Source organism: Carcharodon carcharias, chromosome 7 (genome assembly GCF_017639515.1).
Source record: "Carcharodon carcharias isolate sCarCar2 chromosome 7, sCarCar2.pri, whole genome shotgun sequence".
Lineage (NCBI taxonomy): Eukaryota > Metazoa > Chordata > Chondrichthyes > Lamniformes > Lamnidae > Carcharodon > Carcharodon carcharias.
The window spans coordinates 66,593,879-66,665,967 of record NC_054473.1 but is presented as its reverse complement, the minus strand read 5'-3'; positions in this window follow the sequence as shown (position 1 = coordinate 66,665,967).

Here is a 72,089-nt window from a genome sequence, read left to right as displayed (position 1 = left end):
CTGCCTTTGACCATCTTGTTTCAACCTATGAGCCTGTGATCTTTTTATCACCATCTGGAAACAATCCAGAATGCTCTCTCTGCAACACTTGTTGAAAACACTTCTGGCTGCTCAACTACCACATGTGATCCAGCTATATCATTACCCAAAATAAATTGAATACCTACAGTGGGCAATTTTTCCACTACTTCAACAATCACCTCAACTGTTTTCCACTTACTCTTTAAATTTACCTTCCACAATGGAATAGGTTTAGCATCTCCATGAACCCCACTTATTTTCACCTGTCCCTTCAATGCTCCTGCCAAACAACAAATGTCATATCCCTCAACATTAAGTATTGACAAGCCCTGTTATGTCTCAAAATTTTAACATCTTCACCTCTCCCACCCTGTACACATGGACAAACATTCCCTTCACACACACAATCTTTAAACATTTCTGCAACCTGCTCCTCCGAATTCTCTTGGGTAAATTGTGAACACACTCCCACTTCTGTGCCTATTACTGATCCTTCGTGTTTTAACTGCACACAAACCACTGGTTTTTCCTGTGCCTGAACCTCGAAACCCACAGTAATTTTGCTTCCAGAACTTTCTGTACCTCAATAATTCCAACAGATTTTCCCTGCAATTTCCAATAAATTGACTTCATGTGTCCAACTTTATTACAATGAGAACACCTCAATTTTCGAATGTCACCTCTACCCTCAGCACCTTCCATTTTATTTTGAGAAAAAAACTTGCTGGGAATTTCTATCTACTCCTTCTCTTCCCTAACTACCTACCTTACTTTCACCTTCCCACTTTCTATCCTTCTCTGATTTAAAAGGGTGATGAAAAAGGTTTAGCTCTGTGTACTTACTCATAAGGAAGAACTTTTAGCTCGACGGGTGAACGCGCGCCTGGCCCGACCAAGTGTGAAATGATGTGCGATGACATCAGCCAAGAGTGCCGACGTCAACGCGCAGTCGAGCAATAGTTCGGTTGGCGAGTGCGCGCTGGAGCTGGCAGCATGCCCGCCAACAATTAAAAGGCCTATTAAGGCCATTGAGTTATCAGTTGTGCTTAGATTTTCACATGAGGGGATATGTTTAATTAAGTTTTTCTGTTCTTTAATCATTTTTCAATATAACCTTCACCTCCCTGCAACAGCTCCGTGCCTCGGAGATTATTCAGTGCTCTTTAGTGCGCATGCGCTAGGCCTACTCGTCCCCACCCCCGCCCAGCCCAGCCCACACAGGCACTGCCACTTGTGTATCACGCTGGGCGAGCCTTAATTGGCCCATCCACGTAAAATTGGAGTAGCGCTGTCGATCACAGTCGACTTGCTGGCCGCCCCAGTCGATCCTGCTTGCCAAGGGCAAAATTCTGCCCATAATCAGCTATCTCTGCTGCTTGTCTTACTGTTTGAACCCTCTGTTCTTCCACAAGTTCTCGCTACCGAAGGAATTGAATCTTTAAATTTTTCCGAAAGAATTACCTCTCCAAGAGCTGCATATATCATCTCTATCTTTAATGCCTGGATCCACCGGGCAAAATTACTTTGTTTTACTCTTTCAAACTCAATATAAGTTTGCCCAGACTGTTTTCTCATATTCCTAAATTTTTGCCTGTATGTCTCAGGAACCAACTCCTATGCACTCAAAATAGCCTTTCTTTTTAAATCACATTATAGTTCACCTAACATTTCTTCTGACAGTGAAGCATAAATTTCATGTGCTTTACCCACCAACCTGGGTTGTAACAGCAATGTCCAGTTTTCCTGTGGCCATTTAATCTGTTTGGCCATCTTCTCAAATGGAGTAAAGAACACTTCAACAGCCCTTTCCTCAAACTTTGGAAAGGCTTTTACAAATTTAAAAATCTCCCCACTAGGTTTCAGCTTAAAGGTTTTTTCATCACCAGAACTTTCCTCAGCATCTGCAATCTCTTTTTTAACTTCCAGTCTTTTTTGTTCATTCTCTTTCGTTTGCTTTTCTTTCTTTATCCTTCTCTCTTGCCTGGAATTCCAGTTCCAACTTCCCTTCTTTCCTCTGATTTTCCACTTGCTCCCTTTGCTTGTCAAGTTCAAGTTCTTCATTTCTAACTGAAGTCTCACTACCACCAGCTGTGACTCATTGGTGTCAGGTATCACTTCCAAAACAGTGTGCTATACCTTCAATTATACCTGATTTCCTTGCCCCTACAGGCAATCCCAATTGTAATTTATCCATTAACTTACCTTCATTTACCTTTTGTAAAGGCGCCAAAGTTATAACTTCAACACCCAGACAAGTCTTAGCAACTACCAAAGCAGTCATATTGCAGTCTCATCACTTAAAAAAAACCTCACACTAACTCCTGAATTCAAAGTGCTTCTCATTCTCATAGCCTTAAGATTCACCAACTCCAAACCAATCAGAGAATTTCAAATATATCTTGCATAGAGCCCCCAATTTCTGGATGGTAAATGCCAAGCTGCCCAAATCCCAGAAGGAAACTTGAAGCACCTACCACAACTATTTGCAATTTGTACTTATTTCATGATGCAGGCTTTGAATTCAGTAAAGGAAGACCACTAAGTCTTATAGGTTTCTTACAAAGTTAAATGAAATCGTTATTAATAGAAGAAATGATTTTGAGCACATACACAGATCTAGAAATTACTACTATAATAATTTCTAAATTCCTTAATTAATCTAAACTCCAGTTACACCTCCATTAAGCAACAGTGAGACACATAGATTTTAAAAGACCCAGGCAAAGTAACACAGAATTCGACTGTTCAGGGCATTGTAAGTGAATTTTTCTCAGCTTCAGTTCCTTGCAGACAGCAGCTTGAGGCTTAGATGCTGGAGGCTTTTCACACTTGTGTTAGATCTTAAATTGCCTGCCTTACACATGACCTTCACCCCTTTATACATATTTTCCTCTTTGAATGCAAATTCCCATTGTTTCACCGTCTTTGAAATTTACCTCTGTAATAATAAAATCGATCAGAGTACCAATTTTGCCAGTAATCTTTGGGGAAAAATAAATACTTTTTTAAAATTCTCCTGGCTATGTGTAACATCTCACTCCCTCTTTTGAATTCAAATCACTCTGGTTTATTTAAAATTGAAAATATTCCCTTTACACCGTACATTTTAAAAGTTTCCGTGTTTTTCCTACTTAACATTTCAAACCAAGCTTTTCTGATATATCAAAGACTTCAGACCAGCTGCCCTTAATTCAATTAAGACACACACACACAGACCCCACTGTTCTTCTGCAATAAATTCAAATAACATAATGAAAATTGTTATATCTTCCTGACAGTGACAATCAAGCCAGCTGCTTGTCTTGGATGATATTGCGCTTCTTGTGTTATTGGAGCTGCACTCATCCAGGCAAGTGGAGAGTATTCCATCGCACTCCTGACTTGTGCCTTGCACAAGGTGGACAGGCTTTGGGAAGTCAGCAGGTGAGCTATTCACCACAGAATTCCCAGCCTCTGACTTGCTCTTGTAACCACAGTATTTATGTGGCTGGTTTAGTTCAGTTTCTGGTCAGTGGTAACCCCCAGGATATTGATAGCTTGGGATCCCATGATGGTAATGCCATTGAATTTCAAGGGAAGATGGTTACGTTTTCTTGCACTGTGATGGAATTAGTTGCATGTTAATTTTATGGTTATGCACATTCAGGTGTTTTAAAGACTAATGTTTTGTTTGGATAATTCAAATAATTTATCTCTTCTGTTAGTTGTGCTGAAAATAGGAGTGTTTGATCTGTTTCTTGACAGGTTCAATCAAATCTGCATCTCTAGATCCAACTTATTCCATATGGATTCCAACTTGAATTCCACCCTCTGTTTCGGACCCATCCATCCATTATTATAGATATCCCTAAAATATTCAGAGTTCCCTAAGCCATTGTTCTGACTGCCTCAACACCATGCACCACCAAAGCATGCATTGACCTCTCTTCAGCAGCTCAATCTGACTGTATTTTAGAGCTGGCCTTGGCAGCAGTGCTTGCATCCCATGAACAAATAAAAAATAAAAGCGTTAGTCCAGTGAAGCTCAATGTAGGCTTGAGGAACAACACCTCTGCTTTTGATTAAGCACTTCTTGAAGTCTGTCTGACTCAATATTGAGCTCAACAATTTCAAATCATAATCACTGCTCCATTTGTTTGGGTAGCAGCCAAGGGTAATGGTTCTGCTATTGCCATTTACCTCCTCTACACCTATCATTTTTGTTTCTTTACTTGTCCCATTGCCATGGTCATTTGCCTTGCAATATCATTACTTTTGCCATTTAATCTTTTCTGTCTTCAACCCTATCACAAGACGTTCCCTTTTGTTCTCATCTATCCTCATCCTTTCCCTGCCTCTGTAATTGCTTAAAACGTGTTTCAGCAAAACTGGAAAATGTTTGAGAGATATAAGGTAATCAACCTGAAAGATTAACTCAATTTCACTTCACAGATGCAGCCTGATCTGAGTATTTTCAGCATTTTCAGTTTTAATTTCAGAATTCTAGATACCGCAGTGTTTTGTTTTAGTATCGATACATTTGTTTTTCTCCATCTTGTCTGATTCCATTCTCCTTGTTCCTCATGAATTGATATCCTTGTTTTTCAAGCAACTATCTTTCCTTTTAATCAATTTTTGGAATCCACTTCAACAATATTTGGTGGCAGAGTCTTCTGTGTTCTAATTATTTTCTGTCCTCTCAGTTCTTCCTGTGAATATCTTTGATTTGTGCTTTATGCTGTTTTACCAACCTTATTGCAAACCTGCAGTAATAGGTTTCAATCAAATCACCTCCTCAGCTCAAGTAAATAAACATGAACTACTAATCTTAAATAACTGTGGCCTTTCATTCCTTCTATCTTAAAGAATCTAAAGCACACAGATTAATTGCTTTTATTTTCTTCCTGTAATGAAATGTTTCAAAACTCCATGATAATCCAACTACAATCTAACTGCTATTAGATGTACACACAACATGTCCTTTTTTAATTCTAAGACTTTAGATTCACAACCTTTTTGTGACTTTATCTATTGGTGCTAGCACCATTCGACCTTTGCATTTGGACACCAAGGTCTGTGTGCAATTGTTCTTCATTTCAAAAGTTTAGCATTTAAGGTGTATTTATTTTCCCTATTCACAAAAATTGGTGGTTTGCCATTTTAAATGGCATATCCCATCTGTCTGGTCACCCTTCCAGCCTGTTTATGTCTATCTGTAGGTATGAGACCTGCTTTATTGATACCAGCAGTAGTGATGTTTGTGATTGACTGTCTTGGAGAATTTTTGCTTTTCCCTCCCTCCCTCCCCCCACCTTATTCAATTTATTATTTTTCCAGCATATTATACAGTATTCGAGCAGACTCTCCACTAACTGCAATTGAACTCCTGCCAGATGGGACCACTCTGGTGATTGGGTGCTCTCAGGGAAAGGTCAGCCTGTATGACCTCAGAAACATGGAATTTCCAGTAAAATCTTCAAAGGCTCACAACAGTGCTGTACGCTGTATTAAACTTCAGGCAGCGAGAGGGAAGTTTCAGGTCAGTATCATTTTTTTCCTCAGCTGCATCTTTCATATACCATAGGTGTTTCCTTTTCATGGCAGCCGAGCTAGAAATTGTCAACATTGTTATGGATAGGCAATACTGAACACTGCCATATGCTGTAAAACAGTAGAACCTGCACCATTGAGCTTGGTTTTCACAAGCTTTATTTGCGCTCGGCATCTGCTTCTGCAGACTTTTGGGGGTACGGTTTAGAGGAATCAATTGATCTAAGCTATGCTCAGGTGTGTAACAACAAAGAAACTTAACAGTTAATTTTTTTTCCCCCTCATTCCTGACTTGGGGCAGAGCTATTGAATTCCTTTTTGGTTTCTTACCTTTATCTTGCCTCTCATTACTTATACCATACTTTGCCACTGTTGTATCTCGGATGGCATTGGATAGTGTCAACTTCAAAAAGACAAGAAAAATCTATATAGACAAAATGCAACAGTAACTCAGCAGGAAACTTCACCTTTTTAGTGTACCAATTCATGGTCACAATTACAGCGATTTGACCACACCATTCTCCCCCAGTGCCCTTGCACTGTTGTGGAGCTAGATGGGACTCCACTCAACTGGGTCCATTATTGTCTATCTAATCCTAGCTAGAGAATCACTTGCAGTAGCTTCTCTTCCTATTCCTGCACCATTATCCCTGATATCCCCCAAGGATCTATCCTTGGCCACTTTCTATTTCTCATCTACATGCTGCCTCTGAATGTTGTCATCTTAAACACAACAGTGTCATTTTCAATATGGAAGCTGATGACACCCACCACTACCACCTCCACTAAATTGTTAACTGTATGGCTGACATCCATTACCATGCAAGCAGTGATTTCTTCCAGCTGAATATCAGAAAGACCTAAGCTGTTGTCTGACTGTTCACAACCTTGGTGTCATATTTGACACTGAGATGAGCTTTCAACTACATCTGTGCCATTGCTAAGATTGCCTATATCCACCTCTGTAACATTGCCTGATCTGTTTTCCCCCTTGTTCATCTGCCGCTTAAGCTCTCATCCATCCCTTTGCTACCTCTGATCTTGACTATTCCAATTGTCATGTTCCAGTGTATTATGAACTTTCAGACAATACCTTAAAATTTTGAGCACAAACACTATATTAAAATGGCCACTGCTAATCATGTGATCTTTAGCATTCTGATCGTCAGTCATGAGTCTCAAGCCAATTAAATATGGAGATTTATAGCCATCTGGGGAATTCACTTATCCCTTTAATGATGGACCGTCAACTGAAAGAACTATAGCATTCCAGTCAACATGTTCATGACGAATCATTAAAACTGTGTCAGCTGAATATATGTATCCCATTGACTTATTGTTGTATTCAGATGGCCCCTCATCCAAACTAGACAGAATGAATTTGAGTGTTAACACAAATGTGTAATCAACACACTACCTTTCTTTGAACGAAGGATTTTTGTACAAGGCACGTGATGGGTACAACCATTTTTCCTGTCTGTTTTTAAAATGGCTAAAGCTGCTTGTGGAGGCAGAGTTCTATCCAAGTCCGTTGGAAAAACCATCAGACCAGCTGCAAGTCCATGAAGCAGCAAAGGTAAACAGCAATACCTTGAATGTAGGAGGAGAACTCTCCCCAACCTGTTCCAACTTCAAGTTCACCTGAGAACCAACCTTATGAAATTCAACTACAAGAAGCTTCACAGCTTACTGAGAATTCTCTGCTTTCAAGACTCTCACTTCAACTAAAAGCGTCAATGTGTCCAAGAAACTACAGACCTGTTACGAAAGAAAACTGAGGTGATTGTACCCCCATGGCAAGTGTAGAATAATAAATAACCACCTTTATTTTAAAACCTAAAAAGAGCTTGCTGCTGAAAGTATTTAAATTGGGACAATCGCTCAGAGTAAGAAAGTTCACATACCTTATGTACAAAACACATTGATCCTGGGCAGTAAAAATTCCACACATTTTGTCCATGACACCAATGCACTCTTCTCTCTGTGCCCTTATTCTCACAAAGCCCTGTTTACCCATCACTCCTGTGCTCTCACATGTACACTTGGCTCTCAGTTAAGCAACACTTCAGTTTTAAAATTCTCCTCCTTGGTACCTTTCTCATCAAGTGTCAGTCGACTTGAAACATTAACTCTGGGGAGAAAATTATGGGGTGGGAGAGGGGAGCACATGGCTTGCCCTTCCAGAAGCAAAGTTGGTGTGGAGCCAACCCACTTTATACCAGGCCACCCACAGCCATAATGCACTCCAGTGGGTTAAATAGGGCCAATGTTGGAATTTCACCCCTCATTGGAGAGGAAGGCCTGCCCTTGGAAGCTGCTGACCAATCCAGATGGCTGGCAGCACTGTGATTCCTGGCAATGCCAAGAGTGCATTAGTGAGTACTGCCTGGACTGCAACTAGGAAGACAGGGGGATCCAGTCCCAGAGCCTCAAGTCCTGGGTCTTGGGCAGGTTAGGGAGGGGGCCGGGGGGCATTGTGTTTAATGGAGCAGGTGGGTAGCGAGAAAGAGAATACCTATCTTAGGGAGGGCACCCCCCTGAAGATAGTACCCTCCCTTCCCACCCTTTGAATTTTTTTTTTTAAAGTGCCCTCTCCCTCCCAATTGCCCATGCCAACTGTTTTATGGCAGGGGTAGCACATTATTAGGGTCAGTTTGTTTGTTAAGCCCAATTAACCTGTGAATGATTATTTAAATATGGTGGGCAGGCTGCCAATTTGACACCTGCCCAACACCCCTCTTCTCACACCCCCACCCTCAGCCCCGTATTATGAGGATGAGTGCCGGGGGCTGGGCACCCACCATATCTTACACACTTGGTGGCAGCATGTAAAATTAAACTATCTGATGAAGCCCTCTGTTTCTTGCTCCACAGTTGCTGCCAGACCTGTTGATAGCAGAAAATGCTGAATACACTTTATTTCAGATCAGGTCTACCCTCTGTTTACCATCTTTCCCAGTCATTATACTTTTTTGTGCCTAAAATCCACCATCTTAGCTAATCGACCAAATACTTATCTAATATGGATGGCTATATTCTGTAGTGTATGCTGAGGGTAGGATTATGTTGCACAATTGCTATGATTCAAGAATGACAACATACAAAAGAGTATATTTTTTAGAAAGTAGAAGATTAATATCATTGTGCAGACTGATTATAATCTGGAACACAAAGTACTTCATGATAATGAGCTCTTCACTTTTATATGGTCTGATGACTCTCAAAGGGATTATTATAATGAGGACTTTGAATGCTGGATGCTTATGCCTTTATTTTCTCTTGAGTTCACATGTTGATCCAGCAGTGAAGAAGTTGTGATGCTGTCTTGTGGCTTTTTTGCAGTTCTTCATCCATTATTTGCATGATAGGCTATTTATCAAATCATTGGCTCTAAAGCCAATGCCATCTTGTCCATAAACTGACAATGCAGTGGACCGGCTGGTATGTTGATGGCTTACTGTGCTTTGTACTCTTCAAAAAATACATTTAAACCTGATTGGTGGAGTAACTTCATATGTGAAGCTCATTTCACTACTGCTGGCCTGCCAATCAAGAGTCAACACCATAATTAAATCAAATTTGAGACTAGAAGAGCTGCCCAAACAATATGGAACATTAATCTTACTTAGTGTCTTTATGAAAATAAAACAATCCTACCTTAATTTTGCCTATTGGTTTGACTTGAGGCCTGATCAAGGAGTGAATAACATCAGAATATGTGCTGAGGGACCCAGAACTTTAATGATGGATAGCCTATTTTTGTTTCCCTAGCAAATGCTTGCATATAGAAAATCTTCCTCTCAGCTTCAAAATAACAATGATATTTCTCAAACTCTGAGAAATATATGAGGAATTTGGGCTCCTCTTCCCTCAATTAGTGTCTGAATTTAGTCTATTACCTGTAGCGATGATGAACCCAGATTAAGATTGAAATTGTGATTGTCCTGCTCTATCCAGCTGTTTGTTTGACTTGCGATTACTAGTAAATTATCTGCCTCACATGTGCATGTTGTAAAGAGAGCAGCGCTGTGTATTTGCTTTGCAGATATCAGCACATTTGCATGTTGCCAAATGCAAGAAGAATATTAACTTGTTCAGTTAGGCAATGGATGTTTCTATTGGGTGATGGATTAATTGCAAGATGTCCTCTGCATGTGAATGGAATTTGAGGAAGAATCCGTCAAAATTCCATGTTCCCAAATGCTGGGGTATTGGTGCTCGAGCAAAGTTGGCATGTAGTGTTCCTTCACTTGCCCTTGTGTGTAGATCAAGCAGTCTTTCCATAAAATAGAGTTAGAGGTGCAGCTTTTCTAGTAAGTGTTATAGATTACTTATTCATGGCATGCAGGCAACTCTCTGCCAGTATTCTGCCTTTTCCTCCTGAAAGTGGTAACTCCTTTTGGCAATTGGGTATCTCCTGTACCTCACCTAAATGGATTTTTTTAAAGCTGTGAGCACTGAGAAAGTGTTTGCAGAGTGCCTGATCATCGTGGGTGAGAGAGGCAATCTCAGCAATGAGTGATAATCCCATGCTCACTTTCAGCAGGGGCCATTGGATGTCATTTGGCATGAACATTCTAACTCAATTTTTTTCCTAATTGCAACAATTGCAGACACAGATGAAATCTGGTAACATAGCACACACCAATAATGAAAACTATTCCTGCACTGCATTAATTCAAGTTTTCATTTCTGTCAAAGTCAGACTGATTTCCACATTACTGCTGCAAAGGAAACTTGATGTTTCTGACAAACATGTCTGTCGCCAGGAGCGTAGTGTTATGTGAATGCCTTGATGATGTTAGCTGTTTCTTGTTGGCTTTTGAAATGTATTGTGTACCAGCCATGGGAGTAGAGAACTAACTTCTACAATGTGTTATGTTCACTACTCAAATCAAGAGGGTCCCTGGAGAAACTAATTGCTGCAAACAAATCTGGAGCGAAAGCCGCTGTTTCGAATTGTCAGAGTAATGGAGTTCAGAAAAGTGCAGCTGAGCCTCCTTGCATTGGACTGTGGCTTCTGATGATACTTACAGTGCAATCCAAACTCTGTGAGGACAAGAACATTCCATTCTCAGAACATCCATCACTAGAAGGAGGAAAAGAACCATCAAGGCATGAAAACTAATGAGCTTGAGAATATGCCTGACATGTTTTCAGTTTGGTGTATCTATTTTTTAATTATTAAGAAAATCCTTTGAGGGGTAAGTAGTTACATGGCTAATTGGTCTGTTTAATCACTTGATGTACTCAAAGCAGGTTATTTTAATATAAACTTGTTTTAGCATAATTCATCTTCTGTGGAAGTTGCTATATATCACCACTTTCAGGTTTAAAATGGTGAAACTACTGATCTGTTCAAAGATCCCCTTTTGAAATGCATTGGGCTCCTGCTGATCTGTATTGAAAGAATTGAGAGCATTGTTTTCCCATTTGTCACTATTTTTTACAAAATATAATAAAGATAGAAGGGGATAATGTGCTCATCTTTCAATGTGAAAACTGACCAGTTATACTGAGATTGATTTATTTGACCTTCAGAATTGGCCTTGGCATTCTTCTTCCACATGCACCAAAAGGTACTGCACTATATCAGAAGATAATGCAACAAAAATCCCTTGAGCTCAATGCCTTGAGTTACCATTTTAGAATAGTACAAGCTCCTGCTATGTTACAGAACACTTTGCAGATCTTTAATCCTTCATAGTATAGAAAATAGAATGGGGATTAAATTCTTCTCCTGATTTCTGCCAAGTGAGGAATTGGTTTGATCGATATATTTTTTTCCTGCCATGTGTTTAGATAGAAAATTGTTTCTGCACAAAATAATGAAACTACCAATTCAGCGATCATAAAGAGCCATTGAATGTTCAATTTGTGTGGTGTGGACTTGGTCAAAGTCAAGGCATAAGGTAATATCTGTATCACAGTGAGGGTTAATGAACTATGTGCATACACATGTTATTGTCTCTTTATGCTTTTTTTTGCTGTAATGCTCGGCCAGACATTGCCAGAACATAATTGTTTTCCTGAAATAGTGTGGGGAAAGGTTGGGGGAGAAGAGAGCGACCGGTCATTGTGGCCTGAAATCTTAAAGCCATTCAATATTTATCCCTCAACTAACTCTTTACCAAGTGGCCAGATTAGCTGTTAAGCTTGCTGTGTGCAAATTGGCTGCTGTATTTCCCTGCATTATTACATTTGCCTACACTTCAAAAGTATTTAATTAGCTGTAAAATGATTTGGCACTCATGAGATTCTGACTGCATATAAATGTAAAATACTTTTTTTGAACTCTATTCCTCCAGGCGATATCTGCAAACATCGTGATTAGTGGGGTGCTGTAAGCATATCTTGTGTGTTCAATTTTTTTAGGGCATCTAGTTCATTACAAATCTCTCCAGTATTTCTTCTGTTGTGGCTTATCTAACGTAATTCTTCAACTGGTGAGAACATCTTTTTTCTAAGAAACATCTCTTGCAAAAGAGTGTAACCTCTTTTTACATCTATTTCTGGCAAATGTAGATTTTTGCCTGTTATATTGATTGTGGAAAATCAATTTTTGAAATTTGATAGAACATGATTGGGCAGCTTAACAGAGTAAACAATTTTGATAAATTATAATACCCAGTAGTTCTGTTGAATCTATTTTAAAATGTCATTAGATTGTATGGTTAATGTGAATAACAAGTTGCTTTTTAGCCTGGAACAGGAGTATACCCCTTAGCTCTTTGAAATCGTTCGGCCATTTAATAATCTGTGGCTGCGTTCCATAAGCCCACCTTTGCCCCCAATCCCTTAATGCCTTTGACTAACAACAATCTGTCAATCTCAAATTTAAAATTAATAACTGCTTTAGCATTGATTATCATTTGCAGAAGAAAGGGGGGGCAAAATTGGATAAGGCCCATTTTTGGGCACCAAGATCATGGTGTGTAATTACCCCATGCCCAGTTCCGTTGAGGCAGGCAGAACAAATCTATAGTGCTGCCTCATCTAAATGATTTCAGCATGCAACATGGATGATGCTGCTGTACGCTGAACAAGGTGGGGCCCAGCAGTGTCTGGGGATAGTGTGACACACGGCTAGCCTGGGCCTCTTAAAGATATCCTGCCCTTCTTAAAGGACACTTGCACTCATGGAAATAGGAGCTGCTGCAGACCACCTTTGGAATGCTTGGCTGGTAGGAAAAGCACAGCAAATGCAGCAACAGACAAGGGAAAAGGCTTCTGGGGTTTCTGATGCAGTGCTTGGAGATATTAATGATAGAAGTGGAGTACACATTCCTTAAAGGGACCCTGAGGAGCTCAAGGCACACCCTGAGAAGGAATGAGTGTAGGTAGCTTTGGAGATCAGTTCTTGGTACCTGGCCCCTAGGACATGGCTGCAATGGCAGAAAAAGTTTGATAACCTGATATGGGTGGTCTAGATCAGGGAATGCTTTTTTACATCTACTCACCACTCCTCCAACATCTCACTCAATGCACTGTAGCCCTAACATTCATCAGCAACCAGGACTTAACATTCTACCTCATCCTGACAGATATACCAATGCAATCAGCCTGGCATCCACCCCTTGCAGCTTTAACAAAATGAAGCATCCCAAGGCATGTCACAGGAACATTATAAAACAAAAGTATGACACCAAGCCACATAGGTTGTAAGGTCAGATGGCTAAAAGCTTGGTCAGAAAGGTCTGTTTTTAGGAATGTCTTAAAGGAAGGAAGTGAGGTAGAGAGGCAGCGAGGTGTAGCCAGAGCTTGGGGTTGAGCCAACAGCTAGGCATAGCTCCCATTGGTGGAGCAATTCTAATTGGGAACCCACAGTAAGCCAGAATTGGAGGAGAGCAGATATCTGGGAACCTTGTCAGGCTGGAAGAGATTGCAGCAGTAGGGAGGGGCAAGGTCATGGAAGGCTTTGGAAAAATAAGGGTGATAATTTTAAAGTCAAGACATTGCTTGATCAGGAGCCAATGTTGGCCAGTGAATACAGGAGTGGTAGGGGAATGGGACATACTGCAAATTGATACATGGGCAGATCTTTGGAGGGCCTCAACTTTCTGGGGGATTGAATGTGGGTGACTAGCCAAGAGTTCATTAGAATGATTAAGTCTAGAGGTAATGAAGGGCCAATTGAGGGTTTCAGTCACAGGTGAACTGCGACGGGCGAAGTTGGGTGGAAATAAGCAGTCTTTAATGATTGCATGAATATGAGGTCGAAAGCTCACCTCTTAATCAAATATGACGCTAAGGTTGTGAACAGAAGAGCTTTATCTCGGACTGTTGCCAGGGAGACGGATGGTGTCAGTAGATAATGAATGGAGTCTGGAGTGGAGACTGAAAACAATGACTTTGGTCTTCCCATTATTAAATCGGAAATTTCTGTTTTTCCGGTACTAAATGTCGGGTAAGCACTGATAACTTAGCAACAGTGGAGGAATCGAGAAAGGTGGTGTTGAGATGGATGTCATCAGCGTACACGTGAAAACTAACCTTGTGCCTTCGGATGATGTCACCTAGGGGTGGCAGATAGATGAGAAACAGCAAGGGATCCAGGTTAGATCTTTGCGGGGCCGCCAGAGGTAACAGTGTGTGAAGGGAAGTTATTGCGAGTGATTCTCTAGCTGTGATTAGATAAAAAGTCCCACCAAGCTGGACGACAGTGGAGAGGCATTGGAGGAGGATAGTGTGGTCAGCTGTGTTTAAGGCTGCAGACAGGTCAAGAAGTATGAGGTGTGAAAGCTTAACCTCTATCACAGTCATACAGGATGTCATTTGTGAGTTTGATAAAGTGCTCTCCAGCTCTTGGTGAGCAGGGAGGTGCAAGTGGGCCATGAGAAGGAAAATGAAGAAAGGGCACGTGGAAGTGGTGCTTCCACTTCTCTTCCCTTTTTCCCCCCCATCCCACCCACAGAGAGATCCCCATATGCTGCAGTGACTGAGCCTGCACAAGTGCAAGTGTTGGGGTCTTTGAGAGGGTCCTCCTGGGCTCCAAAACCCAAGGACAGCTGCCACAAGAATCTCAGCTGTCAAAGCAGGGGAACAAGCAGCCAACTTCGGTCTGTTGGGATGATACCACGTAGGAGAAATAGAAAGGATGTTTATAACAATTTTAGTGTTATGTATATGAATGCTTCAATGAATCGAGCACTTTTTGAACTTTTCGTTGTCCTGTCACCTTCATTGTTTCCTCCCAAATTTCAAATGGATATTCTCTTTCAGGGCAATGGTATGACCGGAGTGGAAGGATGACTTAATGTTGTGAATACGAAGGCGGGGGTGGGGTGGTGGGTTTGGCTTGTGATGAAGTGGGGGTGAAGGGGGGCACTGGAGGGTTTATCGTTGATATGCCTTTTGGCTTCCTACAGAGAAGCTCATTCAGCCACCCTTCAGATAACCATCTCTGGCAGCTAACTGTGCCACTGCAGGCACCCTGACCATTTCACAGTTCTTCTGAGGATGAAGACTGCTGAACAAGTTCCTCTTTCTGCAGCAAATTGTTGTGCACAATATAGCAGACCAACACCATTTTGGATACCCTCGCAGGTTACCTATTGTGAAGTGTGCCCCTGGATCTGTCCAGGCACCTGAATCACCTTAAGCAACTCATTGGCTTGTGCTTATGTGGCTCATGTTGTACCTCTCCTCAGCATCAGTGGCTGGCCTCCTTCATATAAGTGTCAACAGCCAGGCCCTCAGAGGGTAACCCTGATCTCCAAGGAGCCAACAGCTCACTGTGTGGAGACAAAGCCTGGGGAAGATGTGACAGTGTGACTGGTGCAGACTAAAGCTGTCATGACAGTTTCCAGGATACCTTGCCCAGACATGTATGAAAACTTTCTGGTGGTCATGTATTAACCGAATGTTGGAGTGGAATTCCTTCAAGCTGAAGATTACTCTGGATGGTTTGTGTGCACCTAGACTGCCACAGGTGTGCATCCTATGATTCCCTGTGTCTGTGGGAATCTAGCCACTGCGGCAAATGCAAAATCCTCTGTTTCTGACTGGCTAGATCATTGTCAAAGTGGACACAATCGGTGGCCTTGGTAGCATGGCATCAGTCACTTGTGCAATACACTTGAATGCAGCAGATTATTGGAAGGAACCGAAGACTAAGAAATTCACAGCTGCCATCTGGACCTCTTAGAAGGAGGTCATGTTTCAGGAGGCTGTAGATGTCGGCAATGGTCTGCTATGAAAGCCTTAGTCCCCTGAAACACTGTTGTTCTGTCAAGTCATGGAGGCTGATCTTCCATCAGTATACCCTGTGCTGGTGTACCCCTCCTTCAAGCTGGAGCTCTGTGCCCATCCCCTCTGCGCTGTGGAGCAGCATGTGCCTGCGGAGAAGGGAGCTGCTGTCATTGTTGCTCTTGCTCCTGCTGGTGCTGCTGTTGGCTGTTGCCGCTGCTCTTGTCCCTCATTAGAGGTTATTGCTCTAGCTGCATAATCTGTTCCTATACTGCAGAGAACGCTGACAGCAGGAAGTGCAAATCAAAGGGAGCAAAGCCCAAGGTAGCAGAAATGACTTCCAAAAAATTGGGTATCACCTGTAAAGCAGTGAAAACAAGGTCTCGGAACAAATCCTTTCATATAGGAAGGAAAGTAGCCATGCAATTTCTCTTCAAAGGGTTTCCAGCTGTCTGTTTTGTGGATCGCTGAATCCCCACTAGTAGATTTCACAGCTCAGGAAACCCATATGTGGTTGTTAAAGCCAGAATTCTAGGTAAATGGCGCAATGAACAGCAGTATCTGTGGAGAGGGAAAGCATCATTAATATTTCTGGTCATGACCTTTTAAGAACTGTGATAAGTTAGAAATATCATAGTGTTTATGTAGGTGGAAAAAGAACAAAAGACAACATCTGTGACGGAGCAGAAGATGGGAGACATTAAATGACAAAACAATTGGTGGGCCAAGCCAAAGGGAGCAGTAATTGGAACAAGTAAAGAAACAAAACATGGGTCCAGAGGGGTTCTGAATGGTAACAGCTGCCATCCAAAAACAAAAATGAGGAAAAAATAAGATTAAGGCCGACACATGGCAAAGAAGAGACAGAAAACTGGGGGAGCAGAGATTACAATCTAAAGGCAGTAAAGTGCCTAATTGAAAGATGAAGTGCAGTTCAGAGTGCTTGAGTTGAGCTTCATTGGCCACAGCCTATAGCAGTATTTCAGAGGTGTCAACAAAAGAGTAAGGTGGAGAATTAAAATGTTAGGGAAGCTCTGGGTCATGCTTGCGGATTGAACAGAGGTGCTGCACAAAAAGGTCACCCAACCTGAATTTGGTCTTCTCGGTGTAGAGGAGACCCCATTGTGGGCAGTGAATACAGTATATCAAATTGAAATAAGTACATGGCTGCTTCACTGAGGAGGAGTGCTTGGGGCCTTGGATGGTGAAGACAGAGGAGGTAAAATGTGTTACGTCTCCTGTGCTTGCATAGATAGGTGCTATGGGAAGGGGTCAGGTATTGGAGGTGATTGAGGACTGCACCAGGGTGCTGTGGAAGGTACGACCCCTTATGGAATGCTGAAAGGGGAGGAAAAGAGGTGTTTGGTGATGGCATCAAGATGAAGGTGGCAGAAATGACAGAGGATGATCTGTTGAATACTGAGGCTCGTGGGTTTGAAGGTGAAGACAAGGGGAATCCTGCCATGGTTCTGGGAGGGAGGCGAAGGGGGTGAGAGCAGAACCATGGGAAATGGGTCAGACACGGTTGAGAGCCCTGTCAACTATGGTGGGGGCAGGGGTGGTGTGGATCCTCGGAGGAAAAAAGAAGCTTCCTTTTTCTCATTTTTGCTTTTGGATGGTAGCTGTTGATTATTCTTCCATTCAAACCTCCTCTGACCCATCTTTTATTTCTTTATTGTTCCATTACTTCTCTCTTTGGCTCCCAGCACCCATCCTTTTGTCTTCTGCCCTATTACAGACTTTCCCTTTTATTCTTTTTCCACCCTCCCCCAAAAGGTTTGGCCCTGGGTTACGGGCAATTATGGGATATTAGTTTTTGCTGCTTGTTATACTGAGCTCCGAAAGTGCATGGCATTCAATGACAATATCTGTAATACTGTTTAGCTGACCTTTTTTAAGCAGCATGACGCATGTATTAGATAATGCACCCCACTATCAGAAAGCATTGAATTCTCAATGTAAGCTTATCATTTTCCTCCATAGGCTGTTTGGCCCACTGCTTGGACCAGTGTGAAGGGAGGAGACTTTAATGTATCGACAATTGATACCAGTAACAAGGATGTCTGTACCTTCCCCAGTGACCCCTGTAAGTGTTGTAAAGTTTGGGACAGGGTTTATGTTTATTTCAAAACATGACTTTTTTTCCCTCCTCAACCAATGCCCAAGTTAAATTGATTACATTCCACAAGCAACATAGGAGGCAGATAATCTACTCCCTGCCTGAATATTTCTGTGGTTATGCTAGCATATAGACAGTGTAACAGCAACAAAGATCAGTTCTTCCTAGGATTGAGTGGGGAGGACAAGAAAATTTCCCTCCCAATTATATTTGACATGCCATTCTAAAGACTGCTTAAATATATTGGTGCATTAAAGATTGTAGTAAAATGGAATACCTGTTCCTCTCCAGGAGTTCATTGCATTACACTCATGCAGAAACTAGTCCTTGTGTTATTATGTTATTTGTTAAAGCCAACTTTTTCTTGCAAGGGATGTGGAGTCACTGGCAACGCCAGCATTTGTTGCCCATTCCTAACTGCCCTTGAACTGTGTAGCTTGCTAGGCCACTTCAGAGGGCAGTTGAGACAGCCACATCTGTCACCCAAACCCAATCTGGCCTACATTGTCTGGAGTCGTATGTAGGCCAGATCAGGTAAGGATGGCAGGTTTCCTTCCCTGAAGGACCATAAATCCGATAGTTTTTACAACAATTGATGATCGTTGTCATGATTGCCATTACTGAGCCGAGCTTTACATTCCAGATTTATTAATTTAATTTAAGTTCAACCAGCTGCTGTGGTAGGATTTGAACCCATGTCCCCAGAGCATTAGCCTGGGCCTCTGGATTCCTAGTCCAGTGACATTACCACTACACCACTGCATAAAAGTGACCTGAGCTTTGTGTGAATTCTTTCATTAAACTTCAGTGTCTTAAATTGTTTGGTCTTTCATACGCCATAAACTGGCCTGAAAATAAAGACACTCCGACTGCTGATGGGTTTTGTCATGTTCATATGTGAGGATGAAGCTGGATCAAAATCCCGGAATTCCCTAAAACACTGTGGGAGTAAGCGCACCAGTTGAACTGCAGTGCTTCAAGTAGCAGCTTAGCACCAACCTTCTCAAATGCAATTGGGGATGGGTAACAAATGCTGATCTTACCAGCGACACCCACCTCGCATAAAAGAATGAAAAACTAGCTTGGTCATTGGAAGCCAACTTCCACTGGTTTCTCATTGGTGCCTCCAAATGAAGAAATATGACACAGTCCAGGCTGACCCTTTTGTGCAGCAGTGTTGAAAAGATCAATAGATTTGGGGCTATGACTCATCATATTAATATCATTCCAAGTGGGATACTGGTATTATATTTTTGTTTTTTGACTGAACATTCAGAACGAAGGCGGCAATAACAAATAGCTATTCTTCCTAAGTATTAATATTAGACCATTTAATTCTTAATGAATAATAATTGGATGATATTGCCACATTTTGTACCCTCGGATATTGTTTCTTCTTTCCTTGTCCCCATCCCAACCACTGCTACCATCCCCATTCTAGTCCCGATCAGCTTATCTTTATGATCTTTAAAATGTTGATCCTCATTTTGTGATGTATTGATGGAAGAAGTTATGAATCCCTTGTCGGCATTTCTTTTTCAGCATCTTTACAGGCTAGCACTATCACTCCAAGCAAACATCCACAATTTAGGAAGGTAATCTTTCTTGCAAGAAACAGCTTTGGGGAAATCTTCTCACCCATCCGATCAGGTAAGCAATAGCTGCCGCAAATTTACAAGTATTGCTTTGTGTCCTGCATTGTTAGTACCTAATTGTGTCAGTGCCAGTTGAATTGGTCACTCAGGTACGTGAAGATCTACCTGGCCAGAATGTAGTCCTAAGATCTACTGTGATATTTGCCTCTAGCTGAATGCATCACTTCGAATCAGAGGGAGATGAAGCCTCATCACATTTTGCTCTCGTCTTCTTCACACACTTCAGTCTTATTAAATGGTTCCTTCATGAGGCTAGAGTTTCTTCTGCTGATCTCAAGAAAATTCGTTTCACAAATTCATATGACATTCCTCTGCTACTTCAGCTTGAATGTTTGTCTATCTTAAAATGAACAGGTTGACAATTGTTAAGAGAACAGGCAAAACGCTTATGTGAACAAATTAAGCATTCATTTGCTAATATCACCAACAATAATTGCTAGACTACAGAGGCTGTTAATCAAATTTAACGGAAGGGATGGAAGAGCTTGCCAGAATTTTAATGAGGGGGATAAAATTTAGGGTTACTTGCACAAGTCTGTGTGGGCACATAGGCATTTGACCTGGATTGAATCAAGGCTTATTTCAGTTTTTTGTTACACAAAAGCAAAATACTGCTGAAATGGAGATCTGAAATTAAGATAGAAAATGCTGAAAATACTCAGCAAGTCTGGCAACATCTGTGGATAGAGAAACAATCAACAGGCAGGACTTTGGGCAAGTACGGAGGAGGGTGGGTGCGAAGTTTCATGTTGCAGCTGGTGTGCCAGTTTGCTGGTAACTTCCCACCTTTTGGGCCATTTTTCCTGGAGGTGGGTTCAGCGGCAGAAGGGCTACCCATCCGAAGCAATGGGTAACCAATTAAGGTAGGTCAGTGACCGCTTAAGATTAATTAATGAGGCCAACTGGAATTTTCTTTTTATTTCACCTTTTTAATTTTTCTCTTCAGATATGAACTATACAGACATTTCAACCACTGAATTCAGCCTGACTCCTATCTACTGTGCCTCAAATTGCTCTCTTCAGCCCAAAAGTGGATTGTATGTTAAGACAGCTAACCTTGCAAGGTTAGCTGTGGAATATGTGAGCAAAACATCAGAGCTGGTAAGATGGATGTTCATCATCTATGATGGAGAATCGGAACTGCTGAAACCACTGTGAAATGGGTTTTGGCACAACTACAGTGCTTTACTTTTTTTGGCAAATTGTTAATACCTATTAGGATAAGAGGATGGGCAGAAGTCGAGGTGGAAATTAACCTAATAATCTGCAGGAGCCTAAATGCTATAGGGAAGTTGAACTTTAGTCAGTGGTAATGTTATCTACATAACATAATTGACTAAATATTGTAGATCTTTTAATGTGGTGAGGTTAGGTATTCCACTTCTGTGTTTTATGTTTCCAAGACAGGTGGCCTGCAATGCAGAAGTTTGAGGCTCTTTTTAGGAAGTCCTGTGAATTATTTGTAGTAATGTAACCTGGCACATATGGGGTTAATGCGGGACTGAGTACAGCACCGCCAGCACAGTGATGTGAGTACTTTACCCCCATCAAGAGTCAGTCTAGTTTTGGACAGAGCCATGTGTATCAGCAAGCATGGAGACAGCTCCTAGCTTGTATCCTTTACTGTATAGTTGTAAATAGTCCTATTAGTTAACCTACATACGACTACAAATACTTCTTCAGACCTACCGAACTGTATCCAACACCCTACAACACTGACCAAGCTGATGGTGTTTTCCTGTAGAAGATCTGCTTAATGCGGTAAAAGCAAAAAACTGCGGATGCTGGAAATCCAAAACAAAAATAAAAATACCTGGAAAAACTCAGCAGGTCTGGCAGGATCTGCGGAGAGGAACCCGCCACGCGCGCTGCCCCCTCACCCCCCCGCCTTAAACCAGCTTATATTTCACACTTTTCTATTTTTACTTCTGTTGAACAGTCATACGGACTCGAAACGTTAACTGTGTTCCTCTCCGCAGATGTTGCCAGACCTGCTGAGTTTTTCCAGGTATTTTTATTTTTGCTTTATCTGTCATGTTAAGCCACTATATAAACGCAAACTGTTTTGGCTGATTTGCCAGCATGTGTAGGCTCCCCCTGCAACCATCCCTATCCGATGCCGTGCACTGAAATATGCATTACTACAGGCCTGATTTGTTTTGGTGTGGTCTTATGCCCTCATTTAATCCTTGTTGTCTTTGAGAATTAGCCCACTCCTTTTTTTGCTATTTAATTATCTAGAGGGTAAATGTTTCTGAATTTGATTTTCAGCTTCTTGAGAATCAAGATTTTAATAGTGTTCTGAAATGTTAAATCATCTCTATACTTGTCATAAATCTGGAGGATGAAAGATTTACTAACATAAAAGCAGAAATGCTAAATGCCTGCTTAGAGGAACTGTAAGACTAGTGGAACATGAGGACCTTAAGCTGAAATCCTGCCTAGTGTGTTATGTCTAGTTGTGGTTGTCACGTTTTGACATTAGGACTTGTTTTAGAGAAGTCAATGGTACTGAGTTTTCTTCTCATTGTCAACAATAAAGAAATTAATAAAGTTTTTCACTTAAATTGGAATTAGTAGGTTAGACGTGAGGTGTATGGGTTTTTTATATTTGCATGGATGGTGTTGCTATTAAGTGAGGAAGGCATGAACCATTAATAGCATCTCCCTCCTAGTCACCAAGAAGGGCGAAAGTAGCAACGTCATGGTAACACTTGAGTTGCCCTCCGAGTCGTGCACTATCCTGACTCGGGCATGATTGTTCATCATCGCTGAACCAATATCCTGAAATTCGTTATCTAACGCCCCCACTGTGGGAGCAGCATCACCACAAAGAAAGCAATGGTTCAAAAAGAGGGTTTATCGCCATCTTTGCATAGCAATTATGGATGGACAATGAATGAAATTCAGTGTCACCCACTTCCCAAACCATTTTTTAAAAAAAATATGAAAAGGGCATGCATCAGTACTTCGTGACTTTTCAGAATCATAAAGATGTTAGCACAGGAGGCTATTCAACCCATTATATCTGCTGCAGACCTAGCTCCACTGCAGACCTAGCTCCACATCAGAGTCACTGACTTTAATCACATGTATCCCTGCTCTGTCTTTTTATCACTTTTTTTTATGCCGCCTTGTTAATGATTGACTAACCAACTGAAATTTTCCCACTATTACAGTTTCATGTAGTCTTGCTTGATGTCTTTGGGAAATAAAGAATCATTTTGTGTCATTTCTAATCAAGTTTAAAAATCTTTTTTAGTTCAATGAAGATACCTGTTCAGAGCAATTTGACCAAGTGCAGAACCTACACAATTGTAATTCAAAACAGGAAATGATTGGTAGGTTGTACTTGTGTTTCCAATTTATTTAACACTGATACTGGAGCATAATAATCAATGTACATGCAATGTATAAAGATGGACTATGTGTAACTATGTTCTAACAATATAATTGAGGTGAAAAATCACATCAGTCACTGGGTTATCTACTTAGAGAATGCACAACACTATTTACATTTCTAGAGAGCGGTTAAATGTGCTCTGGTTTGCTTGATGTACTAAAAAAAAATAGGCACGAAATTTAGTATTCCGAATTTTCAAAATTCTTCCCAATATTTTTGATCAAAGTAAAGGTACTTTCCAAAGGAAAGTCTGTTCTGTACTGAAACATTTCCTTGTACATGAAATGGAACAGTATGACAAACAACCAATGAACCCTTCAACTATTGGGTAAGCATCAAAAGTGATATGACCTACCTATGGTGTGTTCCAGAGGTCTCTGAAGTGGCATAAAATGCCATGTAGACAGGCAAACACTTCTGGCTGAATACTATGTAATAGTATTGATTTTTTTTAAAATAGAGGGAAAGTAAGGATAAATCAATAAACTTTTATTGTTTTCAAACCACTATTACTTTAATACTATTAATTATTGAACACAAAATAACTAAACTTTTTTGAGGTGCTTTCATATGTAATTGAATCATGCAGGAGTAATGGAACTACTGCGAGCCAGTGACAGCTATTCACGTTGTCTCTTGAACTGTCAATCAAAATTACAGCAGAGACACTGTTAGGAGACAGCTTGCATACCAAGTTAATTGGCAAGTAACAGCCTGTCTCTGCTTTAAATGGTAATGCTAATTGCACCATCCTGTACATTCAGTTGCAGTAGCTTTTCAAAAGGACAGCTTATTTTTCAGCTGCTTGAGATGCCACATGTAGTACAGTGTATTAGTGTACATCACAAATCTGAGGTGTCCACACAATTTAATGGCAAAGAAAATTAAGGGTCTTAACTCCATAGAACCATAGAGAAGTTACAGCATGGAAGGCGGCCATTCGGCCCATCTTGTCCATGCCAGCCTGAGGACACCTGGCCCATAGTCCTGCAGCTTACAGCACTTTAGGTGCAGATCCAGGTACTTTTTAAAAGGGTTTAAAGTTTCTACCTCTACCACCAACTTGGGCAGCAAATTCCAGACACCCGCTACGCTCTGCGTCAAAAAAGTTCTTCCTCATGTCCCCGTACACCTTCTACCACTTATCTTGAATCTATGTCCCCTGGTTCTAGAATTCTCCCTCAAGGGAAACAATTTTATCCTGTCCACTCTATCTGTTCCCCTCATAATTTTGTACACCTAGTCTAATGCATTTACATCCTTCCCTCAGTAAAGAGGCCAATACTGTGCACAGTGCTCCAGGCGTGGTCTCAAAAATGGCCTGCACAACTGAAGTTCAATCCCCCCCCATAATAAATGACAACATTCTATCAGCTTCTACTTGCACTTCTGTGTCCAATAGACAGTCTGTGTTTTATGCCCTTTGCAAAGACAACAGAGATCTCTCCCAGCAAGCAATTACAGGGGCTGTTCTAGGTGGTTCTTGTCATCACCAAGACTACCTATTTTCATCTCCGTAACATCACCTGACTTTGCCCTGATCAGTTCATTTGCTGCTGAAACTCTCATTCATGCCTGTGTTAACTCTAGGCTTGACTGTTTCAATGTACTCTTGGCTGTTGTCCACGTCCTCCCCTCTATAAACTTGAGGACATCCAAAATTCCGCTGCCATTGTCCCATCCATCTGTTACCCCTATACGATGGTGAGGAACAAATAAGGGACACTTGGTGGTGGGTGGGTGGTGGGGGGGTGGGGATTGCTTATAGGAACGGACAACTGTGGTTGTGGTGGGGTGGGGTTGGTGTGGAGGAGGGGGAGGTGGGATCTTCAGGGGAACAGCGTGCACAGCATTGATGGGGCCAAGGAGGCCCAAATGAGTTGCTCCAATAAAGGACAATGCCCATCACGAGTGGTCTACATATAGTAAGTCTGCTTCCTCGACCCCATCAATGCTTTGTATGCTGCATGCGCGCACGCACCACCCTTTGCCCAATTCCCCTCCCCTGACAGACCACACTGAGCAGCTCCTCTACCCAACCACCTTTTCCCACACTTACTCAACAGACCCTCTCTCCACCACCTCCCACTTGAGCCTGCCAGAACCCCACCTCCAGACCTGAGCCAGGGTGTTGCTGCTGCCAGACCAGATACGCCCTCCCACCAAACCCGACATGACCCCTTGCCAGACCCCCAAATCCACCTGCTGAAGCCTAATGACAGAGCAGAATGTTGGCCAGTGCTCCTGGTGTTCACGGGTGAATGTAGGCTCTGGACTGTGCATGCACAGCAGTACAATGCGCGTGCGCAGATACCAAAGATGCTCAGGCAGTGGCATGTGGAGAATCTGAGTAATCATCCCCGTCGCTGCCCAGGGAAATCCAGGACAAATGACATCCTCAGAAGACCACGCACAGGATGTGGGACATAAGGCAAATTATAGGACAATCCTATAACACCTGGAGATGGTTGGTTACCCTGCCCTGTACTTCCTGACCTATGCTGTCTCCTGGTCAAATGGCATCTGGATTTTAAAACTTTTCATCCTGGTTTTCAAGCCCTTCCAAAGCCTCACCTCTCCCTATGTCTAATCTCTTCCAGCCCCATAACTGAGATACCTGCAAGTATCTAATTCTGGCCTCTTACGCATCATCAGTTTTAATTAACCCACCATTGATGGCTGTGCCTTTACTTTCCTAGGCTCCAAGCTCCAGAATTCCCTTCTTCTCCTTTCCTACCATCTTTCCTCTTTTTAAGATGTTTCTTAAAACCTTTTGGTCATCTGACCTAATATCTGCCATGTGGCACAGTGCCATTTTTGTTTTATAATTCCTCTGTGAAGCATCTTGGGACATTTTATGTTAAAGGCACTATATAAGATAAAAGTACCTAGGCTATCGGCAAATAAATTCCTATCAAGATATAAAATATAATTCTTCTGAGCGGAAACAGAATGGATCTTTGTAACTGTCGCATATGTGATTTGTTTTTCTGGTAAAATTGGCAAACCAAGAAAAATATATAGCTAGTATAACATCTTGATTTTGTATCCAACTGCTTGTATGTGTTATGCATATCTCTCCCGTGCCTCCGTCACATTTTGTTTTATTTTTCCCCCCTCTGTGACATGTACAGTACATGCATGATTACAGTACTTTCCTGGCTCCCATGATGTTTACTGTCCTTTGATCCAGTTCATTCAATTTGTGGATCACAGTCACCATTACTGCAACATGTTTTTCAGGCACTCGCTCCTAACCTCAAATAGAGAAATTGCCAGCACAAAATTAATCTGGTGTTAGCTTCAGAGGTCAACTGATGAGATTTTTTTACACATTTTTGATGCTAATGGTATTGAAGGAAGTACTTGTGAAAGCAAAACAATAGTTGGTATTTAAATTGGTACCAGACGATTAGTGCCGTGTGTCTGATTGAAGGAAAGCCAAGAAGTGCAGAGCAAATGGCGATGATGAAACACTTGGTGAACTATTAATGCAGGTACTCTTGTAATCACCTGAGAGATATTAAGGCCTAGACAATCTCTGTACAACACCACCAGACATTTGCTAGTATTACACTAAAGTGACAGGTCAGGTTTTGACTTTTTTCAGTTTTGAAAGGCTTTTGTTGTATTGCGATGGTGTACTCATTTTCCAGTTAGACAAAAGGTTACAAATATCACTAACCTGTATTGCTTTGCATGCTTTTTAATGTAGAATTAAAAAAAAACTCATTGTGATGAAATGGGCTTTTTAATCATTAGGTCAGATTTCTGTTCTGTTCTGTACACGATGGAAACTGCTTAAACATTTCTCCTGCTCCAGATATAAACAAAGCTTGTGAGGGCCTAAATTGCACCTTTTTGGGAATCCGGGAGATATCAGGCTAGAAGCTGAGAGGAATTGAGGTCAGGAAGCAGCGACAGCATTGTTCAAATAAATATTCAGGAGTTTTACACATATATTTTCCTTTTTGTGTTCATGAGATTCTAAACAAACTGAGAACACTAATGGAAGCAAAACCTAGGGCAGACTTCCACTATCTGTTTATAGGCGCGTTTGTGATTTTGCTGTAAATAGCTCGGCCCCCTGTACTTTATAAAGAGCAGTTAGCATACGCTATTCCGAAGAATCTCCGTCACTGTTAATATACAGAAGACCTGTCCCCATTAGTGAGCTAGCCACTGCCATAAAAATAAATTGCACAAACTCAACACTTATTCATTGCAACACTGGAGAGCAAGATTTTGTCTAGGTATAAGATGTTGCTAGGTTCTAGAATGGTAGCCTTGTAATGATCATGGGACATAAATGGCTAAGCCCAGGAAATCTAGGCAAGACCTTGGAACCTCAGTTTAGGCCTGTGTTGGAAAGTTTTTTTTAAACTGCAAGCATTCCTCTGAATAAGATTTTTGAGTTTTACCACTCATTTCTTAGTGTTTTCTTGGCTTTTTAAAAAAAAATATTTTATTTAAGAAATGGCTTGAAGTCCGAGCAAAGTTTTTGAACAACATGGTGTTTGTATCTTCTGGTTTGTGAATCATTCAAAAAAATTGACCTATTTTGTAGTTTGGTTTTGTGCTTGTTGAGTGCTTGCTAGCCTGAATTAGCTTTTGATTGGCTCAACTAACCAATTGACCAAACATGACTTAGTTCCTGATGCTGTTGATGTGTGGCCTGTTTGAGAGGTGTGCTATGGATGCACGTTAGACAGCAAACATTGCAGTTGATGTTCTCAAATGGTCACCAAGAATCCCAGGATGAAGCAGCAGCCCAAATTAAGTATCTTATTTATATAATTGTGTTTCCTACAGTACAAAAGCCTTGTCCTAAGACCCTGGCCGATACCTTGAGTAATACTTCTGTCCAGCCAGGGAAAGAGGGAACAAGAGAACGAGCAGTTTCCTTGGCCAAGACCCAGTTACTGCAAAACATATTGAAAGATGCCTTGGAAGAGTTCAAGTATGTTATGCATGAGATTAAGAATCAAATTATGAAGAAGCTTGCACAGAAGTTGTTTAAAGAAATTACAATGGGGAATGGATAGTGCAATAATGATAAAAGATTTTTGCCTTTACTATGAACTCCAGCTATTATTGTTGTGTCTCCTTTCTCCCCTCACTGTATGGAGCCTATCTAAACTTCAGTCTGAAACCTAGATCTCAGAATCTCTCAGTGCAGAAGAGACCCTTCAGCTCATCGAGTCTGCACCGACACGTGAGAAACAACTGACCTACCTACCTAATCCCATTTACCAGCACTTGGCCCATAGCCTTGAATGTTAGTCCTTTTTGAAAGTCTTTTTTGTCTTGATCCATTCGGTGTGCAGTCCTCTCAGTATTTACTCAAGAACACAGTAAAATTCTATAGTTTAGCTGGTTATGCTTGATCAAAATGCTTGGCACCCAAACAGACAGTTTGCCTAATCTATGCACTTTTTAATATATTTTATAAATATATTATATGTAAAGTATATATGATGTGTTGAGCAGAAAAATAATATGTAACAGAAATGATTGTTCTTAGTAGGTCAAGAACCATGCCCATATGTAACACACTTGACCCTGGAATATTTTCTGTTGGTAAGGTGTAAAGCAATACTTGGCTAGTAGTAAACTTGCTTCCCCCATTCACCCACCTAACGGGCAGAATGGCTCCAAACTGGCCAAGCCCTTACAAAATACTATCTCCCGCTGAATTAAATGGAGCTGTGGATACATGTGGACTACAATACGAATCACTTGGGCATCTGTGGCTCCCCTCTCAAATTAAGTTTTTCATTCGGGTTTTAAAAAAACTCCAGAACAATAACAGGGACTGAAAATTCTTCAAAAGGAAGGGTGGGGTGGGGAGGGAAATACTCGGTGCCTAACTTTCCTTTTGTTTTTAAAGAAATCGATCTTGTAGGGCCAACACTATATATGGCCAGCAGAAGAAGTTAGGTTAAATACTGAAAGAAACATGGGGAAAGATTAAGTTGACTCATGAGCATGAACAGAACTCTGAATCCAGTAGGGCTTGGCTGTAGCAGTTAAAGCATATTTGAGTATAGTACCAAAAGCTGTTCTCTAACATATGCTGTACCTGACCTGGCAGTCCTAAATACCGACGATGGTGTTTCATTCTGATGTACATGAGTGCCACATGTAAGAAAAAGAATAGCTGAAGGAACAATGTATTTAGACTATACCTGGCTTTACGCATAGTACATGGACAGATGGGATTGAGTTTATTAGATAGCTAGGGTTGTTGCATGTCCAGGTTGGGCGTGGTAAGGGTTGGATTAATGTAAACTCAGTTCAAGCAAAAAGTTTGTTTGCCTTGAGGTGTGAACTTGTGCATAACAGCACCATCCAAGACAGCATTTTAAACAGAATAACTAACAGTTCTTATATCAGATACCAAATTGGGGTAATCACTTAAATCATGGAATTGGCAGGCGTGTGTAGAAGACAGCTCAATGTTGGTTTGCATATACACAAATATTAGTTCGACTTTGCTCTGAAAATATTTGTGATCTTCATTGAGTTATGTGTTGCAGTGTGGAGTTCATAGCAATACAGAAGAATGATGATAATATGTCTGGACATCATGTTCTCCACATTGTGACAGACCTACCTGAATTCGGAACTGGGGCTGAGTTGTGAATATACTTCATATTGGGGAAGATCAAAATGTTTCTAACCATGAACTAAACTCTGGTACATTTAAAAAAGAATGCTGTAACTTCTTTTTGTGAAATGAATGCAAGCAGATAATGCTGTGACTTTTTATACAGACTGAAGTGGGAAATAAAAAAGGTGAGGTTTGTTTTGAGTATTTCAAGCTACTCCAATAACTGGAGACTGAAAGAAAATAAATTATGTGACAATCAACAACGAAAGAGATTATGAACTTCAATGTTTTATGACAACCAGAGACTATTTGCACAAGATTGTTCCTTGTGGTGTGAAATCTTGGCCTTTTCAAAGAACCCCATATATGCTGATGCCATATACATTGCTAGCGTCAGATGAGAGGTTATCTGTTTGGTGTAGCATGACCTGACGACTGGCTCACTATATAAATACAGGAATTCTGAAGCTTGGTAATTGAATTTGTGGTGATTATCAGCTGTTGATGATCATGCTGGTCTAGTCCAAGAATGAAAAATGAACAGATAGTTGAATTTGTAAGTTGTGTTATGCGAAGCTTTGTATGCACGTTATTCCTCATGCATCAGTGAACAGTCTTGATGCAGTCTAATTCAATGAGGCAGTGTATCTTGCTAAAATAAATGCATAACATGAACATAATACATGAATATGATATTCCCACACAGAATTTTTTTTTTTTGTTGTTGCAAAATTAACTACTTGTGTTCAGCCATTTATACCCCTCAATTCCTCAGTGGTTTGCTCCACTTGGCTCTCTTGCATGTGAGGCTCTTGTGTCAAACATGTGTCCCCTAGCAGACCTTTAATCAATAACCCACTTTCCTAAAACTTACCATTTAAGAATTTCCATAGGAGCCTGTAATAATTATTTCTTGCATGTAATTTATTCTGAATCAGTGAGGTGCACCATAAAGAAGTTGTTGGACTGCAGCTGGCCATGATCCATGAATTTCACATTCAACAGGTGCGTCTCTAATTCTTACTCTTCAAAAGTTATTTTGTTGATGGGGTTCTACTTTCATTTAGTTATGCAGCACAAAACTACTGAAAAATTTAGGAGTCAGGCACCTAAAACACGTTCTATGCTCTGTGAATGTTATGTCTGCCTGGGGTATAGGAAATCAATTCAAAGAACTTTGGGTGCACCAAAGGCATGTCTATATGTGTAGACTATATTGTAAGTTGTGTGAGAATTTCCTAACTGAACTACAAACCCACAAAGGCTTTTATTTTTGCTGGTTTGGGCTGGAGCCAATCTGGAGTATTTATGTGATGACATACAGGAGGAGTGTAGTCTATATTGCATTATCCCAATTCTAATCACCTCCACATAGACACTAGCTCGAACAAGCAGTTTAAGAATGAAGGGACTCTGAAGGAATTGTGTGACCTTTCAGGGTGTTTAAGGCTGTTAGATATTGGGTGCGCGCCTTGTGGAAAGAGATGCCTCAAAGTGAGGTGTGAGGAAAAAGGCTCATTGCTTGACTCAAAGTAATTTCATAGGAGTTATTTCATTTTTGAATGAATAATTCCTTAAATTACAAAATCTTTAAATTATAAAATGTTGCAGGCAGCCTACAATATGTTCAGAGCACATCAATTTATTTCTCCTAGCAATCACTGGTGGTGATTGTAATTCTGCGAGAGAAGTGAAATTATACACCCCATAGAACAAGATATGGCATGGCTCCTGTCAGCCTTCTTAGTGACTGAACATTAAGAGTAGTGCATCTTTGAAAGGAGCTCACTCGATTATAACGTGTCTTGTTTTACCAGGTTTGCAAACCGAGGTCAATCCATTGAAACCTCTTTCACTAGGTACACGCCATGCTTTTCAGTTGTATGAAGCATTGGTCAGACTGCATCAGGTGTACTATGTTTAATCTTGGACACCATGCTGGTAATTCTCCCAGGCCCTTGGCGATAGGTTGGAGGAGGGGGTGCAAGAAAATTGAGGAAAAATGCATTGGGCTTCTTTGCTGATGATTTGCAGCTTTTCCCATGGTGGGTTGGTCAGTCTGGTGCTGGGAAGCCACTTAAGATAGTTAAGGTATCAATTTTCGTTGATTTTTGTTCTTCCTAGCAATTTTGCCAGCATCGCACAAGCCCACCACTGTTAGCAGCCTGGTAACCGAGGGTGCTGCTGCATGGCGGGAGCTCAGAACTGCATGAGATTTCAAGGCTTTTTAATCTTTACTAGCATGCAATGTCAGGGCTGATGCATTCCCATTTAAGTGAGTGAGGGAGCCCTTAGAACATTGAGCAATGATTTAATAATGTGGAATATTTGCTTTTTTTTTTCAGATTGCAATTCGTGAAGCTGTACTTAAGCACTTAAGAGTCGCTGAAGAATTGCTGGAGGAATTTGTGACCTTAAAAGAAGAAAATAAAAGGCTGAAAGAGTTTCACTGATGTGCATGTGTAATGTTGAGGCAATACATGCTGTACTCCATCCATAGTAACCCAGAGCCATTTATATTGCACCAGTATCTAAGTTTGGTTCAAGCTAGATCAGTCACTCTCTAATCTTTATCAATGTTAAACCCTTGAAATGGGAGGAAGACCCCTCTTTAAATTATAAAACAATACAGTGCAGCAACCGAGCTGTAGATTTCTGAGTGGTGATTTGAGTTATCAACTTCTGTGAATGATCCGGAGTGACAGCCCATACCAATTAGAAAGACTAATTTTATATTTGAGGCGAGAGCGCCTTCTTCCCTGAAATTGGAAAACTAACTCCCCTTTACTAAAGTTGGCATAATTTCTGCTGAACTGTCTGGCTCCATTAGTTCACTGGATGTCCAGTTGCACAAAGTGGATGCAATCAGTAGCTAGATTCATAATGCCTGTGTGCAATGAGTGAGCTCAATTGCAAGTTATTTTTCATTTGAGTGTTCCATTTTTTTGATATTTGAAAAAAATTACATTTATCCGAACTGTATTGATTAATGCATGATAAAATAAAAACACTGCTCTGTAGAATGTCGCTTTCCCATATGATGGAGTGCAGGGATATGGCATTTTATGGGCCTGATCTGTGAAGAATTGCCCTGTTTTGAACGTGTGGAATTTTTGAAAACAACTGCCGAAGTGCAACAATGAATCTGTCACTGTATCTCACCAGTTGAAAATCTGTTCAAGTTTCTCAAAGTGGCTGGAATGCTGTTTTTCACTGATGCAATGTAAACCGCTATGGGAAGGAAAATTGATTATCTGTATGTTGCTTCTAAGTCTACGTTGAGGGAGATGAGGGGAGATGTTGTTGGCACTTGACAAATTATTACTTGCAAGGACTTGCATCCTTTGCAAGAGCTGGCATTCTTCAAAGCATGTAGTTTAAAAATTGAGTATCAATTCCAGTTATTTTTCTTGAATCCTGTTTGTGATACTGTTAGATCTGGTAGTTTTGTGCCTGCTTCCTTTGGAGTAAGGGTATTCAACCTTATTTTATTCTTGGACCCATAATAGATCTCATCAGATATCTGGTTGTTCGGATTCGTAGTGTTGCATGGTTTGTTGTATTAACCATAAATTACTATCTGAACAACATATCTGGATTACTCAATGATAGGTCATAATTGGGTGAATCAATTTCATTGCTATTTGACAAGAAACTTTTTCAAAGATAATCAAAATAATTTGGGGTTGTCTTTCGATACTGAGCTTAACTTCAGTTTTCCCTATGATGTTAGCTTACATCCTCCTTTGCCTTTATGTATAATTCATGTCTCCTTCAAAATTATGTTCTGTAATTGAAAATAATTAAGGCCAATGTATGCAGAATTTTTAAACAATTCATATTCTTATATTCATTTTTCCACAATGTCTTATATAATCAGAAATGTTTAGATGAAAGAATTAAAATGCAGATCTCAGTAATCTTTGTGCTTTCATGTTGACCTTTCTTTGAGTGTTGCTATATGCATCAAGATACAGTTTCCAATTATTTTTCTTCTGAAGATGCTGACTTATGCCACAGCAGTCCATCTGGTATTTTGCCCAAGTGGTGAGATTGGGGAGGGAAGAAAAATCCATCACAACTGCATCAAACTCTTTCCAAATATGTGCATTTCCATGAAAAGCATTTGATAGTAATTAGGAATGGGAGTACTAGCTGACGATCTATTCTGTTCTCAATGGCTCAAGGTCATTTGATACAAGTTATTGTGGCCTTTGGCTTTGACATATTTTGGGTTAGCAGTGATGGTCTGTGTGACTTCAAGGGAATTTTGGTTCTCCTGAAATGAGTGGGCATCATTGAAAGCTGAATCCCTGCCCACTATTTGATTTGAATTGTGATCAAAGTAGAAAGGAAAATAAGCGGCATTGTTTCCCTCTTAAAACATCAATGAATAAACTGTCATTTTAGCAAAGAAGTTAAGAGGAAGTTGATGTATTTTTCACTACATTGAAGAAATTGAATTCTAGAAGGATTGTACTGTTGCTCAAGATGGGGAGTTTCTAAATTCTTAGATTTCAAAAGTTCAAAGTATCTTTTCGGGAATATTTTGTACTTTGCAAGAAAAATATGCTAATATTCTTCACTGATTTTGTGCTCAGTATAAAAGCCCATATTCTACATGGATGGAAGAGACTGTTGACTTAATGTTGTACATCAGGAGCAGTTTATGAAAGAAATTGGAATGTGTTTTTTGCTTGGGAGTAATAATTGGGTTGGGATGTGAGAAACTTTCAGTGAATATGGAGATAGGAGAATCTGGAGAGTAATTGGGGTCTGACAGCACTTTGGGGAAGGGCAAATGATGTTGATGCAGCTTGAGACATGGGGAGGGCAATAGATGTAGAATGTGGGCTTTTTTATACTGAGCACCAAATCAGTAAAGAAAACTAGCATCTTTTTCTTGCAAAGTATTAAATGTTCCTGAAAAGATTCTTTGAACCTTTTGAAATCTGAAGAAATTTGAAATATGCAGAAACTCTGCATATGGAATGTGGATAGTGAGACTGAAGAGTAAACATGGGAGAAGTTAGGAAGTTGAAGTCGGGAAGGAGTGATGGTAGATCCACTAGAGGGTGAGGAATGAAAGCTCTGAAGAAAAAGATGTTATTGTAGATGATGAGGTTGAGGCAACCCCATTTTTTTTATTCATTCATGGGATTGTTGCTGGCTAGGCTATCATTTGTTGCCCATTCCTAATTGCCCTTGAGAGGATGGTGGTGAGCTGCTGCCTTGAACTGCTGCAATCCACGTGCTATAGGTACATCCACAGTGCTGTTAGGAGGGAGTTCCAGGATTTTGACCCAGCAACAGTCAAGGAATAGCGATCTATTTCCAAGTCAGGATAGTGAGTGGCTTGGAGGGGAACTTGCAGGTGGTGGTGTTCCCATGTGTCTGTTGCCCTTGTCCTTCTAGATGGTAACAGTTGTAGGTCTGGAAGGTGCTGTATAAAGAACCTTGGTGAGTTCCTGCAGTGCATCTTGTAGGTGGTACACACTGCTGCCACTGTGCGCTGTTGGTGGAGGAGGTGGATGATGATGATCGAGGTGCTGATCATGCAGGCTGCTTTGCCCTGGATGGTGTCAAGCTTCTTGTGTTGTGGGAGTTGCACTCATCCAGGCAAGCGGGGAGTATTCCATCACACTCCTGACTTGTGCCTTGTAGATGGTGGACAGGCTTTGGGGAGTCGGGAGGTGAGTTACTCGTCGCACGATTCCTAGCCTCTGACTTGCTCTTGTAGCCACAGTAGTTATATGGCTAGTACTATTCAGGTTATGGTCAATGGTAAACCCCAGGATGAAGGTGTGGGATTCAGTGATGGTAAAGCCATTGAATCTCAAGAGGCAATGGTTACTTTTTCTCTCTTTTTGGAGATGGCCCTTGCCTTACACTTTTATGTGACGTGAACATTACTTGCCACTTGTCAGCCCAAGCCTGGATATTGTTCAGGTCTTGCTGCATTTGGACGTGGCCTGCTTCAATATCTGAAGAGTCATGAATGGTGCTGAACATTGTGCAATCATCAGCCAACATCCCCACTTCTGACGTTATGATGGAAAGAAGGTCATTGATGAAGCAGCTGAAGATGGTTGGGCTTAGGACACTATCCTGAGGAACGTATCCTGAGGAACTTATGCAGTGATGTCCTGGAACTGAGGTGACTGACCTCCAGCAACCATAATCATTGTCCTTTGTGCTAGGTGTGACTGCAACCAGTGGAGAGTTTTCCCCCTGATTCCCAATGACTCCAGTTTTACTCAGGCTTCCTGATGTCAAACTGTCAAATGCTGCCTTGATGTCAAGGGCAGTCACTCTCGCCTCTGGAGTTCAGCTCTTTTGCCCTTGTTTTAAGCAAGGCTGTAATGAGGTCAGGAGCTGAGTGACCTTGGCAGAACCCAAACTGAGCATCAGTTAGGTTATTGCTAAGCTAGTGCTGCTTGATAACACTGATGACACTTTCCATCACTTTGCTGAGGATTGATTTGGTGATAATTGGCCAGGTTGGATTTGTTCTTTTTGTGTACAGGACATACTGGGTAAATTTTCCACATAGCCAGGCAGATGCCAGTGTTGTAGCTGCACTGGAACAGCTTGGCCAAGAGCATGGCAAGTTCTGGAGCACAAGTCTTCAGTACTATTGCCCGAATATTGTCAGAGCCTTTGCAGTATCCATGGCCTTCAGCCGTTTCTTGATATCACGTGGAGTGAATAGAATTGGCTGAGGACTGGCATCTGTGATTCTGCAGACCTCTGGAGGAGGCCGAGATGGATCATCCACTCAGCACGTCTGGCTGAAGATCGCTGCAAATGCTTCAGCCTTGTCTTTTGCACTGATATACTGGGTCCTCCCATCATTGAGGATGGGGATATTTGCGGAGCCGCCTCCTCCAGTGGATTTTTAATTGTCCACCAAAACTTATGACTGGATGTGGTAGGACTGCAGAGCTTAGATCTGATCTCTTTGTTGTGGAATTGCTTAGCTCTGTCTATCACTTGCTGCTTACACTGTTTGGCACAAAAGTAGCCCTGTGTTGTAGCTTCACCAGGTTGACATCTCATTTTTAGGTATGCCTAGAGCTGCTCCTGGCATACCCTCCTGCACCCTTCATTGAACCAGGGTTGATTCCCTGGCTTGCTGGTAATGGTAGAGTGGAGCATATGCTGGACCATGAGGTTACAGATCATGTTACTGTACAATTCTGCAGCTTTTGGCCCACAGTGCTTCGTGGTTGCCCAGTCTTGAGTTACTAGATCTGTTTGAAATCTATCTCATTTAGCATGTTGGTAGTGCTGCACACCTCGATGGAGATTATCCTCATTGTGAAGATGGGACTTTGTCTCCACAATGACTGTGGGGTGGTCACTCCCACCGATACTGTCATGGACATTTGCATCTGTGGCAGACAGGTTGGTGAGGATGAGGCCAAGTATGTTTTTCTCTTGTGTTGATTTCTTCACCACCCACCGCAGACTCAGTCAAGCAGCTATGTTCTTTAGTGCTCGGTCAGTAGTGGTGCTACCAAGCCACACTTGGGTGGGGGTCTTCAACATCCATCAGAGTACATTCTGCACCTTTGCCACCCATCAAGTGGTGTTCAACATAGAGGAGTACTGATTCATCAGCTGAGGGACAGTGTTGGGTAATCAGTAAGTGGTTTCTATGCTCATGTTTGACTTGATGCCATCTGCCTTCATGGGGTCCAGGGTCAATGTTGAGGACTCCCAGGACAACTCCTGCCTGTGCTGTCACCTCTGCTTGCTCTCTCCTGCCAGTGGGACAGGACATGCATGGTGATGGTGGTGTCTGGGACATGATCTGTAAGGCATGATTCTGAGAGTATGACTGTCAGGTTGTTGAATAACTCATCTGTGAGACAGCTCTCCCAATTTTGGCACTAGCCTCCAGAGTTGACAGGACTGAGTTTGTTGTTGTCGTTTCTGGTGCCTGGGTCGATGTTGGGTGGTCCATCCAGCTTCATTCCTTAATGACTTGTTTTTAGTGGTTTTATACAACTGAATGGCTTGCTGTTGATCTGGAGCTAGATGTGCTAAGGACAGCAGATTTCCTTAAAATACGTTAGTAAACTAGATGTTTTTTTATGGCAATCAACATTGGTTTTGTGGTCATCATTGGACTTTTAAATCTAGATACTTATTGAATTCAAGTTCCACCAACCGCTGTCATGGAAAACGAACCCAGGAGCATTAGTCGGAGATTCTAGATTGCTAGTCCAGTGACAATGCCACTACACCACCGGATAGGGGACATAAGGACATTGGCTGAAACTATGAGCTTGGGATTGAGAATGGCCAAGCCCAGGGTCACAGCATTATTACAGGCCAGAAGCAGAAGAAATGCAGCACCAGGACGCGGCTGAATTGGCGTGGGTGACTGTTAGTGTAGAAGGAGACTCTGCAGAGAATAGGGACCAACCATAATTGTGCACTGGGTGTGCAATTGCCTAAGGTCATTAGAAGCACCTATTTTCATTAGTACAATGTCCCAGTGTTCACTTTGATTGCCAACATGTTATTATCTAATTAACTGTTTAGTGCTGAGCCCCAGCAAAAAAAACTGTAACCTTTGGCTAACAATACTGATTCTGTCAAGTCCACAAATAAACTCTCCATGTTGTGTGTATCAGATTTCCATTGGTGCCTGATTCTGCTCAATGCCGCCTAGTCTGCATGGCAGCCGCTGGTTGGCTGACAACTCATTCGGTGACAGTGCAGTAACAAAAGGTTCTGGAAGCAGTAGATGGTAGAGAAACTGAGCCACCATTTGAGGAATTGAGTTTGTCTGACTTACTGCAAACCAGTGAGTAGTTTGAGGGACTGTGAGCTATGTCGGTGCAGATATTTGTTTGAGATGCAATTTGACTGATCTTATCGCAAAAGAGATGAGAAGGTTTACAGAATCAGCTGTGCTCAGGAAAGGGATGAGGTGGAAGGGTTTAGGAGAGAAATAACAATTTGCAAAAGGTGGTGAGCAGGAAGTGAGTTATTAATAGTTGGTAACGGCCAATTAGGTTCAAGGCAACCAACCAGTAAGTTTTTATTGTTAAAAATTATAATTCAGGAACATAACTCACCCTTATTCCTTGGTTTCTTATGGAGAAATGATTTTCATTTAGCACACCGTTTTTTAGGAGCACATTAGGAGTGCTAAATGAGGGATGGCTGTACTTAAAGGATTTTTATACTTTGAGTAAGCTGGGCATGATGAAAATGGTCTGTTCACTTCAGATGGTGCTCTGTCATGCTTGGGAAAAACAATGCTTTGCCAAACAGGTCAAGCAGTGTATTCCACATTTAATAGTGCAACATTGTGCTTCATTGAGAAAATCTGAGGTTAGTCAATACCTGGAACAAAGAACCAATGATGAAGGAACACTTTTTTTGAAGACCATTTTCCGCAAATTCTCACTCCGAAGAGACCAGTTGGTGGAAATGGCAAATGTCGCTGAAAATGAGACTGTCATTTAAACCTACAAATGAAGTTTCAAATTCATTTACAGGCTGTGTGCATCGCTGACCAGGCAAGCATTTATTGCCCATCTCTAATTGCCTTTGAGAAAGTGGTGGTGATGAGCTCCCTTCTTGAACCGCTGCAATCTATGTGGTGTAGGTACACCCAGAATGTTGTTAGGGAGGGGGATCCAGGATTTTGACCCAGCAATAGTGAAGGAATAGTGATCTATTTCCAAGTCAGGATGGTGAGTGGCTTGGAGGGGAACTTCCAGGTGGTGCTGTTTCCATGTGTCTGCTGCCCTGTCCTAGATGGTAGTGGTCGTGGGTTTGGAATGTGCTGTCTAAGGAGCCTTGGTAAAATCCTGCAGCCCATCTTGTAGATGGTACACACTGCTGGCACTGTTTGTCGGTGGTGGAACAAATTAATGTTTGTGGAAGGGGTGCCAATCAAGCAGGCTGTTTTGTCCTGGGCATTGTCAAGCTTCTTGAGTGTTGTTGGAGCTGCACTTATTCAGGCAAGTGGCGTGTATTCCATCACACTCCTGACTTTTGGTGAGGTGTCCATCTAGCCATTCTTCTTTGCACAATTACTAGACCCTTCGTAGATACTTTGAACATGAAATCTCAGAAAATAATGACCAAATAGTTTCTTCAGGCTGTACTTTTCTCTGACACTGAGTACTGTATCACTGTAATTGCATTAAATGTCTTATGAGTTAGCAAAACTGAACAAATGCTTTAGAAGAGCTCTTTAACAACATTTAAAGTTGTACAGTTGGCAGGGGCAAGATGAGGACAGTATCTTGGAGAAACAGCCTGTTGGAGCAATGGCACGGAAAATCTAATTGTATCAAGCACAGGAGCTGAACAGTTTGGCAGTGAATCTATTCTATGCTTCATACCCCTACTGTGTGACCAACTGAATAAAAGGTTTCAAGAAAAGGAACTAAATGAATTGGCTGCTTTTGACTTTGCCTCACTTTCATCACAGTAAATCAGTTACGAATTTGGCAGTGAAACATTTGCAATCTAATTGACAAATACAGAAAAACTTTGGACATTAATTTAGTGAAGTCATCCACCCAAAACAATATGGAGGAGAATGCATTCATTGTAAAGCAGTACAATGATTACAAATATATAATTACAGAGAAATATGAAGCAAGGTTAATAAACTTTAAGGAAATGGTGACTTTCAGTCTGCAAACTGCAGAACAATATAATGTAGTTTCACAACTGATGGATAGACGTGCAACGTTTCAAGCTTTCAATGCCAGTTATGTGGTTTTAGCTTTATGAATAATATCAAAACTAAATCACAAAACGGATTGAAAGAAAATCGCCCTTGATATGCTAATAATCAAATTTCACACCTTTAAGTGGTGGGGAAGTAAACATTGACATGATATATATAAACACTGGCAGAGTAGTAAAGACAGAAGAGAAAAGGTTCTTGACTAGGAACAAGCATCTGCCCCACCATCTAGCCTGCCAACTACTAGCTCAAGGTCTCATTCCAGTGACAGTGATTAGTTGTCTCCTAAATCAAGAAAATGACTAATTTCTTTCATGTGTCGAGACAAGGAATATAATTAATTTCAAGCATAAAGCATAATTATTTTATTCTATGCATCAATATTACTGATAAAATATTTTGTTTCCTATGTCAAGAAAAAATGTTTTATGCCTCAAAGGAATAGAAGCATCTAAGACTCTAAAAAGCTATGAAAATTCTGCCGTGTCAATTTTCTTTGATTTCATATTAAATAAACCTCTTAAGCAGTGCACCTTGTTAATTAACCCTTGTTTTAATATTCTTTTTTAAAAGCTATACTAACATTTTAAATATTTTTGTTTCTACTGGTGGTGCACAATCACACATTCCTTTGGAATTTGTTATTTGCACCAATATCATTCTGCACAAGGATGGAAAAAAATTAGAACATTGGTGACAGATTCCCTTCCTTGAAAAATGTTTCTGAAACAGTTGGGTTTAAATGCCATTCCAGTATGGTCATTGTTATTTTTTTTTTCATTTTGGTCTCCAATCAGAGGTGTTTGAATTACATTTCACAACTTGCTACAGTGGGATTTAAACTCTCTTAATTGGATTTTCCTAGCCCTGTGGTGGCAGGCTTGGAGGCGGGGGATGGGGGCCAGGAACAAAGCGAGGAGCCGCATCAGCATATCTCCTCGATACATTCCCATTGCCAGGGACCAACTTCTAGGAACAATCTGGGAATACGATTACCTGCCCAGTCTATGGAGGCAGGCAGCCCAATAGGGAGCAATTTTTCAACTTCCAGTATTTTGCCACCAGTGGAACAGCCCCTGCCACATGCAGATGCTACCAGCTCAAAGGAGGTAACAGGCTAGATAGTCATCTATGCCAGAGGTTCCTTGCCAAAATGAAAGAGCCTCAGGGATTAAAGCCCAAAGTTGCAGCCCAAACTATTCCCCAGCAAGGGGCCTTCTTCCTTCGCAACTCAATTTTTGATTTACATCTGCACCCCTGAAGGTGCCTTCATGTTTAGGTACCCTTGAATTGTCCCCAACCTGCCTCAGCAGTGCCTGTCTCTCCCAGTTGAGCTGCTGGCCCACTGGGCTTGCAGCATCATGAGCCCAGACACCACCCTTAATTGGTAAACCCATCATTCTTTGGATTTCTAGTCCAATACTATAATCTCTGCTTTACTATACTTTTTTTTTCATTCATGGTATGTGGATATTACTGGCTAGGCCAGCATTTATTGGGGAACTTGCAGATGGTGGTGTTCCCATGTATCTGCTGCCCTTGTCCTTCTAGGTGGTAGAGGTTGTGGGTTTGGAAGGTGCTCTCTAAGGAGCCTTGGTGAGTTCCTGCAGTGCATCTTGTAGATGGTACACACTGCTGCCATTGTGCGTCGGTGGTGGAGGGAGTGACTACTTATGGATGGGGTGCTAATCAAATGGGCTGTTTTGTCCTGGATGGCATTGAGCTTCTTGAGAGTTGTTGGAACTGCATTTATCCAAGCAAGTGGAGAGTATTCCCTCATACTCCTGACTTGTGTCTTGTAGATGGTAGGCAGGCATTGGAGAGTAAGGAGGTGAGTTGCTCATTTGATTCCCAGCCACTGACCTGCTCTTATAGTCACAAGTATTTATATGGCTATTCCAGTGGTTTATAGTAAGTGGTAACTCCGAGGATGTTGATAGTGGTGTATTCAGCGATGGTAATGCCATTGAACATCAAGGGGAGATGGTTAGATTCTATCTTGTTGGAGAGGGCTATTGCCTGGCACTTTTGTGGCGTGAATGTTACTTGCCACTTGTCAGCCTAAGCCTGGATATTGTCCAAGTCTTGCTGCGTTTGGACAGAGCCTGCTTCAGTATCTGAGGGGTTGAGAATGGTGCTGAACATTGTGCAATCATCTGTGTTCATCACCGCTTCTCCCCTTATGATGGGCCTAGGACACTCCCGTGTAGAACCTCTGCAGTGATGTCCTGGAACTGAGATGATTGACCTCCAACACTCACAACCATCTTCCTTTGTGCTAAGTATGACTCCAATCAGCGGAGAGCTTTCCCCGATTCCCATTGACTCCAATTTTGCAAGGGCATACCCAGTCAAATGCTGCCCAGATGTCTAGGGCAATCACTCTCACCTCATCTCTGGAATTCAGCTCTGCTGTCCATGTTTGAACCAAGGCTGTAATGAGGTCAGAAGCTGAGTGATCCTGGCAGAACGCAGACTGAGCGTCAGTAAGCAGGATATTGCTAAGAAAGTGCCAATTGATAGCACTGTTGCTGAGCCCTTCCATCACTTGGCTGCTGATCTAGAATAGACTGATGGGACGGTAATTGACTGGGTTGGTTTTGTCCAGGACAAAGGACAGGAGAAAAGTGGAGTAGATTGTGCATTTTAATATAAGGTTGAGCTGAGTTCCCTCTTCCACACTTGACAATATGGTTAATAATATCGTAGGCATGCACAAGTTTAAATGCATGACTCAGGATGTACTCTACATTATAGATTTTTATAAATGTCTTGTGAATTAATTACAGTGAAAACCTAAAAGTAGTTTCATCCCAATGTCTCTTTTATGAAATTTTCAGTGTGTGGTAACTATTATGCTAATCTTGGGTTATCCAAGGAAGCTATAATTTAGAAATTTGAAAATAACTTCTTTTCACAAGTTTCCACACTAAATTGGCAAAGGCTGAGTTCCAAAGATAATACTTCCTATTTTAACATTCGATCTGTGAAAAGTTGTTGCAATTTTATATGAATGCTGTCATTTGGGGAAAGGAATAGACTGCAATTGAGCATGCTAATGTTTTGTGACAGCTATAATTTATGAACTTGTTCTGTATTTAAAAATACTTCCATCCTCTGCAGAATCTCATTTTGATTAGTTTCTTGAAACTGCTAAAATGTAATTTTTACTTCTTAATTTTTCTTTCCCACTCCCGCAGGCTGCTATTGCTAAAATAGACAGGCCAACAGAGTGACCATCTTGATCGACTGTACTATATTCTGAGCTGCCTCTTTTTTTCAGGCAGAAACCACAAATTTTATTGTGAACCAGTTATCTATATTAGCCAATATGCATTTAGATATCTTCATATTCAAATATATTGGCATGGATTGAGAATTGGTTAGCATACAGGAAACAGAGAGTAGGAATAACTGGGTCTTTTTCAGACGGGCAGGTGGTGACTAGTGGGGTATCGCAGGGTCAGTGCTCGGGGCCCCAGCTATTATAGACAATATATATCAATGATTTGGATGAGGGAACCAAATGTAGTATTTCCAAGTTTGCTGATGACATAAAACTAGGTGGGAATGTGAGTGGTGAGGAGGATGTTAAGGGGCTTCAAAGCAATTTAGACACGTTGAGTGAGTGGGCAAATACATGCCAGTTGCAGTATAGCATAGATAAGTGTGAAGTTATCCACTTTGGTAGGAAAAACAGAATGGAATTGTACTATTTAAATGGTGATAGATTGGGAAATGTTGATGTACAAAGCGACCTGGGTGTCTTTGTACACCAGTCACTGAAAGTAAGCATGCAGGTGCAGCAAGCAGTTAAGAAGAAATGGTATGTTGGCCTTCATTGCAAGAGTACTTGAGTACAGGAGCAAGGATGTCTTACTGCAGCTGTACAGGGCCTTGATGAGACCACACCTGGAGTATTGTGTGCAGTTTCGGTCTCCTTACCTAAGAAAGGATATACTTGCCATAGAGGGAGTACAGCGAAGGTTCACCAGACTGATCCTGGGATGGCAGTATTTCCGTTTGATTGTCATATGAGATTGGGCCGACTAAGTATATCACATTTGCCCATTATCTTCTGTTTTTCTCTTGCGTTTTCTTTCCATTTTCCGTTAACCATCTTTGAGCTAGCAGCCAATTGCAAGCTCTGTTTCAGTGCTAATCTTGAACTAGGTGGTGCAGGAGAATATGATGTGCACCTGATTGGCTTGCCCCTTTTTAGAAAAACAATAAAAGAGTAAATTATTTTTCCAAAGTTCTGGGACTAACCTGGACTTTATTCCAAGACTACTTTTTATGGTACAACCAAGATCACTAAAAGAAAAGGAAGACTTGCATGTATATAGCTATCTTTCACAACCTAAAAGCGCTTTACAACAAACTAAGTTCTTTGGAAGTATTGACACTGTTGTAATGTAGGAAATGTGGCAGCACAGCAAGGTCCCACAAATAGCAACGTGATAGTAACCAGAAGCCTTGTTTTTAGCGATGTTGGCTAAAGGATAAATATTGATCAGGATACCAGGGATAACGCTCCTGCGTTTCTTCAAAAGAGTAGCATAGGATCTTTTGCATTAACTCTAGAGAGAGCAGCCGGCGCCTCAGTTTAACTTTTTAACCCTTAACTAAAGGAATAAGTTTGTACTTAATGTGTGTGCATGTGCTTGTGGCGCCTGCCCTTTTTGTTCTCCAGCTGGATGAGTAGCTTCACCAGGTCAGATACCAGATGGTCATAAGATCCACATCAGTTGCTGGTTCCTTTTTGCAAAAGTACTATGACTTACTCAACCTAGTTCAAGGTATTTTTGTTTGCCTTTTCTGTGTTGAAATACTAGCAATTCTGTAAGAGATAGTTTAACAAAAAAAGCTTGCTGGAAAAAAGCAAGGAAATAGAATTATCCCATTGGTCAGAAGAATAAAAAGGCGTCTTATTATTTAAATGGTGAGAAACTTCAGAATGCTTCAGTGCAGAGGGATCTGGGTGTCCTCGTGCATGAATCACTGAAAGCTAGTATGCAGGTACAGCAGGTAATAAGGAAGGCAAATGGAATTTTGGCATTTATTGCTAAAGGAATAGAGTATAAAAATAGGGAAGTGTTGTTGCAACTGTACAAGACATTGGTGAGACTGCACCTGGGTACTGTACACAGTTTTGGTCCCCTTACTTGAGGAAGGATGTAGTTGCACTGGAGGCAGTTTAGAGGAGGTTCACTAGATTGATTCCAGAGATGTGGGGCTTGTCTTATGAGGAGAGATTGAGCAGTTAAGGCCTATACTCAGTAGAGTTTAGAAGATGAAACAAAATCTAATTGAGATATAAAAGATGCTTAAGGGTATAGACAAAGTAGACGTGGAGTGGATGTTTCCCCTTCTGGGGCATTCTAGAACAAGAGGCCATAGTTTTAGGCTAAGGGGTGGTAGATTTGAATCAGAGATGAGGAGGAATTACTTTTCTCAAAGGGTCATGAATCTGTGGAATTCACTACCTCAGAGTGCAGTGGATGCCAGGACGCTGAATAAATTTAAGGAGGAGATAGACAGATTTTTAATTAGTAATGGGTTGAAAGGTTATGGGGAGAGGGTGAGAAATTGGAGTTGAGGCCGAAATGAGATCAGCCATGATTGTAATGAATGGTAGGGTAGGCTTGAGGGGCTGAATTGCCGACTCCTGCTCCTAGTTCTTATGTTCTTATGTTATGTTCCATTGAAAAGCTAGCATTAGACCACATGCAGGGGGAAAAAGACTCCCTACCATGCTATAATACCATGATTTGTGAACAAATACAGGCCTTCCATCTTCCACCCTCCTTAAACTTAAGCTCATCCAAAACTCTGCTATCTATATCCTAACTCGCACTAAGTCCAATCTTTGTGCCGCTGACCTAGATTGGCTATGAGTTGAGTAAGGCCTCAATTTAAAAATTCTCATCCTTGTTTTCAAATCCCTTCATGGTTTCACCGCTCCCTATCTCTATCACCTCCACACGCTGTACAATGTTCCATGATATCTGGAGTTCTCCAATACTTGCCTCTCGCGCATCCCAGCCTTTAAATTGGTGGCCATGCTTTAGCTTCTCTAGCCAAAAGTTCTGAAGTTCCCTCCCTAAATTTGTCCACCTCTTTCTGTCTCTTTTAAGGCGTTCTTTAAAACCTAGCTCTTTGGTTAAGCTTTGAGCCCTGATATTGTATATGTCTCAGGATCAAAGCTTGTTTGTAACACTCCAGTGAAGCAACTTGGAATGCATGACAATGTTAAAGGTTCCATAGGTGCAAGTTGTTATTGATGTCCTTTCAAAAATTTACACACTGAGTATAAAAGGTGAACTGCCAGGTGGTCACTATTTTAAAATGTGGGGGGAAAAAGCATAACACTGGTAATTCAAATTAAATCAATGTGTCACTTTTGATTTAATGAAATAATTCTACAAGGATAGTTTGAACCAAAATCATAACATTTTAAAAGTCGTCAAATTCATCGTCTCTGGAATCTGACGCAAAGAAGTCCTTAAATTCATCCTGAGTCACTTAGGCATATGACATCATCATAAAGGATTCCACTCCAGATCAGATGTAGTGCTTTGAGTTTCAGAATAATCCCTCCACAATAATTCATTTTCATCTTCATCCATTGAATTGGATATTCCATATTTTTTGAATGATCTGGTGATAGTTTGTGCATTAACAGCACTCCACGGTTTAATGATGAAATAAATTGGCAGCACACATGTTTCTACTCTTAATGTTTTTTTCTACCTCAACCATTGACCTATTCCATTTGGTGTGAACATTAATGGAATTGAATGGCTTATTGAGACGCATGACCGAAGGTTGAACTACGGATGTTTGACCCCCTGGTCTAACTGCAATTTTGTTGTTGTTTCTTTGCAGATACCTCTGATCTCATCAGTTATATAGGATCTGAACACTAATAATCTGTGTTCTTTGCATTGGGCACTGGGACACCTATTCAACACATGATCGATCTACACTTTCACTATGCCTTCATCCATCCGACCATTGTCACCAAATCCCTGGAGAGAACTTGATGTCCAGCATGGTTTTCCTTTTGAAAATTACCGTAGGCTTTAATTTCATTCTGCTGGCCACGAAGGCTAGTAACTCCATGAATCTTGTCTTCTCATGTCCTGTGCTATTCACTAGAATTGTTTTCAAACCTTTCTCCTCCACAGTTTGGCTGCTGGGCATATTGAAATGCATGGGCATTTCATCCATGCCGATGTGACATAATGGGTACTCATCTTTTTGTCAGTATCTGATGATGAATTGTTGGAAGCTGGCAATTTTGGCAGCCTATGAGCAATCTTGGTATTCTGCCGCGACACTAGACATCTTAATTCCATATAGTGGCTACACCAACTAGCTGTTGCTTTGAAATCTTTGCTGGACTTGGGGTTTAATTTGGCCCACTTAAGTGTGTATATATGCATTGCATTTCTGGTGACAATGTAACCATTCTGTTCATATTTGATAGCCCATTTGGATAGATGCTTCTCAAGACCAGTGGCTGATCCTTGTTCTCATGGCATATTTGATCTTGGGCACCTTCTTCAGGCCAAATTCCTCCTCCTCCCATTGTCATCAGTTTTTCACTAACACCGAATTCCTTCACTGCAGCACAGTTATTTGACAAATTAGCGAATTATATAACTTTTAGCTTGAAACCAGCATCCTTTTTGCAGGAGGAACTATTTATTTTTGTCAGTTGCCATGCATAGTATGCTCTGAGTGGATGTGTCTTAAACTCCACGACTTCTTGGCAACATGGACCTTATCACCTGCTTGATTCCGTGTGTCAATTTATGAAGTGAGTATAAACATGTATTTTGAGCTGAAAAATTGATGCGGGTATATCCCTAAATATGCATTTATTAGCTGAAGAATAGGAGGTTGGCTTACATGTCAAGTATTGGCCTAAGTATGCATTTTGGTGCTGAAAATATGTGGATAACTTATATGCCGGGTTGACTTGTACACCATGGTCTAAGATATTATAGGGGCCTTCAGGTTCATGGAAACTGTGACTAATTTTCTATACAAAGGAATGTTGGCCTGGATTTTGCAGTTGTAATGAGAGTGAAGCTGTTAGCATTTGCTGCCATTATAACTGTGAAACTGACAGACATTTCTAGTATCCGCGCATGCACAGTTAAATGCAGAAACTCAGAAGTTGCAGTCAGTGATTCTCTGCTCCTCCAGAGGGTGTGCTGTTGAAGACTCCACAGCTGAAATTTTGTGAAATCTCTCAAATTGCTGTGAATTTCACTATTAGTATCACTGTGAAACCCTTTAAAAGATTATGCCTTGTTAATGAGGGGTAACTGGGCTTTTAACAGCATACTAAGTTTATAATTAATTTTGAACCACCTCTCTGGCCCTGAAAAGTTAATTTTATATTTGTGGAATATTAAATTTCTCTTCTATAACAAAATCTATGCAAAAATAATTTTTTTTGAAGTTAGTTATTTCAGCTTCCAACCTAATCGCATATGTATGTTCCATCTGCATCTCTCAGTCTGTAAAAATGCAAAGAAAATGAAAGATAATCATTGGGTTTTAATTCCTGGTTTGCTGTCATGAGAATTCATCAGTGTGATTGGCTGCTAAACCTGCTTGACGACATCACTGCTGGATGCCGGAGATCTCATTGAGCTGACTTTGGAATTAAAGTAACATCGAGATAGGAGTTAGCCATCCTTGATCTTTGTAGACAACTTCCTTTGAGGTCAGTGGCAAGTGCTGTTGTCTTACTGCTGACTGTTGGGTCTTTATTGTTTATTGATATAATTTTGATGAGATAATAGCAAATATTGGAGATCTGAAGTTAAAATCAGGAATTATATAGCAAGTTAGTTGACATTTGACTGAGAAGGATTGATCCATTTAATGGACTTAACTGTAAATTTCCAGTATTTGGGTTTTTATTACATTTTTGTTAAGTTTATTACAAGATCAGTTTGAATGAAGAGGTCCTTTGGGACTCTTTGATTTCGTCCTTCTAAAGTTAAGCCTCTTGTACGTAGAGCATCTTAATCTTTCTTAAATGAATTCTGTGTCCTGGCACCAGTTATTCCACCTGGGGGTTCATTCCAGCTAATGATTACTCGCTGTTTGAAGAAAGACGTACTTCTGTAACCCTCAGCTGGCCTTTTACAGCCCTAAACCTATATCCTTTAATTCTGTTGCCTCAATGTATCTAAAAGAAAAGCTGGTTCCAGGTGTCACTGACACTTTAAAGGTGTTTCCCCAAAGTTGTCCATGAACAATTTATTTGTATGTGAGTGTGTACATTCCACCCTTGGAATGAGTAATTCAATTAAAAAGAAACCCGCAGCAATACCTTTTTACTTTATATGGAAAAGGTTGCTCTGGAAATTACTTAAGAAAAGATAAAGTTACTAACACGCACACGCACGCACAAACAGGTGCACACACAGACACAAAGTTTAGTTACAAATGAAGATAAAAAATGATACTTATAAATGTAAATTAGGGTTAGTCCATATTTGGTGCAGACCTGATATGTTTTGAAGTTGAGGTGTGCAATGTCTGAAATGAAGGTCTTGAGGTTGTAGCGTTCTCCTTGTAGCTGTGATGGCTTCCATTGTCAAATCGCCAGAGGTTACTTTGTCGGTGAGCTTAGGTGGAATCAGAGCTTACAGGGAGGAGTGAAGGTTCCTTTCTTCTCGTTCTGCAGACGCAGCACTTTCAAATTGCCTAATTACTTACATTAGAAGCCATGGTTGACTGTTTCTCTCTCTCTCCAGTTTATCTCTCTCTCTCTCTCTCTAGTTTGAAGCTTCTTCAAGATGGTTCTTTGTGGATCTGCCAACTTTCTGCCCTTTTCAATGCTTTTTGCAGGTTAGACAAGATGGCCACCAATATCATGTGACCTGTACAAGAATGCTGAATCATTTTCCCCATTAGGCAAGTGGAATTCCATTACAGTTATCTGAAGTCTCCTTGACCCTGTAGTGGTCAAAAGAGTCAAGGTTGTTCACACCTCATAGTGGCTTATTAGCTGGAGTCCTTGTATTTGGAGAAAAAACCATCAAGTCAATGGGTTTCTGTTTACTTTTTTGGAACACTCATTGGGTTTTAACTGTATATGTCTGATGATGCCTCCCCTTTGTCTGGCTGAAGAACAGGAAGTCAAGTGACTCTTGGAGTCCATTTTGGAAACAGTCTTTAAACTCAGCCTAAGGTTTCGAAAACGTGATCTTCAAAACAGTTTTTTAAAATTGTTTTACTATAACAGCGCTCCATAACACAAGCTTCAGTTCACTACTGCATTAATTATCTTATAAACCACTGTAAAACCATTTCTGACATTTCTTTCATTTATGATGATTCCTGAGCTGATTTCTGCAATACTGACGATCATTCTCAGGCTTGGCTCTGCATTGTTCTCAGATGTGGTTGGTCTTTTTTTATAATATTGTGTTATGTTATGGTGCCCAGAACACGCTGCATTGCTTCTGCACCCTCCAATCCATGGAGTACATGTGCCTCTTTGTTTACTTTCATTGTTTACTTCCAGTATGCTGTTTGTCTGTACTGAGCTTTGTTTGTCACCAATAGTTTGTCACCAATAGTTATTTTTACTTGAGCTAATTTACACCAGTAGCACCATACATCTTTCATGAAAGTCATTACATAGAGCATTCAAATATCACTCCTATTTGTTTATGGCATCTATGCAGAGAGCACCTAAATAACATGTTAGTGGAGTGGGCAATATCTGATGCAACACTATATGCTATGAATCCAAGTAGCCCTGTTTTTGGTTCCAGTTAAACAGCTGTCTGTCACAAAGTTATATTACGAATTAAAAATGCCCTATATGAATCTTACCCATGATGCAGTAAATATATGCATGACTAACTGAAGGGGGGAACAGGATGCTCAAGACACCATTGCACGTGGATGGGGATGACCTGACTATCAGAAGAAACCACAACCATTTTGTATGCATGAGATGAGGTTAGAATGACTGCCCTTGACATCAAGACAGCATTTGACTGACTGTGGCATCAAAGAGCCCTAGAAAAACTGGACTCAATGGGAATCGTGGGGAAAATTCTCCACTGGTTGGAATTATACCTAGCACAAAGGAAGATGGTTGTGGCCTCTGGATGCCAATCATCTCAGTCCTGGGACATGACAGCAGGAGTTCCTCAGGGTAGTGTCCAAGGCCCAATCATCTTCAGTTGTTTCATCAATGACCTTCCATCATAAGGTCAGAAGTGGAAATGTTTGCTGATGATTGCACCACTCACGTCTCCTCAGATACTGAAGCAGTCCAAATGCAATTCCAAATGCAGTAAGACCTGGACAGTATCCAAGCTTGGGCTAATAAGTAGCAAGTAATGTTTGTGCCACAAGTTCCAGGCAATGGCCATCCTCATCAAGAGAGGATTTAAGCATCCCCCCCCTTGACATTCAATGGCATTACCATCACTGAATCCCCAACATTCAACATTCTGGGGATTACCATTGACCAGAAACTGAACTGAATCAGCCATATAAATGCTGTGGTTCCAAGGGCAGGTCAGAGCTTGGGAATTCTGTGGTGAGCAACTCAACTCCTACCCACCATCTACAAGGCATGAGTCAAGAGTATGATGGAATACTCCCCACTAGCCTTGATGAGTGCAGCTCCAACCCTTGAGAAGCTTGACACCATTCAGGACAAAGCAGCCCACTTGATTGGGACCCCACTCATCACCTTAACCATTTACTACCTCCACCACTGAAGCACAATTACAGCAGTGTGAATCATCTACAACAGCACTACAGCAACTTACCAAGGCTCCTTTGACAGCACCTTCCAAACCTGTAACCTCTGCCACCTAGAAGGACAAGGGCAGCAGATGCATGGGACACCACCACCTGTAAGTTCTCTTCCAAGACACACACCATCCTGACTTGGAAATATATCGCAGTTCCTTCACTGTCGCTCAGTCAAAATCCTGGAACTCCCTCCCTAACAGCACTGTGGGTGAACCAATACCACATGGACTGCAGCGGTTCAAGAAGGCAGCTCACCACCACCTTCTCAAGGGCAATTAGAGGTGAGCAACAAATGCTGGCCTAGCCAGCTGGGGTCACATAGAACAGTAGAATTTTAAAAAAGGAAATGCTTGAAATACTCAACCACTCAGGCAATATTTGTGAAGGGCAAGAAAAATTAACATTTCTTCTTGATGATCTTTCATCAGAACTACATTTCCAGCATTTTATGATAATTCAGTAATTCATAGTTTTGAAATGAATGGCAGTTTCGTCAGCAAACACTTTCAAAGGTCGCAAGTAGTTGGGTCTCTAATCTGAAGCCGATTCCCAGTTCTATTCCTATTTGCTTCCGTAAATACTATAATTGTTATTTGAGCATAAAATTGGATGTATTTTTCCTTGATATGGATGTTCCTTTTGTTAGAAGCGTCTGTAAGTTTCTACCTTCAGATTCTTAGACCTGTAATGTCTGTGTGAGTTTCTGTTACATTAATCTATTCAACAATTCATGCACACTTGGCATGTTGAAAAGAACCTAGTCTCTAATTCTTAAATTTGCAAGTGTTGACTTCTAGATGTTTCTAAAGCTGCAACTTTTCATTAATGTTTGCCCTTGGCTTGTTTACAAGGACCTAACTAGCTTGAATTGTGCTGCTATAACCTAGAAATCATTGCCTCTGGATAAAAATGACATCATTAACATGTTAAACTAAAGTCCTGCAATTGCCATGTATAAAGTCACATGCATGATTTTTTTTAATGAGTCATTTAATGAAGTTCACTAAAAAAAAAGACAGCCTCCTTGCAAGAGCTAGCTATCTGCTATTTTCAGATCATCTTCAATGTTATCAATCACGTTAACTGAGAGCCCATGAGAGATCCAACCAATGATACCAGTGAGGGGGCACCTCCTACATTGGGAAAGTGTGGTGATGGGATAGGGAGAATGTGGTGATGGGATCTCCTACATAGTGCATTGTGTAGGCATTTTGGAGTTCTGTGTAATAAGCATACATAAAAATGTTAATTCTTTGTGTAATTTACTGGGATGCCTTATGAAAAGTATATCAAAGTGTTACCCATTGAATTTGCTCCAATTTCACTCATATGCATGCATGAAAAATCTTAAGACAAAGGCTCTTCCGCATTCATAATCACGTTAAAACACTCCACCACTGTCTGGAAATGTAATCAAGTGACAGATCCTTGTGTAAAAGCCGCTAAACAATTCAGCAATGTGATGAAACTGAGCACCTGAACTTACAGAGATGTGATTTGTTTCTAAAGTGCAATGCTCTCCTCAGTAGAAATTCAGGGAAGGCTGATGAAATTTTTAGATACAGTGCCTTGGTAAGTGGTCTCAGATTAATGGGTAGATCAAGAGTATGATTGATTTGGAAGTTCAGGGTTGGTATTTGTATTTTCACAGTCAAAAATAATGTTAATTAGTTGAGTCTGATGAGCTGTCATTGGGAATTAAAATGTGACTTTTTTAACCGTAATGTTGGGAATCCATGATTTAGGTACTATTACAGTCAGATCTGATAATATCAGAATACGGATTGTCCTCCCTAAGGGACAGGCAGTGAGGGCAGCAGAGAATAGAAATTAGTGGAGAAAGATTGTTTATAGTGCAGCCAACCCTTGGAATGAGGATGGATGAAAGACAAGACAGTCAGATGTAAAGTTGTAATGCTAATGGCTATTACCCAGTGCTCACTGATGCAGAACAAAAAGAAAAGTAAGAATAAATAAAATCCATTCAGCCCATTGGAACTCATCTCTCTACTAATCTAATTCTCCTATTATGGCTTCCAGCTGTGTTTTGTCCTTAATTAATTTTGTTATTGTCACCTTGACTGGGAGAGCTTCGAACATTTATGAAGAAGTTCATGTTAATAGCAGTTTAACTTTGCTTTTCACTCATCCAATTTTATAACCCTGGTCTTTCTCGCCTGGTGTATTTAAAGTATACTTTAATAAGAACATAAAAAATAGGAACAGGACAAAAGCATATGGCTCTTCGAGTCTGCACCACCATTCAATACAATCAGTTTTTTTCATTCATTCACAGAATGTGGGCTTCACTGGCTGGGCAGCATTTATTGCCCATCCCAAGTTGCCCTTGAGAAGGTGGTATTGAGCTGCCTTCATGAACTGCTGCAGTCCATGTCTGATTTTCAGCTTCAGTTCCACTTCCCTATCTGTTCTCAATAGATCTTGATTGCTTGAGAGGCCAAGGCCGGAATTTTCAATTCTTGATTGGGAATCCGGCCACCAGACCAGTCCTGGGTCCCAACCCTGCCTTGCATCAGTGTCAATGACACACACTGCTTTCAGATGGAGGCGACCTAATTGGTCCATGGGCAGTGTCAGTGCCCAATTGGTGATGCTGAAAGTGGCCTGGAGGTGGGACACACTTTCAGGGGGCCCTTTGAAAAGGTGATCAGGAGCCATGACTGGGCCTGCCACTTGCTGGGAAGAAGAACAGGATTTGGCCAGTGCTGCCAGGGGCAGTTGGACAGGGACAGCCTCCAGGTTTTCAGATGCCTCCCTGGATATCCTCATTGAGGCTGTGGCTGAAAGGCAGCAGATTTTCTTCCTGACCTTTGGCCAAAGGATCCCCCTTCCAGAGACTTAAAGGGCATGGTTAGAGATGGTGGATTAGGTGAGCTGTTGTGGCATGACCAGGAGGATGCAGGTTCAGTGCATTGAATGCTACAATTACTTCTTTAGATCTGGGAAGACTAGTGGCAAGCAGAACCTGGGTGACAGGCCTCTATCTCTGCACACAGCAGCATGTACACCAGCTCAGCAAACTGCCCATAGTGCTGCCTAACATTGTGAGAGTAAGTGCTCAGTCACATCACTGAGAGGAGAACCACCCTCATGCTTGGAGTATGAGTAAGCATGGGGGCATCACTGAATAATGCAACAGTTCATGTCAATGTGATGTTGTGAGAGTTGAGAAAGAGAGACCTATTCATTTGTTATTCTCCCATCAACCTGCAGGAGAAGCATAATGTCCAGGAGATGGTGTAGACCGAAAGCGGAATTCTAGACCTTCAACTCATGACCATGGAGGAGGCAGCGCAGGACACTGCATGGGTGCCATCACAGCAAGCTATTGGCCATGGCAAGGCTGAAAGTCAAGAAGAGTAGGGTCATTTGATAGCTCCATCCTCAGTTGAAGGGTTTGGAGGAGATTCCTGCCCAATGTGCACTGTGGCTCATCTACTGCTATTAGCTATGGGGTTAGTCATGCTGTTGCACCTTTTGAGCTGTCTGAGTTCTCATTACAACAACTTATTGTCTCCCCTACAGGGCTTGGAGCTGGGTCATGCAAAGGGAGCTACTGTGGATGTCACCAGCCTCTTCGACAGGGGGCACTGTACTGAGTCAGCAGCATCGTATCCTACCTCTGCATCATCCACCAGTGCAGACACGTTCACATCAGTGAGTGACAATACACATTAGAGAGGGGATCACTGTGTCAACATCACATGAGCAGAGGAGGAGAGTGGGAAAGAGTCAGTGATGGGCAGTCCCCTTTGGAGGGCAGAGAACAGACACAACCATGCTTTGCAGGGCAAAGATCCTGGGCCTTGGGTGCCACAGACAAGGAGGGGCTGTCTGAAGCACCAGAGGCAGATGAGTTCCCAAATGTCAGGCTTCCCTGAGGCATTGAGACATCATAGGGAGTCAATGGAGGAGTCCACACAGCATGTGTGCTCTGTAATGGCTCAGAGGTAGGAGCGCATGAGCTGCTCCATTAAGAGAGTGGCCATCTTCATGGAGAGCCAAATGCAGCATCACTCCAAGAGAACTGACGTGCACAGAAAGAGTGCAACTCTCTGTGGCATTGACCACGCAGTGTCACTGATGACAATGAGTTGCGAGGATTGGATAGCACCTGTGGCCCGGCCAGCCTGCTAGGCTGCCATGAAAGGGCTGAGGCAGTTGAAAAGGCTGTTGAGGGTGCCAGCCCTCAAAAAGCACCAGCCTCATCCCTTGGCTCCTCCTGACTGAGGAACTGCAAGGCCCTGTGACAAAGGCTGTCCCTGCAATGATACAAGTGCAGCAACCTGTGGAGGAGCCCCCATGGGCACATCCAAAGCGAGGACAGAAACTAAGGGATCTCAGGCAGCGGCATGCACGGTGGAGCAGGCTACCTCAGGGACAGTACAGTGTAGAAGTGAGCAAGGCAACATGCCATTAGCTGCACTTGATGCCATATTATGGTTGGCAGGCACATGCACATGACTCAGAAGTACACTCGCTGACAATTAAAAGGGCAATTAAGCCCATTAAAAGGGCAATTATCTTTAATTTTACGTGACGCGTGCGATTTTGCAGTTGGTGCATGGTTCACCTATTGTACCCTCAAACTAGGATGGGATAAAAGTCAACCAGAGCCAGGGCAATGTGAATAGGTAGGAGTTCAGGTGAGAATTGGTTGTAGGTGTTTTCTGACAGTTCATTGCATTTTCTGTGTTTTCTGGAAGACTCTTTGGCTTGTAAGTTTCCTAGAGGTTTTCAGCCGAGTCCACCCTTCAGGGCATTATCCTGTGGCACCTGTACTCCAGCAGATAGTGTACTCTGCTGGAGGGACCACCTCTCAAGAGGAGAGAGCCAGAAGGGAGAGGAGGCCTGTTGTCTGCAGGCAGCATCCAAGAGAGTGACCTGAGCGAAGAGAGGCACAGCCAGAGTGGGTGCAGGGCCAGCAGGAAGTGCAAGATGGAAGGGTCTACAAAAAACGTGATTCTGCAGCTAGAGCCTACAGGCAGCGCTCCTGCTATCTGGATGTGTCTGCGGTCCAGTGCTGAAGGAGACTCTACCTCTTCAGGGATGCTGTGACCTCCATAAGCCAGTTGATTGGCCCAAAAATCACCTCAAACTCTGTCAGTGGGCCTTAAGGTAACAGTGGCCCTGAACGTTTTCACCTCCGGTTCTTTCCAAGGGTCAGTGGGAGACTTATGTGGTGTTTCCCAATCTGCTGCCCATAGCTGCATCAAGCTGGTCACTGACACACACTTCAGACAGTTCATGAACTTCATTCATTACCAGACTGATGGAATGAGCCAGCTAGAGGCTCCATTGAGTTCCCCCGCATCCAGGGAATCATAGATTGTACACGTGGCCATAAAGCTGCCAGTGGGTGAGCCAGTGCCTTCGTCAACAGAATGGGCTTCCACTCCATGAACGTCCAGATTGTTTGTGACCACAAGACACACATATTGCTGGTCTGCGCCAGGTATCATGGCAGCTCCCCTGATATGTACATCCTGCGACATTCCCAGCTGCCAAGGCTCTTCATCACTCCAGCTTGGTTGGATGGTTGGCTCCTGGATGACAAAGGCTATCTCCTGAAAAGATGGCTCATGATGCCACTCAGGCAGATGCAGAGGAGAGGTACAATAGAAGTCATGCCTCTCCAAGGGCAGCAATTGAGAGGACCAATGGGCTGCTGACATGAGGTTCCTCTGTCTGGACCAATCAGGGAACACTGCAATAACCTTCAGAGTGCGTTTTGCTTATTATTGTTGCTTGCTGCACACTGCACAATTTGGCTCTGGCAAGGGGAGGACCTATTGGAGGGTGATGACAGCAAGGGAGTTCCACAGGCCACAGAGAACAACTCAGCTGATGGGTCTGAGGAGGTTCTGGAGGAGGCCCAGTGTGAGAATGTGGATGCAGAAGTGAGAAACCTTCTGGGAGGGAGGGAGACCTTGATTCTCTGCTCTTTCAGTTAAGCATCCAAGGCATGGATTTAAAGCGAGGGCAAGAATTATGCCACCTTCCCTGATAAGGCTATCCTGTCATCCTCAGGTCAAGGTATGACCTCTGAAATAAAGTTTACAGCCCTTCCCCTGTGTCACAAGCAACTCCCAGGACCAACACCTTTGAAAATCAGGATGCACATTCAGGCCATTGCACATAATGAGACATTAATATGTTGGTTTCAAAAAAAAAATTATACAAAACACACCCTTCAAAGAAAGTTACTTCACCTGTGACAACCCTCTTGTGCTTAAAGTGACTTAAATTGCTGCTTGCAAATGCTGCATCTTGATGCCCCCCCCCACCCCCACTCGCTGGCAGTGGCATTGGAGGCAGCCTGTTGACTCTGATGCCCTGTCGGCCTGATGACCTTGGCAGATGTCCTCTATTGGGCAGAGCCTGTGCAGACACCACCTGGGAGGCATCTCCAGTGGCATGGCTGGGCACTCCTCAGCTGTTGCAGTCTCATCAGATGGCACGGGTACTGGCAGGAGAGCTTCTGCCTTCATCTGGAGCATCCTGAAATGAGTCTGCAGATGAAACATGAAGCTTGTCTACCAGCATGAGGCTGGTTTGAACCTCCCTGTTCACAATTGATGGACGGGCACCTAACAGAGACTTCCTGAAGTCACAGCCTGTGTATGGGCTTGCAGGTCCGAGCACATCCTCAGGAACCCCCTGTTTTGTTCCTGGAGTTCCCTCTCCATGAAAGTTGCCACCGTCTCAGTGGAGGAGGCAGTGCACTCAGTGATGAGGGTCAGTGCAGTGCTCAAGCTCCTCATGGATTCCTCTAAGACAGAGACAATAGCACGCAGGCCCCCAGGGATCTCTGCCAGATCTTCATGTGCATTCTGCTGGACATCCAGCAACTGCTGCCTGATGGACAACTCCAGGGGCTCATCGTCTGCCTTGGACTCTGCATAGTTCTGGTCTCCAGCAGTCTTCTGACATATCTCTGTGCCAACCAAGGCTGAGAGATGTGCCCACTTGTCTTGGGTGTATAGAAGGGTGAAGTATCCCAATTTGATGGGCACCTCATGCTGGGTCTCCTGGAGGTTGGGGGGATGAGGCTGGTATGATGTTACAGGTAGAGGTGGACTAATGAATGCACTTTTGTCCATTCAGGAGAAGAGAAGCCATAATATGCTGGGGCACACATGAACAGGTGATGGGATACTCAACATCCTGATCCTCTCCAGCTTTGAGTTGAATGCCTGGACATGGAATGTGAACAAGGAGCAAGGACCACAGGTTGCAGAGAGGCAGAAACCTCAAGAGGAAGGTAAGAGTTCAGTGGGCAGATGAGAGACTGGGGGAGTGTGTAAGAAAAGGTAAGGTCATAGCATTGCCAATGAGGAGTTCAAATCCAGAGTACCCGTTGCTCGTCCAATCACAATGCTTCAATGAAGCAGTTGTCCTTTATGGCAAGCAACTGTCGTGTATGGACATTCACTTAGTAATGATGGTTGCAGCTGACATATTCTCTTCCTCCCTCAGATGTGCCATTCTCATGATGCACTGCAGGCCCCGAGGACCACCTCCTCCTTGACACCCGAAAGCTGCCAACCGATGCACTCAGAACACATCTTCTCTCTGCTCCAAGCACCAGGCACAGGGATATGTGTCATTTGGCACTCTGCTGAGCTCCACAAAGAATGGCCACCCTCCAAGGCATCTATATACAGTTCCATGCCAAGTCGGTACTCACCCTTGCGGATTACAGAAGATCACTGAACCATTTCCAGCACTGGATCCATGTGTGGTGGACAATATCATGCCTGCTCACCTGGCCAGTCACCTCCATCCAGGCCTTCTTCGTCTGGTGCAGTGGCCGCCTCTTGCCATCCCGTGACATGAGAATATCACGGCAGGCATTCACTGCCTCCACGAGAGTGTGCAGGCACTCATCAGAGAATCATGGGGCAGAGCGCCCGCTGGCATTGCCCTCCAGCCTGCCAAACCCTGTGGATGCTGAAGTTATAACTGCTGCCAGGTATTAGACTGTCTCCCGGAAAGCTCCCTGAGGTTCCTCACCAACTCCTGGCAGCCTTCAGGGAGCTGCTTATGCAGTTTTTAAAACCCCTCTCCAGGTCCCTATTGGACCTGGCACCCGCCACGCTCCCACCCCTGCCAGCAGCGCTGTGCCAATGTCCAGGAACATTTCAGGCTGGCTGGGCCTTATTTGGCCAGTCAGTGTGAAATCACGTGTCAGTTTCGATTGCAGCCGGAAGTGGATATTGTGTACACTTCCAAGCCAGCTGAGTGCGCTTGCACAATGAGCGCAAAATTCAGGCCAATGAGTGGAAACCTATTTTTTGTTGAGGAAACTGGCTGGCTGGTTGGTCTGCTGGTGCATTGATAGCTACATGGTACAATCAATGTACCTTGTACTCACATGGTATAAGCAATCCCCCCCCCCCCCCCCCCCCCCCCCCCCCCCCCCCCCCCCCCCCCCCCCCCCCCGCCCCCACCCCCAGCCCCCCCACCCCTAGACCATGGGGAATGCATCGATAGTGGCAAAGCCCCATGTCCTCTGTATGTGCTGGCCGCTGTGTTTCAAAATCGATGCAATCTTCTGCCTTCCGGAATTGGGCAGCCAAAACCTACCTGATGGCATTATGAACTATTGACTGCAAGATGCCACAGTTTCATGGCCAGTCTCGGGAATGACCTGGGTGCATAAAGATTCAGTGCAACAGTGATCTTGGGAGCTGCAGGTAAGGGGCTGCCAAACAGTCCATGAGGCACCAAGTTATGGTAGACCATAGCATAAATCTCTGAGACCACCTGCTTGGATAGACAAAGCCTCCTTTGTCCCTGGCACTTTGTCATCTGCAGGTAGCTGACTCTTGGGTGGGACACCTAATGTCATGGATAGCAACTTCGTCTCCTTGCAGGCCCTTGGTGCAGTCCACTGGCCTCCTCCTAACTGGAGGTTGCCTCTGCTGAGGCTCCTTGTCGCTGTATTGTCCCATGTCAGAGTAGCCTGTTCCCATCTTCAATCCCTCAGCTGACACTTGTGTGTTCAGCTTGGGCTTTCTCTGCCAACTTCTGCCCAGGTGAAACCAGCAGCTGACAGCACTGAGACGAGGCATCCACGCTGACCATGTTGAAGACCCAAATGCTAACCAGGTAAATGCCTGATTGACACTAAATTGTGTCGGAGGTGTATAATGGCTGCTGGGGGAGGGCCATTGGCTTTCCAGTGTACGTGCCCACTGTGGTGAGCATTGAGTTCTGCCCATGAGCACAGAATTCTAGACTGCCACTTCAGTGCAGAATGGAGGGAGTGCATCCCTGCCATCTTTGAGAAGAGGCTTTACACTGAGGTCCTGTTTGTCCATAGAATTATTTCGACAAATAGCACGGGAGCTCTCCCCGTTAGCCTGACAAACATTTACCCCACAGCCAAGTGACCAAAACAGGTTATCTGGTCATTCTCACATTGCTGTTTGTGGGACTTTACTGTGCTTTATAAATTAGCTGCCAGTTTTCCGACATTTCAACAGTGAAGATGAGTAATTTGCTAGAAAGTATTTGAAGACTTCCTGAGTTGATGAAAGACATTATGTAAATGCACATCTTTAATGCTGGTAATCAGGCATCAGGCTTATCAGAAAATGCCCAATATACTTATAACATGATAATTTATCTTGATCTGCCTTTAAATCACTGAGGATGATTAAAAGTAGACTTTCAAGCTGCACATACTCGTGTCTCTTAATATCTCATGGACATCAAGGCAGTGTTTTGCTCCAGTAGCAACATTTGTCCACATCCCTTGGCCCAGAAAACACATTGGACTGCACTAAATGTAAGTAGCTCAATGGTTCAGTAATGGCAGGATACTTACCCTAACCGTTCTCATTTAGGTTTATTTACAAGAAGGACAAGAAGATGTAGAATGTTGTGGTAATCTAAAATGAATATTTTTAAGTGGACCTATGATGGACTGGATGGTGCAGTGTGTTAATATGTTGACTTTTTCATCTGTTAAATCTGGGTTTCAGTCTAGTGCAGTCTCATGGGATAAATGGCCCCTATTTATGGATTCATGGATCCAGCTTGAAATTCATTTGACTTAATCCAGTTGCTAGGGTAGATGGGGCCATAGTATGGTCAAGTTTGTCTCTAGATTGGTTTCTTATCTAGGACATATGGCTGGTTGGACATAGAAGGATTTATGTAGGTGCAGCTGAGGATACTATTCCGAGGACGGAATTTTCTGTGCCTGCTGGCGGTGGGCATGATAGGTGGCTCGAGCAGACAATATGGCACGATCGGTTTTATGACGTTAGGTAGCCAGGTCGTGATTGCTCACTCAACAGATCGATGGCGGGCTGCGTTTCCTGCCATTGGTTGTCGGGAGCCTCATTAGCATATCAGCTTGAACGTCTACTTCTAATCGTTCTCAGAGTGATTTAAAGGCAGATCGAGATAAACTGCAATGTTATAAGTATATTGGGCATTTTCTGATAAACCTGATGCCTGATTACCAGCAACAAAGAAATGCATTTACATAATGTCTTTCATCAACTCCAGAAGCCCTCGAATGCTTTATAGCAAATTACTCATAATCACTGTTGAAATGTAAGAAAATTGGCAGCCAATTTACAAAGCACAGTAAAGTCCCACAAACAGCAATGTGAGAATGACCAGATAACCAGGTGACCGAATAGGCTATCAGGCCATCCCACCAGGCTCTTGCACCTTGGATCGTCTGTCCATGTCGGTGGGAAAGCATACCGGCGTGTTTCACAACAGCACAGAGGTGACATGTACTTGACAGCCTGCACTTTGGGTGAACTGGAGGCGAGAGCACAGCAACATTGCTACAAAGCTCTCCAGGGTAGCCTATTGCTTTGCAGGCTTTAGGCGAGCTGGGGCAGGTCGGAGTTAAGTGCCACCCTGGCCGACTGGTGGGGGTGGGGGAGGTGATCAGGGGGCAAGTGTAGCACTGCCTCTGAAGTGACTTTTGAGGGTGAGGGGGAGAGGGGAGCAAGTGCAGCTTTGCCATTGAATAGAGCGCACAAACATTCAGGGTGGGGAGGTAGGGTGGGCGAGCGAAGTGGTTATGCACTCAGGAAATCTGTAGAAAGTGATCATTCCTCTGCAGTTGAGACAGTTCAGGCACAACCAGGTTGATAAGATTGGGTTGGGAGCCTAGCCATGCAGCGCACTAATCTCTTGCTGTCCAAGTGGTGGCTAGCACTCTCCAGGAAGTGTTAAGGGGCCATCACACAACCAGGACAGATTCTTAGTACATCCATGTTAACCACATGTCTCTCTCTTTCATCCTGCAGGAGTACATCAGGATCATGGAGCCTGGTGAACTAGTTATATGCCTGAAGGCCTACAGAGTGTGAAGATGATGGAGGAGAGAGCGACTGAGGCTCCTGGCTGTGCAGACGCAGGAGCAGCAACCTCAGGAAGAAGGGGCAGCTGGGGCTCCTACACACGCCATCATGGAGCCACAGCGAGCCATCACTGGTCGGCGCCTAATGAGACCCAAGGCCTATAAATGCTGCCTTTCATTCCTGCAGATGACCGAGAACCAGTGTCGCCGGGGACTATGCATGCCTAAGGACCTAGTCACTCACATCTGCTATTTACTGCAGGATTTGGCACCACGGGGACATGGAGAGCACCCACTGCCAGGGGCTGCGGCACTCAATTTCTACACCAGTGGCTCCTTTCAGGGCTCCACAGGTGACCCCTCTGGGGATCAGAAGCCTCCACTCACAAATGCATCCATGAGGTCACGGATGCCCTTTTCACAAGGGCACAGAACTTTGTGCATTTTGCCTGAGACCAGGACAGCCAGGATGCAAGAGTGATTGGATTCGCCCAGATCTCGGGTTTCCCACAGGCGCAGGATGTGATTAACTGCACTCATGTGGCGCTCAGATCTTCGTCGCAACACACAGTGAATACATCAACCACAAGGGCTTCCATTCACTGAATGTGCAGCTGGTGTGCGACCACCAGACCTGCATCCTGCAGGCCTGTGCGTGGTTTCCACGGGGTGTGCAAGATGCCGACATCCTCAGTCGGTCACTCATCCCTGGAGTCTTCCAGAGTACACAAAAGCTGAAGGGACAATATAATGAGGCTTATACTGCAGCTCGCAACTTTGTGGAGCGGACCATCGGGCTGCTGGAGATGAGGTTCTGGTGCCTGGACCGGTCTGGTGGAGCCTTGCAATACAGTCCACAGAGGGTGTCACGCATCATCATTGTCTGCTGCGCCCTTTACAACCTGGCGCCCCAAAAAGGGAGACAAGCTGGCTGAGGAGGAGATCGAGGAGCAGCATGTCTCTTCCGATGAGGAGGATGCCAACGAGAATGAGCCTAAGGAGATCCTCGGAGGCAACGATAACAGGGATGAGGCCCTTGCACTGGCTAGACAAGGCAGGTGTGCTTGGGAGGCTAGATTTGTGGAGGATGATGATGACATGCAGTGAGGTGACTCCATAGTTGCTCACATCGCATTTGTGAAGGTTTGACTCCACTCTGGCTTATGGCATCGTGAATACCCTTTGTGATAATGTCCCTGTCATGGAGATGCAGTGGAGGCCCTAATCGTCACTCGATTGCAGGAGGATGGTGATGACATGCAGTGAGGACACTCCATAAATCTTCACACAGCCTTTGAGAATGTCTGACTCCTGTCTGGCTGAGGGAAGCTTGCTTGTTCTCCATGATCAGGGTCATATGATAGAGATGCAGCCATGAAACTTTAGAAGCATCTGATACTTTGTCCGCCTTCAGCACATGGGCCCTTCAGGAGCTGGAGCACAGCATCAGTGGTCACAGATGCTGAAGAGATGGGGGCCAGCCCCTCCATAATGGTGTTGAGAGCACACAGAAAGAATGAGAGAACTCTGTGGCGCCTGCCCACTACATACTGGCAGCAATGACCAGCACTGCCGAGGTCTCCAGGGAGTGAGAGGCAGGATCGTCACTTTGGTCTGAAGGCTGCAGAGGAAAGAGGCCCTGGACTGAGACACCTACCTTTATCTTGTGCAGAAAGATTTCACATCTGAGTGACATAAACACTGCTCATCAGAACAAGGAGTCATAGGCAGGGAGACATTCTTGGGAGTTTATTGACAATAGTGAACAGTATGTATTAGTGATTAACATCCATGCCTAGGCTGTGCAATTAATTCTCCTGAACTGTCCTAACCCTGACTCTACATCTTGGTGCTCCCCGGACATCCACAGCAGAGGTGGAGGCAGCCTGCTGACTGTCTGTGATGACCTTGGCAGGCATCCACTGGAGGGCTGAAACTTGGAGGGCCCCAGTCTGCTTTCAAGGTCCTGCTGTATGGCAGTGACACCTTCCTCAGCCTGTGGAGCTAGAGCTGCTGAGGTCACTGGAAGAGGCAATCGGATGGGTCGGACACTCTCGGAGTCACCTGGATGAATGGGCCCGGAGTGCACCTGCTGATCCTCCTCCCGGTGGGTGCCCGTAGGCCCGAGACTGACTCCTTGAGGAGCAGGGGTGGCTGGAGTGAGATCGAACTGCCCAGCATCTGTCTCAGGTACACACTGTTGAATGCTAACTATGGCATCATCGATGGAGTTGAGCCTGCACAGTAGTGCAGGAGCGAAGTCCTGGACCAAGGTCTCCTTGGCGGTCGCCATCCTACCAGTGTTGACCTCAATGCATTGGAATGCCGGCGCTATTACCTCAGCCTGAAGGTGGACGGACGCCTCCATTGTGCCTTGCAATCTGAGGAGCGCAGCGGACATCCCTTCCTGATGTTCCTGAGCTTGCCTTTGCAGCTCAAGCAACTGTGACATGACCGAGTCCAGAAGCTCATCATCTGACTCGAACCCAGCAAAGTTCTGGCCTCTAGCGGACACCTGGAAAGTCCCTGCCGCTGCCTGCAGTGGATCAGACAGTGTGATGTGCTCATCAGATTGTGATCCTGGAGCTACTCTAAAGCTAGGTCCCACCGAGGTGGGTGTCTCTGCGCTGGTGGAGGGTGTGAGTGAGTGCTGTGATGGGACTTCAGGGAGGGTGACTCCAGATTCCTCTTTAGAGGTTTCTATGGGGCTTGATTGGAGGCCCTGGGTCATGAATTCTGTCGGCTGTTTGGCAGATGTGCTTGTGAAAGCAAGGGGCGATAATTAGTGCATGGCAGTGCCCTGTGAAAGAAGACGCATCACTCATGGCATGGTTGTCTGATGGATGTTGCACTGCTGGACCCTCACTTGGTAGAGCAGTGCCAACCTCACCGTCAACACGGGACTGGTCCAGATTCTCGCTGGCCAGCTGGATGGGTCTGTTTTCAAAGTCTGTGAGGACCTTGATTTTGACCATTCTGCCACCGGTCTGTGACCTCTCCCTCTTGTTGTGAGCCACTTTGTCCTGCATGGATAGAGATGGAGAAAGTGTAAGAGGACACCTGCCAGAGCAGATAAGTATGCCTGGCCTGTCTGGGTGTTGAGTGGTCCATGAACAGGGTGAGGACAATGACGGTGATTGGGAGAGAATGATTGATGATGTCCCTTGAACCGGAAGTGAGTGAGGGCCCTGTGGATGTGTGATGGATTTGTAAGTGTGAGAGTTGAGAGTGATGAGATGAGTGACTTACCCTGGCAGAATGGAAGAGATCTTTCATCCTCTTGTGGCACTGGGTGGCTGTCCTCTTTTACAGGGTGTCGGCATTGACCGCCGCTACCACTGCCTCCCAAGCTGGGTTAGTGCTGTTGCTGCCCATCCTACGGCCAGAGTGGGGGTAGAGGACATCCCAACGGGCCTCCACAGCATCCAAAAGTCACTCGAGAGACATGTCACTGAACCTGGGGGCTGCAGCCTTCTTCAGTTTCAAGTCCATGTCTTCCATGCAACACTGGTGAGCTGGAAGCACTGAGGTGTGTGCTTGTGGCACACATGGACTTTAAACATGGCACCTGGCGTGATGCAATGGCAGGGTGATGGTGGGTGGGTGAATGAGAGCCCGCCAGCCATGGAAATGGCATGTTTCCTGGGAGTGCATAAGTATTGAGGCGGGTTTGAGGCGATACAGTGTGTAAACCCACCATCGTGGCCAGCGGGTAAAACATCGTTTCACCCATCTGCTACCGCACTTAGTGCAAATCTGGGAAAATTCCACCCTGAGAATGGAGCTAAAATCCTGAGTTCAGGCCCATGCTGACAGTAAGTGTTTAATAAAGCGCTACTTTTTGAGTAACTACGCAACACTTAAGTTTTATAGTTACAAATGTTACTTCCAATGGCCGCAGTTAAACTTTCCTGTTGAGTGCATTGCTATTTGTGTCCGAAAACTTGACATCAGTAACAAAGCTGTAAAGGACCATCCAGTGTAATTTATAAAAATATTGAAATATCTTTGATGTGAGGAAAGGAAGTACAAAAGATCTTTAAATTGTTGCTTTGTGGCAGCTAATTATAGTAAGTAGCCTTTTAGCACATCTCCTTGTATAATTAGGGTGGAGATGGCCTTTAATACATGCCAGACAAACGAGTGACATTGCCAGGGGAAGAAAGCTCCGAAACAGCTAATCTGCAAAGTGTCACTGCCTTTTTAAAAACTACACAAAGATAGCTTCATGAGTATATAGAGCGTGTGCTGGCTATGGAAATTACATAATTCACTGTTTATTCCATTGCTGCTGTCATGGTTATGAATGACTATTGAATCCACAAAATTTGATAGTGTACTTGCTGAGAATATTAATTTCTAATGTTGGTTGTTTTCCTATTAATTAAGGTTCTAGTTGTTGCAACTAGAACTGAAATCAATACTACTTCATCTGCTTCATCAATGACTTTCCCTCTGTCATAACATCAGGATGTTCACTAATAATTACACGATGTTCAACACCATTCCTGACCTCTCAGATACTGAAGCAGCTCGTGCCCATATGCAACAAAACTTGGACAACATTCAGGCTTGGGCTGATAAGTGACAAGTAACGTTCGTGCCACACAAGTGCCAGACAATGACCACCTCTAACAAGAGAGAATCTAAACATTGCCCCTTGACATTCAATGACATTACCATTGCTGAATCCCCCACTATCAACATCTTGGAGGTTACCATTGAGCAGAAACTGAACTGGAGCATCCATATAAATACTGTGGCTACAAGAGCAGGTCAGAGGCTAGGAATTCTGTGGTGAGTAACTCACCACCTGACTCCCCAAAGCCTGTCCATCATCAACAAGGCTCAAGTCAGGAGTGTGATGGAATACTCTCCACTTGCCTGGATGAGCGCAGCTTGAACAAGACACTTGATACCACCCAGGACAAAGCAGCCCACTTGATTGGAACCCCATCCACAAACATTCACTCCTTCCACCACCATTGCACTATGGCAGCACTGTGTACCATACACAACAGGTGGGAAACCTGCAACCCGCGGGCTGCATGTGGCCCATCAGAATTCTGAGTGTGGCCCACAAGACATTTCGTCAACTGTTGCCCACTCGCAGGCTTGTCAGATTCTGGCCTCTGTCCACGTAACTTTTTTTCCCACCGGTATTACTAAAGTGATACACACGCAAAGCGAGGGCCCATGAAGTGAGGTGTGTTCTGATGGCACACTGCATTGACTGAGAGAGCCATATGCTCACTGTGCATCCAATCAAAGTGCTGCTATGGTTCAATCAGCACCCCCCCTCAAATTCTTATTCATAGGGTCATGGTTAGTGCACATGCCCTATTTCAATCTTGCAGCCCACTGAGATGAAGGAGGGCCATTCATGTAGCCCATTCACTAGCCTAGGTTGCCCATCACTGATCAACAAGATGCGCCAAGGCTCATTCAACAGCACCTTTCGAACACCCAACCTCTACCATCTAGAAGGACAAGGGCAGCAGATGCATGGGAGTACTATTGCTTGTAAGTTCCCCTCCAAGCCAAAATACCATCCTGACTTGGAACTATATCGCCCTGTTGCTGGGTCAAAATCCTGGAACTCTCTAACAGCACTGTGGGTGTGCCTACTCCACATGGACTGCAGCGGTTCAGGAAGGTGACTCAGCATCACCTTCTCGAGGGCAATAAATGCTGGCCTAGCCAGTGATGCCCACATTCCGTAAAGAATAGACAAAGACATCTTGCTTTCTGTAACTTTTTCATATACAATGTGCGTTTTTCCCCATCTTCGTAAACCTTGCAAAGATAACGAGCATTGAGATTACAAGTTAATAGTTAGGCAATTTGCTTGCATCTTCCCCCACAGCTAACTTTCTCTCCTCTTCTGAAAGAACTGACCACTACTGGAGTATTATCGTTTTGCATCTGGCAACCACAATGACCATGCTTCAGGTTTTAAATCAAGCAGGACTTCAGTTGCTGTCACAACAAGTGGAATTGGTGGTCAGAGGGCTATTTAGCTGTGGAGACAGCATATCCAACCTAATCCTGCCTTCATCCAGTATGTGTGCTTGTTAAGATAAACTACTTTTCTCCTACCAGTCACTAAATAGCCCTGGATAGTTCTAGCAATTTTTGTTTATATTTTTGATTTCCAACAGTTTTACTTTTTTATCTCTCCTTTAGATAAAGAGCTATATAACTCCTCTCAATAATAGCAAAACGACCTTCACTTTGATGACGACAACAACTTTTTTTATATATCACTTTTAAAGTATTAATAAGGTCCAAGATCCTTCACTAGAGCCTTATCAAACAAAATCTGACACCAAGCCACATAAGGAGATATTAGGGAAGATGACAAAAAGCTTGGTCAAAGAGGTAGGTTTAATAGAACATAAAGAAACAAAGTGAGACAGAGATTTCAGGAGGGAATCCCAGAGCTTGCGATCTTGGCAGCTGAAGGCACGGCTGCCAGTGGCAGAGTGATTAATATCAGGGATGCTCAAGAGGCCAAGTTTGGAGGAGTGCAGATATCTTGATGGACGATTGGTCTGGAAGAAATTGCATAGATTGGCAGGGGAGAGACATTGGATGGATTGAAAACAAGGATGCAAATTTTAAAACCGAGGCATTGTTCAGTTGGGGGCCAATGTAGGTTAGTGAGCACAGGAATGAGGGGCAAATGGCACTTGTTGTGAATTAGGACACAGGCAGCAAAGATTTGAATGAGCTTGAGTTTGTGAAGGGTAAATCTCAAGAGGCCAGCTAGGGGTGCATTGGAATTGTTGAATCTATAGGTAACAAAAGCATGGATGAGGGTTCCAGCAGCAAATGAAACAAGGCAAGAGCAATTCAGGTGATGTTACAGAGGTAGAAATAGGGCACCTTAGTGGTAGCATGGACATGTAGTCAGGATCAGATATGACACCAAGTTTGCAAACGAGCTGGTTCAACCATGCAAATTGCCTGGGAAAAGGATGAAGTCAGAAGCTAGGGAGCTGGGACAGAAGATGTCGGGTAAAATTTTCTGGTCTCACCAGCAGGGGGATCATGACAGGTGGGGACAGGCAGCACAAAATCTGTTTCCCGATGGCTGGATAGGCTGTTGTAATTTTGTCCTCTCAACTTTCAAGGCAGGTTAAAGGTCAGTCGAACTTCCTGACGAACAATGTTGGGAACACCATTTGCATGCATTAGCATCTTATGCATGCTCATTAAAAGACCACCTCGCCAGAATTAAGTTCGCCCCCCAAATTAAATTCCCCGCCAGTGCGAATTTAGAACATTCAGTTTTATGATTGTATATAAGTGGCATGCGCCTAGCGAGCTCCACCTTTTCCATGACTTTGAGATCTGTAGTTGTTGCTTTCTCCTTCTTGGGGTCCTTGCATAACTTCAGTCGAGTGCCATGAGCCAATGCTGCGCCAAGGCTGGACACGGGAGGCAGGCAAAGGCTGGAAGTGGGGTGGGGTGTATGGTGGAAGGGTAGAGCGAAGGCTGGACAGGGGAGGCAGGCTTATGGGGTAGGGATGAGGAGTGTGTCCGGGGACTGGGGTGGGGAAGAGTGTTTGGGGAAGGGGGTAAGTGTCTTGGAGGATGGGGTCAGTGGTGTCAATGTTGGTTTACTGGGAGGGAACTCGAGGTACTAGTGATAGGAGGGGACAGTCACAGTCAGAAGGGGGAGTAGGATGCGGTAGAATGGCAGGTCCAGGGTGAGAGTCTGGTAGGTGAAGGTCTCATTGGGTGGGTCACGGAAGTGGGCAGAGACAGGTGGCTCAGATCAAGGGAGGCGACAGGATCAGGGTGGGCATGGGGATGGTAAGGGTTGTCAGTTCTGAGGGGAGGAAAGGCATGTGGAGGTGGTTCGTGAAAGAGTCCAGGCTAACAGGGTTCAAAAGTGACACGTAGGAGAGGAATGGCAATATTGGGTGGGTTAAGAGTGATGGGAGGAAGTTGGTGGGTCACAGGGAGCGTAGAAGGTTGTGAAGGGACTTAAAAAGGTAACACACACCATTTTTCCAAACTGACCTTAACCACGCAGTTAGTCAGTCAGTGAGATCCCTCGAGATGGGAGGAGGATGTTTTTGGATGGGTGGAGTTCAAGGTCAACATTTGTGGCAGGCTAAAGGGACATCATAATAATTATGAGGCAACTGGATGTCAAAGATGCTCATTTGTGTTCTCTCTGTGGTGAAGCCTGCATTGCAGCAGGTTTGTTCCCGACTCATGGGTCTCATAACATCGAGCTGCCTTTCATTCTGTACCACTTGCCATCGGCTACAGTTAGCGTCAGGGAGGGAGGTAAGTGGAATGCTGGTGGGGGGCAGCCAACCCACAACTTCAAATCTCTATTCTCCCGGGTGAACAGTCCTGGGGTCATGTGGTTAGGCTTTCTGTGCTGCCAAGGCAATGATCTCTCGTTAGAGTTTCAAGCATAGTAGAGACTTTTGTAGGGTGTTGGAAACCGTTCGGTGGGTCTTAACAAAGTCTTTGTAGTCTTAAATAGATTAACTGCCTATATTTATTAACTACAAGAACTACATATATATAGTAAAGGGTTCATGCTCGGAGTTGTCTCCATGCTTGCTTGTGCACAAAGCTCTGTACAATACTAGACTGACCCCTAGGTGTGAGTCATTTGTTCTCTTACATCAATGTGTGG